General features: G+C 35.6%; 2 protein-coding genes, 1 non-coding gene and 1 pseudogene across 6 annotated transcripts; 3 read left to right on the top strand and 1 right to left on the bottom strand.

Moving 5' to 3' along the window:
• Positions 1-14,915: 14,915 nt before the first annotated feature.
• LOC147944216 (uncharacterized) lies at positions 14,916-16,258 on the bottom strand (annotated as a pseudogene).
• An 8,439-nt stretch (positions 16,259-24,697) lies between these two features.
• LOC104787223 (inositol-pentakisphosphate 2-kinase-like) lies at positions 24,698-27,849 on the top strand. Of its 2 annotated transcripts, XM_087450596.1 has the most exons (8): positions 24,698-25,171; positions 25,578-25,682; positions 25,829-26,038; positions 26,159-26,306; positions 26,501-26,544; positions 26,619-26,729; positions 26,799-27,405; positions 27,500-27,849. In XM_087450596.1, the coding sequence occupies exons 2-7, from the start codon at positions 25,578-25,580 to the stop codon at positions 27,387-27,389; spliced, it is 1,209 nt and encodes a 402-aa protein (XP_087306722.1). In that variant the 5' UTR covers positions 24,698-25,171; the 3' UTR covers positions 27,390-27,405; positions 27,500-27,849. The 2 variants fall into 2 exon arrangements, with proteins under 2 accessions (XP_087306722.1, XP_087306723.1); XM_087450597.1 differs by lacking the exons at positions 24,698-25,171; positions 26,501-26,544; positions 26,619-26,729; positions 26,799-27,405; positions 27,500-27,849 and adding an exon at positions 25,273-25,309 and having other exon boundaries at positions 26,159-26,467.
• A 7,734-nt stretch (positions 27,850-35,583) lies between these two features.
• Positions 35,584-35,690, top strand: LOC147944215 (small nucleolar RNA R71). Its single transcript, XR_015558791.1, has one exon. It is a non-coding gene; the product is annotated as a small nucleolar RNA R71 (small nucleolar RNA).
• Positions 35,691-40,777: 5,087 nt separating this feature from the next.
• Positions 40,778-47,227, top strand: LOC104787222 (inositol-pentakisphosphate 2-kinase). 3 transcript variants are annotated; one of them, XM_010512758.3, is made up of 9 exons: positions 40,916-41,036; positions 43,962-44,063; positions 45,095-45,199; positions 45,336-45,545; positions 45,667-45,814; positions 45,969-46,012; positions 46,121-46,231; positions 46,306-46,902; positions 47,004-47,227. In XM_010512758.3, the coding sequence occupies exons 3-9, from the start codon at positions 45,095-45,097 to the stop codon at positions 47,121-47,123; spliced, it is 1,335 nt and encodes a 444-aa protein (XP_010511060.1). In that variant the 5' UTR covers positions 40,916-41,036; positions 43,962-44,063; the 3' UTR covers positions 47,124-47,227. The 3 variants fall into 3 exon arrangements, with proteins under 3 accessions (XP_010511063.1, XP_010511060.1, XP_087306721.1); XM_010512761.3 differs by lacking the exon at positions 43,962-44,063 and having other exon boundaries at positions 40,778-41,036; XM_087450595.1 differs by lacking the exons at positions 40,916-41,036; positions 43,962-44,063 and adding an exon at positions 44,748-44,789.
• Positions 47,228-61,018: the final 13,791 nt, after the last annotated feature.

Genomic DNA, 61,018 nt, shown 5'->3' with positions numbered 1-61,018 from the left:
ATCATTTTATTTTTTTTATCAATCCTTTGCTCTTTTCTTGTGGACAGGTTTCCATGAGTTCCGAAAGATGCACGGGTTTACGCACAACCCTCGGTTCACTTCTTTTATTACCTATATCCTCTTCTTCTTATATTTTTATTTTCTCTTTTTTTTTACTGAGTACTGAAGGGAAGAGAGAGGGGGTGCATACTTTGTGAGGAGATGCATGTCTTGTAAGGCTTGAAGGGAGGAGTCTTGTCCGATGTATACCAAGCCCCAAGGTAAGAAATTAAATCCGGTTAAGTCCTGTTAAAGCTAGAGACAACTTCTGGTTCAACTTAGTGTTCTCCTTGGCGAGTGTCTTTTGGGGCGTGTTGAGACTGCTCATGTTCATTCCAAGCTTCATTCCAAATCAGAGGTACAAAATTAATCATAAGAGTGTTAGTTCAAAGCAAAAGATTCCTAGAAATGATCATAGTTTCCCAATTTTTTTCGTTTTTTAAGACACGACAAACTGACTCAAACAAAAGAAAAATCAAAAGAAACAACCACAGAAAACGACATTAGTAACTTGGAGACAGCCCTCCCCCGGACTTACTTCACACCGTCCCGGTGTGAAAGCAAAGCCAAGAAAAGAATGAATCCGACAAAGAAAATAAGAAAAATGAAAAAGAAAAAGAAAGGAAAAGAAACAAAAACCGGTGATCTCGCATCTGGTGGTGGAGTGGTGTTGGCAAGGGTGGGGACTGACCGGTCTCAGGGTGAGATCCACCGATCTGCAACATTATGGAACTTGGAGATAACCGCAGAAAACCACCGGGATCGGTCGATCTTTAAGGATGATCGATCGATCCAAAGCTCCTGGAACAAAAAAAAATTTGCATCTTCTGCGTTTGGAACCTGTTCCTGAAAACACTTAACACCAGACGTGATTTCACCGTAATAAATCCTAAAAACAAAACCAAAATCCTAAAATAGAAATAAAGGGTAAGCCAGCACAAACCCCATGGGTTGCCTCCCATAAGCGCTTGTTTAAGGTCTATAGCTTGACCGCTCAGCACAAAATGTTAATCATGTGTATCAAAAGGCTGAGCCAATGGACCTTTAGTCCTTCTCTTGTTAATGCAATAAACAATATGTGTCAAGTAACACACAATTATCCATGGCAAAACAATAAAATTCACATCTAGGAAGTTTACTACAAATGTAGCATATACTTTGAAATATTCCTTGATGGTTGGATGCTCATGAGGGTTAAATGCATTTAATGGAAAAATAAAGTCAATTTCAGGTTCAAACGAGGTTTTCAGAAAATAATTAACTTCATCCCCATTAACTTCATAGAACACAATATCCTCATTCATATAATCCACCTCAGGGTCCTTTGTTTTATGCAAAATTGTATCAATATCAAGAACACACCCTAGGTAAGATTCTTCAAGAAGAGAGCTAGATACATCAGGCATTGAAAACTCAAACTCGAGATCATGAACATTCAAAGCACAATGATATTCAATATCAAAACATTTTTCATGATAATCCCTAGCAAGTTTTTCTGCTCTTAAGATGTCTAGACGTTGAGACTCACATATCAAATCATAGCATTCATCAATGAGCAATGGAGTATCCAAACTAGAAGTCACATCTTCAATGCATGGCATGTGAATATCCTCAAAATCATGAATTTCAAGGGTGGAAACGCATGTACCTTCTATTTGGCTTGGTGGAACCCAATGTATTACCTCTTCGCAAGCATGAGCTTCCCTAATCTCTGTGAAAGTGGGCTCCCTCCCTTCAAGTACTGCTCGATGTGAGATGAGGTTCAACCGGATCATTGCTGCTAAGTTCCTCCTTGTCGTTGTTGGATGCTCCATGTAAAGCTCATCCAACTTAACTTTTTGATCCGGTGTAAGAACACTCTCATCGAACAGTGGCTCCACATAAGGCTCATCTAGAATGTCTTCATCAAATGTGGTCTCCTCTTCCTGTGGCCAGTCATCGTAATCCATGGGCCCAAAAACATTTTTCATTTTTTTTATCTACAAAAAGAGAAAATAAAAATAATTAGTAAAAACAAAAAAAAAATCTTAGACTATACTCAATTCTAAAATCTCAAAGGCAATCGTTTTGGTCCCCGGCAACGGCGCCAAATTGATCAACAGGTCAATTAAAACCTAATGTGTACTCCACCACGATCTAGTGGTATCGTTGTAACACTTCAGGATCGAATCCACAGAGACCAAACAATTGCACTAAGAAATTATCAAGATCAAGTATAGCTAAGATAATGGAAAAGTTTGTGAAATCAAGTAACTATCTAAAAACGGAAAAGTAAACAAGTTGTTTTGAATCAAAAAGGAAACATTGGGCGCAGGGAATCAGTTAGGGGACATGACCACGAAATTAGATGATAAATTGGGATAGCATTAGACACCGTTCTAGAACTCAAATCCCAGTTGTAAAGCTAACCTACTTTCGCAGCATTAACTATCTATGCAATGAATTCACTAAACCCTAAACCGTTGTTTGGATCTAGCAAACCAAGCAAGCAATAACAAGTTCAAGTTTGATCTGTTCACAAGGTGCCTTAACTTCAACTTTCGTTGGCTAAGGATCACCTTGCTCACCTATGTTCTTTTCAAGCAACTCAACAACACTTTTGGTGCCCCGATGAATTAAACCTAAGATCTTAATCTAGGTGATCAATCTAGCTTAAGCATTAAGAACAACTATAGATGAAGAACAATAAGATCAATCCCTAATCTAACAAATCTAGCATCAATAAATCATAGAAACCCTTCTGAAACCCTAAACCCAACAATGAAACTACTCAGCCATAGAGAAACAGAAACAGCAAATCAATAATGAAGAAAACATAATTGAATTGCAAAAGAATAGAAAATAGGGTTTAGAAATCTTCTCCAAAGTGTCAAGAAGGATTAGAGATCTTCTTCCTTTGCTCTCAATACAGAATAGTCTTAGAAAATAAAGCTTATGTCTCTGGAGGCCGTGCCTCTAACTTAAATATCAAAATAAAACCCTAAAAGTCGGTTTAAAACAAATAAGGAAAAGTTGCGTCGGGGACGGGAATGGTCGATCTCGAAAGGATCAGTCGATCCGGAACGTTTTTCTGCTCTCATTCCATCTGCTGACTAGCTCGATCAGTCTTCAACCAATTTAGCTCTAGATGCATATTTTCACCCCCAAAACACTCAGTTTCCTTCCAAAGTCACCTAGAACCTGTAAAGACTCACACAAGACTAAAAAGACTCTAAAAGCACACTTGGACCTAACAAAAGACTCAAAACAATCCTAAAAACTATAGTTAAAACCCTATAAAATACAGACACATCACCATGAAAAATAACACCTACGATATGTTAAAAATTTTCATATTAAAGTACAGAAAAATATATCAAAACATTCTTATTACTATGACTTACCTCATTAGTCTTTAAGTTCTCACTTAACAATGTTATTTCTTTCTCGAGAAGATCAACTCTTAAGCGCATCAATTCAATGATTTGTTGATGGTTTTTCATAGCCTCTAATTGAGCCTCAAGCACCTCAATCCTTTTTGTTTGTTGGTCGATCCTCAACTGTAGCGTTTCAACAGATTCACTAGAAATAATTGATGCTCTTGAATCCAATGTGTTCTTCATAGCCATTGTATCCACCTCTCTTTTACGTTTCAATGATATCTTTGTAAACGATATCTTTGTATCCTCGTCTGTTCTGTTTTCCTCTTCAGCCTTTCCACATAATTCTTCCACTATGTTTTCTTCCAATTGTAAATCAGTCGAACCATCTTCCACCCAAGTAACAGATTGCAAACTTCCTTCTTTGCATATGGCTTCAAGAAGAGCATCAATTTCTTTGTCAACAACAACATCCTCCCAAACAGCAGAAGTTAAATGTTTGACTATAACTTTTTTGATGTTATTCTGCAATTCAAAGTAAAACACATATTAATGTTTCTCAAGATGAGACAAATTAAATCAGCACCAGTAATAAAATTTCTCAAGCTATGATAGATTAAATCAAGACAATTGTAAAACACAAGTAACAATATACATACCTCATCATTAACTACAGTGGTATGGATATCAATGTTACTTTTCCCCTTTGTACCTTTGAACTTTAGAAGGGGAGGGCCATCAACATGTGAAGGGCGACCAATCTTTGTTCCGAGACCGGAAACAACTTTGTAAGCCCATATTTGAAGCGCTTGTGTAAATCCATGTATTGTGTATGATTGCACGTTATAATCGATTCGTTTCACAGACTCAATAAGCTGTTTGAAAACCATTCTACCCCAAGGATATTTTTTGAACTTGGGCAAATCAAAAACCATCCGAGCTATTTGAGAACTAAGCCGCTTCTTATCATCATAGCCTAAAATAACAGATGCATAGAAAAGTATGCAAACCGAGCTTTGTCGTCCTCATCTGACCAAGTAGCAACATCTTCACACACTCTTCTCAAATCATTTTGGCAGGGATTCGTCTTTCCTTTGATTTTCAACTTTTTCCACAAATCTTTATGCAGTTTAGCTTCTACGTCAACCTCACAATCATCTGGAAAAGGTGCACAATCCAAAGCTGTGATCTCTTCGAACTCCGACAAAGAGAATCGAGCTGGTTTATCACCAAACAAACACCAAATCTCATATTTTTTCTTGCATTCAAGTTGTTTCGCAAGAAGATATTCAACAACCTTAGAAGACCATTTGAATTTATTATCAACGAACCGTACGATGACTCCAAGAGGAGATTCACGGATGTCGTTCCACACGTCTTTTCCAACTGCACTTTCCACATCTTCCAAAAAGTCAGTTTTACTGTGATAATTGATGCTTTTCTTGGGTTTTGGTTCATAACCAAGTGAAAACAAACGCAAAGGAAATCCTAAATTGATGTTTGTTTGTGCCTCCATCCTGTAAAACATCCATAAAATTAATAAATAATCAGATAAAGTGAAAAGTAGAATAGAATCTATTCATAGATAAAAAGAGTAAGAATTTAGCTGGATCGAGTTTGTCATCCTTGAAGTAAAAGTAGTAAAACCCCCAAGAACAGAGAACAGAGAACTCAATTGTTTAATAGAAGTTTTAATCTAAACAAGAACAGAGGATTCTAGAAACGAAATCAGAGGATGGGGGTTCATAATTAAAAATAACCCAGCCCAGAAATCCAATTAACTTGAAACAACTAAAACTAGTCAATAAGGAAAAAGGCATGATAGAGTTTGTCATTCTAGAAGTAAAAGAAGTAAAACTCTCTTGAACAGAGAACAGAGAACAGAGCATTGAATTGCTTAAAAGAAGTTCTAATCTAAACAAGAACAGAGATTTCTAGAAACGAAATTGGAGAATAGAATTTTATAAGGGAAAATTATAAATAAAGGAGTTTTTTCTAAAAATTTGTCCATTTACACTTTTTTTTGAAGATTGTCAATTGTGACGAAAATGCCCCTACTAATAGAAATAGTGAAGTTTTTAGGAGTTTGAACCAAAAAACAAACAGAAAACCCATGTTAGTATACAACTGTGTAAAAAAAAATTTGAAAAAAATGTTTTGGGTATCAAAAATCAGTTTGTAAATTGCTGATTTCTTGGTCTAAATTGTTTATAATAGACTTTCCATGAATTTTCCTCTTTCTGAAACATTTAGATTGTTCATTCTACAGTTTGTACATGTTCTACGAAGTTTAGACGAAAAATTTGTTCTAAAAATTTCAGAACATGAATTTTGTATGTTCTACAAAATTAAGAATATGTATTCTACGTTTTCTTCATTCTACATCAATTCAGAATTCGTTTTCTACGTTTTACCCTATATACTAAAAGAAGTAGAAGATATATCATAGAAATTTTAGAATTTGTAATCTGTAAACCTTAGAATACCCTAAAAATAGAAAGAAAATAAATTAAATAAGGAAAGTGAATATTTTTAAATATTTTTTAAATATTCTTAATTTATGGTTAAGATTTCGTAATTATTATTTAGATTTGTTCTAATACATTTTAGAATGCGTATTCTAAATTATTTAGAAGATAAAAAAATTAAGAAAGCTAAACAAAGTGAGACGCCGGTGGCTAAGGAGAAGATGGAGAGACGGCGGTGAGGTTAAAGATGGAGGAGAGAGACGACGGTGAAAAATTTTGATTTTTTCCTTTTATTTTTTAAGGGTTTTGATTTCTTCCCTTTATTTTTTTGCCTACCCAAATTTTTTAATTATTTTTCATAAACACCCAATATCCCATTAAAATTGATAGTTTCCTAATTTGATTTGATTAAAATCTACAAATTAAATCTAAATTTGTAATTGAGGGTATTATTGAATCTGAATATATAATTAAGGGTATTATTGACTTTTAATTACACCCTAAAACCTATTTAACTAAAATTTAAAAAAAAAAGTGTAGATGGACAAATTTTTAGAAAAATCTCCTTTATTTATAATTTTCCCATTTTATAATTAACAATAACCCAGCCCAGAAATCCAATTAACTTAACAACTAAAATTAGTCAATAAAGAAAAAGGCATAAGAGATGGAGTAAGAGATCTTAGAGCATGTTTATCGGTGGGTTTGAGTAAGGGGAGTTCTTAAATTTTTAATGAATTAATTGTGTACTGTTTGGAATATAAGAACCCATGATATCTTAGATAAAATTTTCTCATTTATTGGTAGGTTCTTACTTTAGGTATCTTATTTTTGAAATATTGTTTTTTTAAATTTAAAAATTTTAAATAGAATAGAAGTGGTATAAATGTGTAAGCATTTAAAATTTTATAAAATTAAAAAATATTGCATTTTAATTAATTTCAAACATACAAAACATAATACAAATATTAATACATATTACAATAGAAGTGCAAGTTATGAAGTCAAAAACTATCATTTGAATCTCTTTCACTATTTTCCACCATTGGTTCCCTTGGTTCTCTGCATCGACATCTTCATTTTCATCTGCTCGTTTCCCGTTATCAGCTTGATTCTCTTGTCCCTCTGAGCAAAAAAATAGAAACAAATTGGTTCAGCATGTGTGATGTTTATAAAACAACAACCTATTAGACGACGCCACGTGTTATGAGGGACGAAGCAATATACGTCCCGTTTGTAGGAACGTTTCTATGATTTATCTATGATTTCTATTTAAATTTAACATTTTAATTTTGTAGGACAGTCCAAAGATACGCTAATGCACATGCTCTAAAATCAAAGAACCCTAATCATAAAACAATATGCGATTTCATAATATTCTACTGACAGACTTACCTTGTGATTCCAGATCCTTCGACTCCAAACCCTTCCTCTGATTCCAGATCCTTCGATTCCAAATTCCTTTGTTGTTTCGGGAATTCGATCGCGAGAGAAAGAGAGAGAGGAAAAGAAATCAAATCGAACTTCGCCAATTTTGTTTTTCTTTTGTATTATTCTATCGTCCAACAGAAAAACAACACGTATGAGTCTCTTACAACAAAATCGGGTTACTATATAACAACCTCCCTTAACATTTTTTTTTAGTTTTGATTTATTTTTTTCTTACAAAAGCCTATGAACCTCTCTAAGAACTGACCGATAAACAAGGTCTTACGTTGGTATATGGAGAAGGATGTTTCACGTTTTGAAGCGGCGAACACATGGAGAATGAAAAAAGTTTATTTGACTAATTCTAATACCAAATTAGGTCTTAAACAATTAATATATTTCTATAAATATTTAGATATTAGATTTTAATTTAATAATTTTATGAAAAAAATCATTTGACATTTTTATTTTAAAAAGAAAAAGACAAAGGACAGTTTCGGTATTATGAAAACTATTACACAAAAAGTAAGTTAGTTTAACAATAAAAATAAAAAGAGGTTACCCTGGCTATTCATTAATAAAAGTGGGTTATCATGGGTAATTCTTTTTTATTTTAAAAAATACTAAATTTAAAATCATAGTAAATTTAAAATCACAGTAAAAAGTGATTATCCAGCGGTACTGCGGGTTAAAATGTAGGAAATATATCATTTTTAAGCACTATTGAAGCATCTTAATGAACTTATATTTAACTCGTGAAAGTTTGGCTGTATCTCCTTGACTGTTATTGCATCTGCATGCTTACATTTTAGACAGAAAATAGTTTTGTGCTCTTGAAGTAATTATTCCTGTAATGAGAATAGTCGTGTAACCAATTTACCACTACCAGATCCTGAGAAATTGAAGCCAATTTATATTTACTCAACAAGAAATGCAACTGTGCTGCAATGGTGTCAAGTATAAATTATTGATTAGAAAAGATTTTTAATGGTCTTTCAATACACAATCATACTTCAGTCATTTCTTATTATCTTGGTTTTAACTTCATTGCGAAAATAGGAAAGACAGAGACAACAAAAGCGAACACTGCAACCCAAGAAAGGAAAAATAAACTGAGTCTGAGAAACCTAAAAAACAGAGAACAATGTTCATCGAGTTAATTCAATTTTTGGTATCTTAAATGTTGATTGAGTTGCTTTTTTGCGTTTTCCATTTGGCAGGAACTTCGAGAGACCATTAGTTAACGCAGAGGTTGTGACCAAGGAAGCTCCAAGTAAGCTTATGGCCTGCAAAATAAGTGTAATTTCCGGAGAAAAATAAGTAAGAATTGTCTAGCAAGTAAGAGTAAAAAAGATTGTAGTAGAGACATCATACCTCAGCTTTGCCAATGCTAATTTCTAGCTCCTCAATATCATTGATGTTCACCTGCAACTTACTCAATATTGAAATTGTTGAGGATGAGTTCATAGCAGTGACATGTAGATCATCCGAGACCATGAACTTTGTTTTTCCCTTAACAAATCCAATACCAGGAGAATCTGAAGAGCCTTTGGATTTTGGATTCATTGGACTTGACTACACGATAAATTGACCTGATCGAAGATTGTTCTTTTCAATTCTTTTGCAGAGCTTGCTAGCATTGTATTGACAACGAGAAACCATAGTTACCAAACATTCATATTCTGGCACATCCTGGATAATAACATCAAGAAGTTGTGCACGACAACTGTAGAAATGAGGAAGCACACATTTGGTAACTGTAGCTTCTTCATCCCCCTCTAAGCTCAACCCTTTCACGCTTCTACACAGGTTCCCAACACAACCCATATTGGCATTGTCATTAGATAAGTCTTCCACAAACTCAAGGGGAATGGCAAGAAACGAAAAAAGAAAATCGACGAATTCTTCTCTGCACTCAGCATAAAGAATGACTCTATCCACCTTTCTAACAAAGACTTTCAAAGTTAAACAAGGGCCTGCAACTATGCTTTCCTGCACCACTGGAGTCCAACATTTCTGCTTCCTTATCACACAATTTTTACTCAGAAACTTGTCTGTCAAGGGAGTATCCGAATTGAATAAACACCCTAGTAAATTCAACACCTACATATAAAAATCATTTGAGAAAAAAAACAAATTAGGAGCCACGAAAAAATAAAATAAAATTGTGAAAGTAAGACAAGTACCTCATCAGAACCAACTTTAAGAAGCCTTTCCTGCAGCTTGTCAAACCCATCATAGCCAAGATCATTGAGAACACTCATGACATTACCAATAGAGTTGAAAACCACTTTCAGATCATCAGTGATGATGAAAGAACTTCTGCAACTCATAAACACTCCATCAACTTCGTCTTGATCTTCTTCCTCAATCTGAACCTCACGGTTCATTTCTCTCCCACAACTACACAGTGAGTTGCAAATATTGCTGTATACCTTACTGCATGACTTGCCAAGAAAAAACCAAGGGCAGACAAAATATTTGGGAGACTCAGTATCATCTAGATTCAGATTTAGTCGTCTGCAATGACTCTCCTTCAAACTCCTTGGATACAGCAACAAATCTTTACAAGCTTGAGTCTCAAAATTATCAACACTCATGTCTGAGACACTTTTGTAAAGATTCGTAAAACAACCTACAGTAAAAGACTGAAGATTTTGATGCTCCTCCAATAACCTGACAATGGTCCCCATTGGGAGAGTCAAAAGCCCACAAAGCACATCAACAAAATCCATATCAGCTTCAGCCATAACAACTTTGTTTATCTTCTCATCGATGAGAAGTCTCAAATTAAACTTTGGTTTCTCTGAACTTTGATCCATCAAAAAAAAACGGCAAAAAGAAAAAAAAGAAAGGTAGCCGAGAAGGCGAAAGTGTGTTTAGAGACAAGTTTTAGCCGTAAAATGATCAAAATGATAAGATCCAAGGGGTGTTATATAATCTGACATGTAAAGACCACAATGACTCTTATTACCTTAACCAAGGAAACTTTTACGCTTCCCCAAGAGGCAAGACCGTATGAGTTTGAATACATGTCCCAAGAGTCTATATATTTTGTCTTTAAGACAAATAACGCAACCAAAGTGCATCGATTAAGGCGAAACAGCCCAAATCCTCCATTAATTATAGACTTCGTAACTACAACTCTTTGCATGGTATCCTTTGTTGATTTAGAAAATCTCCCAGAAAATATTATTGTCTTTGCATCACGTCTTGAGATCAAGCTTGTCCTGTTACACTACGAATCTCCCGTTTCTTGAGCCGGAAGTTAGGAAGGTCAAAAGCTACATAACCCTTTTGGAAACTGTGTTGCCTATCGTTAAGAGCGTCGGATTTGATATAACGTGGGATACTCTTGATGAGATGCTGGCCTATCTGGAACACTTCCCAATTGGAAGGCCAACTGAGATAGTCACCGTCATCACCGCACCAACCCATCTCAAGAGCTTTGACACGAGGGAGAAGGTGGTGGCCTGGATCAAACAGTGGTGCATCCTGTTAAGAGTGGATATATGCGTATCTTGTATTTGTGTATATTATTATATTATGTAAATACCATATATACATCACGAATGCATAGCTCTTCTTTCACGGAGATTCTATATATGCTGGCCCGTTAATTAGTTTGGTCCGGATAGAGGCCCGATCATCCTCATTAATTGATGGTCCAAAGAAGACCCAATTCCATCGAGATAGCTAAAAAAAAGATAGCATCATCTCAAGGGGACATGATGGATTCTGTCCAGATTAATGGCTAAAAGAGCCAACATGATTGCAATGTAACAATGGTGGTGAGTTCAACAACCACCACTTTCGTGACCATCTCGCTGCTACCGGTACTGGTTTCACGTTCTCGTGTCCTCACACATCTCAATAGAATGGCAAGGCTGAAAGGATGCTACACACGATCAACAATCAGATTCGCAGTCTCCTTGTTCAAGCTCACATGCCACTTGGTTACTCGGTGGAGGCACTACACCCCGCGACACACATCCTCAACCTATTACCATCCGCTACCATCAACAACGAGGTCCCATTCACTCGCCTCTTCAATAAGACACCTCGCTATGATCACTTTTGCATGTTCGGGTCTCTTTGCTACCATAACCTGCTCTCCACCTCCGTCCGCAAACAGGCCCCACGGTCTACCGCATGCGTTTTCCTCGGCTATCCCTCTAATAATCGAGGGTTTTGTTGCCTTGATATACACTCCAAGAGGATTATCCTCTCTCGCCATGTGGTGTTTGACTAGAATGTTTTCCCGTTTGCTCACACTCCGGCACCAAAACCACCAGAGGAAATCTTTGTCCCAATGCCACCGATTCCTCGGCCTACTCCACTTCTCCTCTCGCCGCCGTCTCCCGCGGTGGTTCCTCCGCCAGTCGAACCACCTCCTGCTCCCGCTCCCTCTCATCCAATGCAGACACACAACAAATCCAGAATTACTAAACCGGTTAATAGACTTTGTCTCCACACCTCTACCGTATCCCCCATACCTTTGAACCATATACAAGCGGCTAGAGATCCTAATTGGAACCCGGCAATGGGAGAGGAATACAGTGCTCTTGTTAAAATGGGGACGTGGTGGCTTGTGCCACGGCCCAAGAATACTAATATCATTCGTTCCATGTGGTTGTACAGGCACAAGTTTGACTCAAACGGCAGGTTGTCTCGTTACAAGGCTCGACTGTTTGCGAATGGCAAGTCTCAACTTCCCTGTGTCGACTGTGATGAGACTTTTAGTCCGGTGGTCAAACCGGCTACAATCCGCGCTGTCTTACACGTGGCTACGGCGTATGATTGGCCACTCGTCAGCTTGATGTGAAGAATGCGTTCCTCCATGGTGATCTCAAGGAAACAGTGTACATGCACCAACCTCCAGGATTCAAGGACAACTCCAAAACTGATCATGTGTGTCTCTTACGTTGTTCCCTCTATGGCCTTAAACAAGCCCCATGGGCTTGGTACACTCGGTTCTCCACGTTTGCAACACGGTTTGGCTTCTTTCAAAGTCTCTCGGACTCATCGTTGTTTATATGTCACTGTGGCAAGGATGTGGCTTATCTCCTTCTCTATCTCGATGATATTTGGTCTCACCGCCTCCTTGATGAGTCTTCTTAATGATATCATTGCGGCGTTGCACTCTGCCTTTGCCATGACTGATCTCGGGCCGCTTCACCATTTTCTTGGCATCTCTATTGTCCGCAATGACAAGGGTACATTTCTTCATCAGCAGAACTATGCGGCGGACATTCTTGATAGGATTTATCATGCATGAGAGCATAATGGAGCTAAATAGGAGGATTTGGAGTATAATTAAGCATTGAGGCTGAGCTACAAAGTTGGGAGACGTGTTGAGAAGGATGCATCGATCGACAGAACATCAGCATCGATCGACACAAGTTTTGGGAATTGGGGTTTTGAAATTTAGAAGAATATTAGACTTGATTTAGATTTAAAATAATTTGTTTTAGGTTTTAAAATGACTAAGTTTAATAAATTTTGTAAGTATATAGTTTTTGGAAAGATTGATTTATATGTATATACTAAATAGTTTTACATATTGGTTTTATAGATATTCAAAGGTTTTATTTTGGGTGAATCATTTATGATTTAATTTATATATATAAATTATAAAGGTTTTAAATTTAAGGTTAAGGGTTTTGGAAAGTTTTGGGTTTGGGGTTAAGTTTTGATAAAATTATAAAGGTTTTTTTTTTTCTTTTTTGGACAAACTATATATATAATGGTTATGGTTTGGTTTTATGATGTATATATATACATATATATGGTTTGGTTTTATGGTTTTTGAATTAATTTATAAGATTAAGAATTTAAACTACAAGATTTAGATTTAATGATCTAGGTTTTGAAGTTTGGTTAAGGGTTTGAGGGTATAGGGTTAAGATTTAAGATTTGGAGTTAAGTTTTGGAAACTTATATTTTCTTTTAAGCATTAAAGCTTGGTTTTGTGTATATATAAGAATGGCTATGTTTTAGTTTTATGGTTTGCGAAATAATTTATAAGATTAAAAATTGAATGTTCAAGATTTAAACTTTAAGTTTATGATTTAGGTTTTGGAGTTTGGTTAAGGGTTTGGAGCTAAATTTTGAAAAATTTGATTTTCTTAAATTGCGACTGATATACGACTTATTGGTGAGCTTTACAATGAGTCGCATTTTAGTCGCTAAATTAGCGACTATTTAACAACTACATGTTCCGTTATGCAATATAGTCATAAAGTAGTCATTAAATTACGACTAAATTACCGACTACTGTAAATAGTCGCAAAATAGCGACTATTATATAACTAAATTTTGTAGTCGTAAAATTGTCACCAAATAGTCGCCAAGTAGTCGCTAAAAAATAGTCAGAAAAGCATGTTTTCTTGTAGTGCTGTCTATCTTGTCTTTTGTGACAACTACATGATACCAAAGACGTAGAGACCGATATTTAACAACTACATGATACCAAAGACTTCCCTTGTCTTTTGTGACAACGTTAGCGCTGTCTATCTTGCGTCCAATCCGGTTCAGCATCAACGCACTAAACACGTAGAGATCGATATTCATTTTGTTCGTGAGTGTGTTGCTCTTGGTTACATTAAGGTCTTTCATGTTTCTTCTACCCTCCAGTACGCAGATATCTTCACTAAAGGACTTTCTACTACACTATTTCAGGAATTTTGTATCTTATAGTAGAGTGTTAGAGTGGATATATGCGTATCTTATATTTGTGTATATCCTATGTAGACTTGACCTTATCTCATGTAAATACTATATATACATCATGAATGCATAGCTCTCCTTTCACGGAGATTTACACAATTACACATCCAAAACAGGGGCAAAGTAGCTTTTTATTTCGGGTTCTACATTGCCATGGTGAACAAGGGTGATGAAAAGTTTGAAGGTTCATACTCCCTGAGAAGGTCTACGCTTTGAGGGAACTCGATAATACCAACATTGGCCACTACTATTTAGGGTTGGACCATTTCCTGGATTACTCCGCCTACAAGGCAAAGCAGAATCAAGTCGTGAGAGCCAAGAAATAGTTTAATGCGCTGGCTCATCTCCTTTCTTTCTATTTTTTGCTCTTTAATGTTGGCTTTCGTTTCAAGTTTGATGCTTCAAGACTTCAAGCTATTGTTTTCAGTTTGATGCTTCAAGACTTCAAGTTATTGTTTTCAGTTTGAGATCTTTTGTCCCAATGTTTTGTTTCGGATTCACTATGTGATATGATTCAAATTAAAGTTGTTTTCATTTGATGAGAAATTCAATTTGCTTCTTTCGTCATTATACACACTTTAACGTAATTTATTTTCTTGATCAGTTATATCATTCATAAGTTAATAAACCATTTTGCAGGAAGCTTATAAAACAGATCATCACAGGTGTGATCTTGTTTCTGTTAGTTTATGCCGTTTCACCATTAATGATGTATTTTTTATAAACCTACTTTGAGGGATATATCATGTATTGCAAGTAGTATAAGGTATAAGAGTGTGTGCATCTTTTTGTTTTCCAACACATACCTTTCCATTCATATTCAAAAGGGGAAACCATTACAACAAGTGCCTCCTAAAGCGTGTAACACCTACAGAAAACAAAAGTTACAAGTCTAATGGAAAACTCCAAACCAAGTAACCAAGAGAGTGTTAGCAGGGAGAATATTCCTTTGCTTGAGCGTTAACTTTCCGAGATGAGATCTGAGCATGCTTTTAATTTCTGAGATAAGAACCAAGGCTGGTCGAGATCAGGAGGCAGTGTGAAGCCTCGAATTACGCTCCTTTCAAATTGTATAAACTGAGGCTTGATACGCTAATCGGAGAATCCAAGCAGTATTTTTATCTCTACAAGGATTCTTCAATCATTTGACTCCATCATCAAAGTTAATTGGAGGAGAAACATTGGCTTTGCTAGTGAAGGAATGCCACACTGCAGCAGCATAGGAGCAATCAAAGAAGAGGTGTTGACGAGATTTATAATGACTATTGCAGAGAAGACAAAGAGACGGAACATATAGTCCCCAACTTACCAATCGATCACGGGTGAGTAGCCTGTGACGGGAGTTAAGCCAAGCAATGAAAGCGTGTTTGGGAATCCTACCCTTGAACCAAACTGATTCAAACCAATCCACCTTGTTTCCAGGAGGATGCAAGTGAGTCCAAGTTGCAGCCGTTGAGAATATATTTGATGCTGGCGCATCTCCAATCTTCCAGAGCTTCTTCCTGCAAATTAACAGCTGAGGTAGAAGGGAGGCATGCTTTAAGTAATTGAACGATGGGATTGTGAGTCCGACTGTGTGAAATCCACCACTGGCCATCTCTTATAGAATCCGCAACCACAGAATTAAGTGCCAATCCTGATACTCTTGGCCCTGCAATGCATCCCTTGTAATGTCCAACAGAGGCCCTAACGATGTCCAGTTATTGGTTCAAAACCTGCAGGTAGCTCCGGAACTCAAGTCACAAGGCCTTAGCTTACATAAGCTTCTCCAAATCCAGCCATCAAAAGCATATATATTATGGAAGTCATCTTTTATAATGTGAGAGACATAGCTTCACAAAACTTTCAAGAACAGTGCCAAGTGCACCCACATGTTGATTTTAGATTGGTGCGTTTTCTTCTCTGTCCACTTCAGCTTGAGTTAACAAAAGACATAATCAAACCCAATGAAAACAGAACCACGATCAATCAGTCAGTCAAAGATAATGAAACAAAAAAAAACAACCTATCAAATTACGAAATGGTTTAGAAAATCATCAAGAGGATCTATCTTAAAATTGCAATTGGTTACACTTGCAAAGTTTAAATAGGTAAATAAAACTAATATTAAGACAACTTACTATTCACAATCACATAAATAACTAGGGATTGAGGTAAATTAAGAATCACAAAGATACAATGTGCAGTCTCAACATAATCCTCATAGAAACAACTAATCACATTATCTAAATCCATACCTTACATATGATTTCTTCAGTTAAACAACTAATCGAATTTAGGATGAACATGAATATTTTGTATTTAATTAATCATATTTATCTAGTAACTATGATTCAAATCTCCGCAATGTCACCGAGGAAAATATATTATTAATGTCTAGATCAAATCCCTGTTGTTGAAGGTTTCTGATTCAATTCCAGTTTTGATCTTGGTTAGTCTTAACCGAAATCAAGAAGAGTTGAATTGGATGGTTATCTCCGGTTTTGGGGACATAGACTAAACCAGGAAGAAGAAGTTAAAACGTAAAGCTTCTAACTGCAGTGGAAGGTTTTCTGTTGTATTGAAACGTTGTGTTTCTTATTTCTCCAAGCTTCTTCATCTTTGTATCTCTGAGTTTGTTTCGAGAGAGAGAGACTTAGAGAGAGAATCACCATTGTTGTAAGCTCGAGTTTGAGCTGTGTTCAGATTGCTCTAATAGTGAATTTGCCAGATTGATTCGGCTCCGGATGTAGGCTTGATCACATCGATCTTGCTGAACCGGGTAAACAAACTTGCGTCTTGTGTTCTTTGTTTTCTTTATTTGTTCATTCGTTCGATATTAATTCAGATTGAGAGAGAGTGATTCGTGAGGATTGAATACTCGATTCGTATCATACTTACTTTGAATCGTAACAAATTGGTATCAGAGCTATTGGTTCGCTCGTCAATCTCTATCGATCGATGGCAACGACCGCGAGAGTTGAGATCAAGGTGTTCAATGGAGATAGCGATTTCTCGCTATGGAAGATCAGATTGTGAGCGCAGCTTGGGGTTCTTGGTTTAAAGAGTATCCTAAATGATTTTACTCTGACGAAGACCGTTCCGGTAACGAAGGATGAAGAAAAGAAGGTTTCTCCAGAGGAATCATCAGAGTCGTCGTCGTCACAGACCAAGGAGGTACCAGATCCAGTCAAGATCGACCAATCCCATCAAGCCTTTACTATTATCATCAATCATGTAGGTGATAAGGTACTTAGAAAGATCAATCACTGTGAAACGACAGCTAAGATGTGGGCATTGTTGAATAAATTGTATATGGAAACTTCTTTGCCGAATTGGATCTATGTGCAGTTGAACTTCTATTCGTTTAGGATGGCTGAGGCTTAGACAATAGATCAAAACGTGGATGATTTCCTAAAGATTGTTGCTGAACTTGGGAGCTTGGAGATACAGGTCTCAGAGGAAGTGCAGGCTATATTGTTGCTAAACTCATTACCAGCAACCTACAGTCAACTCAAGCATACTCTCAAGTACGGAAACAAGAGTCTATCAGTCCAAGATGTTGTATCTTCGACTAAATCTTTAGAACGAGAGCTGACAGAGTCAAAGGAGTCAGTGAGATCTACATCTGCTGCATTGTATACAACTGAAAGAGGGAGACCTCAACAGCGAAGTCAGCAGAATGGTTCAGCTAATAAGAGTAGAAGTCGATCAGGTTCAAGATCGAAGGTCACTTGTTGGTTCTGCAAGAAGACTGGACACCTGAAGAAGGATTGTTATGCTAGAAAAAGGAAAATGGAGAATGAAGGTCAGAATGAAGTAGGAGTTATTACGGAGAAGTTAGTATTCTCAGAAGCTTTGAGTGTTAACAATCAACTGATAAAGGATTTGTGGATTCTTGATTCTGGATGTACTTCTCATATGATATCTAGAAGGGATTGGTTCATAAACTTTGATGAGAATGGTGGAACAACTATACTGCTTGGGGATAATCATTCAGTGGAGTCGCAGGGTCAAGGTTCTATTTGCATTAATTCACATGGTGGCTCAATCAAGGTTCTGAACAATGTTAAATATGTTCCAAATCTGAGAAGAAATCTCATCTCAACCGGTACTCTTGACAAGCTAGGGTACAAACATGAAGGTTGAGATGGAAATGTAAGGTACTATAAGAACAACAAAACGGATTTGTCTGGTAAATTGCAAAATGGTTTGTATATTCTTGAAGGAGAGACTGTTATCAGTGAGAACCTGAATACAGAAGGCAAAACGGACAGTACAGGGTTGTGGCATAGTAGGCTTGGTCATATGAGCCTCAACAACATGAAGATTCTGGCTGGTAAGAGATTATTACAGAAGAAGGATATCAAGGACTTAGCATTTTGTGAGCATTGTGTTATGGGAAAATCGAAGAAGCTGAGTTTTAATGTTGGTAAACACACTACAGAGGATGTGTTAGGATATGTTCATGCAGATCTATGGGGTTCACCAAATGTCACTTCATCACTTTCTGGTAATAGTATTTCTTGTCGATTGTTGTTGATAAGACCAGAAAGGTATGGCTTATGTTTCTTAAGACCAAGGATGAGACCTTTGATCGGTTTTGTGAATGGAAGGAGCTGGTTGAAAATCAAGTTGGGAAGAAGGTGAAAGTTCTTAGAACGGATAATGGTTTAGAGTTCTGCAACTCTAAGTTTGATGAGTTTTGTAAAAGAAACGGTATTGAAAGGCACAAGACTTGCACCTACACCCCAGAACAGAACATAGTAGCTGAAATGATGAACAGGATCCTCATGGAAAAGGTTAGATGCTTGCTAAATGAATCTGGTCTAGAGGAGATTTTCTGGGCTGAAGCAGCATCTACTGCCGCATATCTGATAAATCGGTCACCTGCATCAGCGGTAGATCATAATGTACCTGAAGAGTTGTGGTTAAATAGAAAACCTGGTTACAAGCATCTTAGACGGTTTAGGTCTATTGCTTATGTGCATCATGAACAAGGGAAGCTGAAGCCGAGAGCTTTAAAAGGAGTGTTTCTAGGTTATCCTCAGGGTACAGAGGGTTATAAAGTTTGGTTACTTGAGGAAAAGAAGTGTGTAGTCAGTCGAAATGTAATATTTCACGAAGAAATGATGTACAAGGAGTCGGCAGGTAAAGTACAAGGTGATAAGTCAACTGAGGTTAAAGGTGATAAAGTTTTACTTGAGTTTGGTAAACTGGGGTTGGAACAAGGAGAGAGTTCGAACTCAGGTGGAGCTAATATAGAGGAAGTGAGTGACTCAGAAACAGAGTATTTCGAGCCTGAGGAAGAAGCATCCGCACCTGTTGCAAGCTTAAAACATTATCAGTTGGCGAGAGATAGAGTACGAAGAGAAATTAAAGCTCCTCCTAAGTTCTCAGACTATTCACAGTCTGCATTTGCATTAATGACTGCAGAAGAAGTAGTTTGTGAAGATCCTCAGTGTTACCATGAGGCTATCATAGATAAGTTTTGCAAAGAGTGGGATGCAGGAATGACTGAAGAGATGAGTTCCTTGAAGAAGAATGGAACTTGGGTAGTTGTGGATAGACCTGTAAACGAAAAGGTAATTGATTGTAGATGGCTTTACAAGAAGAAGCCTGGTATTCCTGGTGTAGAACCTGAAGGTATAAAGCTAGATTAGTGGCAAGAGGCTTTACACAAAGGGAAGGAATAGACTATCAGGAAGTGTTTGCACCAGTGGTGAAACACATTTCCATCCGAACTTTAATGTCATTGGTTGTTAAAGATAATCTTGAGCTCGAACAGATGGATGTTAAAACCGCTTTCCTTCATGGAGAGCTTGATCAACCATTGTACATGGAACAACCAGAGCGTTATGAGGAGAATCCAGGTAAAGATCAAGTTTGCTTATTGAAGAAATCGTTATATGGACTTAAGCAGGCACCACGACAATGGAAAAGGAGATTCAATGCTTTTATGATTAAGCAAGAGTTCAATAGAAGTGAACATGATCAGTGTGTCTACGTCAAGGAGGTATGTCCTGGAGAACTTGTTTACTTGTTGTTGTATGTGGACGATATGTTGCTAGCTGCTAAGAGTATAACTGAGATCAATAAGCTCAAGGAAGAGTTAAGTAGGGAATTTGAGATGAAGGATATGGGTGCAGGGAGTAGAATTCTTGGAATTGATATTTCTCGGAATAGAGAAGAAGGCACTCTAACATTATCCCAATCTAGATATTTGGAGAAGGTGTTAAAAAGGTTTAATATGAATAAAGCTCATATTGTGGAGACTCCGATTGGGACACATTTCAAGTTGAAGCAGTTAAACATGTTAGTGAATGTGTTGATGTCAATAAAATACCATATGCTAGTGCGGTTGGAAGTGTGATGTATGCAATGGTAGGCACTAGACCTGACATAGCCCATGCTGTTGGTTTGGTGAGTAGGTTTATGAGTAAACCTGGTCGTGTGCACTGGGAGGCTGTGAAGTGGTTGCTGAGATATCTAAGAGGAGCCAGTAATTTGAATCTCACATTTACTAAAGGTGATAATCTGAAGATAGAAGGTTTCAATGATTCAGATTATGCAGCAGACCTTGTTAGAAGAAGGTCAACCAGTGGTATTGTGAACATGTAATGCTAATCAAATAGCTCCCCCTACTAATTTTTCTGATACTTCTCAAGTTCCACCTAAGTTATCCTTGGTGAGAAGATGTGGCATTGCATACAATTTATGTTCCTGGTGACATTACAGGTGTTACTATTCGAAGTAAGAATGATACGAATCGAGTATTCAATCCTCACGAATCACTCTCTCTCAATCTGAATCAATACCGAACGAATGAACAAATAAAGAAAACAAAGAACACAAGACGCAAGTTTGTTTACCCAGTTCAGCAAGATCGATGTGATCAAGCCAGATGGACATGATATGTGTTCTTCTTGAAGAACACAACAGAGTCTATCATTAAAGTGTATTCACCAAGAATGATGTGCGTCAGTGGCAAGAGGACAAACATATTGTATTTGGTGACGACAAGGACAAGCTCTGTTCTGGTCTATCTATTTAACTTTATAATTAAAGAGACTTTGGAAGAATGCTACAGACTATATATTCTAGTCCATCTATTTAGCATATGTATGTTTATAAGGAAAGGAAAGGCGAAACCGAAAACCTTACCTAACTTCAATGACAAAAGTTCCCAATTAAAAGTAACTTGAACACGTCATGGAACTAATTCTTTGGATAGCAGAATCAATATCGTCCATGTGGATGCCAACAACAACCCTCATGAGTATGTGTTGAGGCCTTTCAAGAGGTAAAACCTCTCAAGCGTTTTAACCCAAAGTAATCATAATTAAAATCACGGTCATATATGATTAATTTCACTGTCTAGACGAGCAGCGTTCTGAGATTGAAACACAAATTAAAGCATGACTGAGGGTTTCAACGATACATTACATTCCAAGAAACAAATATTTTTTTTCAAGTACGTTACCTTCATAACTATCCTAGATACATTCTCATCTATTAAAGAAGCCTTGAATCCAGTTTTCTCATTGACATGGTGGGACATGTATGCAACCCTGAAATTATAAACTCAAATAATATAATCAATGAATGATATATACTCAAACCAAAACAAGAAATAAAATTCCAATCTTACGTCTCATAAAATGATTTCTTAGTGTTCTTGTGAAGATTTGAGATAGCAATCATAGCAGCAAGCTGAAAATAAATAAAATGGTTTCAATTATATAGGAATTCCAAGTCATTTATATTTATTTGGGAGAAAAAAGGAAAAAGTACTGACGTACGTAGGCATAATGAGGATGGTTACAAGACATGGAAGCAGCAGCGTCGGCAGCCAACTCGTCGAGTTGAGTTGTAGTTATTTTCATTGTAGAAACGAGCAGAGACATTTTGAGCAACGAGGAGAGGGCCACAATGGTAACTGCTAAGCCCATAGCTTAGCTTCTTAAGTCGTACTTTAATTTTCTCCAAGTCAAAAGTTTCAACCCATCCATCGCGCTTCACCACGTACAGATTCTTTGCCATTAGTAGAGGACTAGTTTCTTTTTCCCAAAGCTTTAGACCTAGGCTCGACCTTATCTCTCTAAACTGACTACAGAGGTTTTATTAGGGATTAGTTACGTAACCATCATTTAATAAATGACTAGTTAAGAAGATAACCACATCATGTAAAACCTATTTACCAGATTAAATGAATTACTCTAACTATTTGAGTAAAAAAAAATGAATTACTCTAATTAAATCTATTTATTAAAATAGATTTCAACGCAAATAAATGAGAGTATCTATTTAGTCTCATTTCGATTATTCATACCTAAAGGCTAAAACTATAAAAAACAAAACTATGTGATATTTTAGACAATAATTCATCTTGATATTTTAACGCCAAAACAAAATTATGTGATTAAACAGAAAAATGATTCCATTACTTTAAGTCTTTAAGGAACAAATGATTTTATAATTTTTATGGAAAAATACAATTCCACAATTTTGGCAAAGAAAACCAATTATAATTTAATTCTGCATTTTCGGCGGAAAAACACGATATCACAATTTTGACGAAAAAACTCGGTTCCAAAGTTTTAATAACAAAACGCATGCAATTCTATATTTGGGAACACAATTATAATATAATACTCTCTCCGTTCTAATTTAGTTGTCGTTTTAGGATTTACTTATTGTTTCATATTAGTTGTCGTTTTAGATTTTCAATGCAGATGTTTGATGAATATTCTAATCTTATCTCTGCTGTTTTAAAGTTTCAACCAATGAAAAAATTATAAAATATGTTAATGAAGGGCAAAACATAAAATTTAATAGTTTCCTTAATTTGTGTGCAAAAACCTTAAACGACAGTTAAACTAGAACAGAGGGAGTAATATTATATAATAAATAAAATAAAATATTCCCTCCATTTCATATTAAGTGTCATTTTAGACTGGAAATTTTGTTTCAAAATAAGTGTCACTTTGTATTTCCAATGTAAATGTTTGTTAAATTTTCCAATTTTATCTCTACTGATTTAATGTATTGACCAATAGAAAAATTTGTATAATATATTAATACTTCTTCCGTTTCACAAAGAGTGTCATTATGCACTTTTTTCTTTGTTTCACAAAGAATGTTACTTTACATTTCCAATGTGACTTTATACATCAAATTTCTTATTTTGCCCTTAACCCAAACCTCTTTTTACTAAACTTAAATAATTAACTATTAATTAAATAAAAGGTATATTTGTATAATTCTAATTTTTCTTAATTTGTGTGCCCTGTGTCAAAATGACACCTTTTATGAAACAGAGGGATAACGGGGTAAAATAGAAAATTTAATGATAATCTTAAGATGTGTGAGAAATCTTAAAATGACACTTAATATGAAACATATGGAGTATGTTAAAAAATCTCGAATCGCTTAAATGTGGTTTATAGCATTTATAGTGGATAGAGACTCTTATAGTTTCTGAGATATAAGTATAACATTTAGTAGTTATAATTTCATTTAATTAACTATTTAAAATAACTTTTTTAAAACTAATCACATATTGACATGTGTTTAATGAGTCTCTCAAGAGATTTTCAACAATTTTCAAATGAGAACCAATTGTTATCTCTTACTTCCATTTTTTTTTCTTTTATAAAAGAAATGTTGAAAACTTTTGTGAGAATTTTCTACTGCACATGCTTAGAAATATAATTTATACTTTAAAATAAATAAATGATGGGCAAATTAACTATTGAAAGGAATTTGTGTATAAGAATAGTGCGTGTGAGCAGGGTAAAAACAAAATCATGACCAAGCGTCAATAGCCCCTGGAAGAGGACCATATAAAATACTCTTATCACTAGTGTAAGAAAATGTATGACCTTAGGCCCTGGAGCTCTTCAGAATTAAAAATTAAACTTAAGAAAAAAAAAAAAAACCATGGGCCAAGTAAACGTAGTTGACGAATAACTAAAGTATTTTTCTTTATAGTCGTCGAGGATTACTGCCAATATTTTCCGTGAAATGTATTAAGAAAAAAGTTGGAAGAAGACTCCACAAGTAGTTGCTGGTTCACGATCCTTCCTACTAGTCTGTAACTTGGAGTAAGGGCCGGCCTAAAAATTTATCATTGACATGAGCTGGTGAACTAAAATTGGCCTTTCATTACAATCTAGGAGAGTACGTGTATATACGCATGTTTTTCAAATATCTTTTTCTAAGATTTGCGATAAGTGACTTTATTAAAGCATCTCCAATGGTTCTCTATTTTTGCCTCTAAATTTTATTATAGAATAATTTTTGCTCCAATCCATTTCTATTTTCATCTCTATAATAGATATTGCTATTTTTTTTCTCTATATATGGGGGAACTCTATTTTTTCCTCTATAAATAGAGTTGAACTATTTTATTTGCAAAGTAGTCATCTAAACGTTAACTTCTTTTATTTACGACCAAAATAAATAAAATAAGTATTTTTAAAAGATTACCATTTGCAAAAGATAATTTTATGAAAGTGTTACAAAATTTAAGGTAAAATGGGTTAGTTTGCAATTTTTTTAAAATAAAAAATGTTAATTGTAAAATAAAAATAGTATTTATTTGAAATATTCTTTTATAGACGAAAAATAGGAGAAACCATTGGAGCTGGTCTTAGTTCTTTGATAAATACAAAAAACTTCGATGTTTTATTTATCATCGAAGATCTTGTGATCAACCGTAAAAAACCAAAACTATGAGCTAAGAGTGGATATGAGGCCCACTAAAAAAATGACTGTCGGGATGTTACAAGTGGTATTAGAGTAAAATCCAGACGAGTGTGGTGGAGTCGAGTGGACTCACACCATTAGGCGTGACGGTCTTGGTGTGCAACAAGGACGTTGCGATCTGCTAGTGAAGGTGTGTGTACTGTGACACCTCTGTTTGCGTAGATGTTTGGTCAAGAGTCTTGAGAGAACTCCAGAGTTAAGCGTGCTTAAGCAGGATTAGTTTGAGGATGAGTGATCTTCCAGAAAGTGATTGTCGGAATTGTGTGAGTGAGGACATTATTGTGATTCTCATTCTTCCACAACATAATTCCTCAAAACTCAAAAGCATATATATGTATCTCTTCTTCCTAAAGGTCCAGGAGTAGGAGAGTTTCTAGGCGCCATTAAGAGTCGAAAGAGGTTAGTCATTTTCTTTTATTGTTGCCATAGGTGTGATGATCTTACATTTTCTCTCTAGCTAACGTTTGATTCTTGACATTATTGTTGCAATTTCAAGAGAAACACAAACTGATGACAAAAGGCTTGAATATATATAAAGTTAGTTAGTAATCAAATGTATATTAGAAAGAAACTGCGTTACAGCGCATGAATTATTTTGAATTTAGTGATACATGTAATGCAATCAACTTTTAGTTATAGAGGTATATATTGACTACAAGACTAATGTCATGACTAGGGCTGACGTTGAATGGACTTACGCTTCGCTTAGCTTGTTTACTATTTGATCATTGCTCAAAAGACACGTTATGAATGTTATTTACGTAAAATATGTTTTTGTTAACTTGTTTTGAGTGTTTGTAATCAGATGGAGGAGATTGTTTTGGAAGCAAAAGATGCAGTTGATTGGTCATATAGAGGCGAAGGAGCTGTTAATTTAGTTCTCGCTTACACTGGATCCTCTCCCACTTACGTACGCTAGCTAGTCTCCTATTTGAATCTGTTTCTTAATAACAAAGATGATTATATATTTAAATTCATTGTTTTTGGGATTAGGAAGAATTAGATAACATTGATTGCAATCTTGTTATGTTTTTCTCTTTTGTGGTATATGTGAAGTTGGGAAAGGTGATGAGGATAGCGAAAAAGCTAAAGAATGGGAATGAAAATGGAGGAGACACTAGTGGAAATGATCTTACCAGTCTCGAAAATCTTATTTGGGGAGACATTAAGGATCTTGCATCTTGCCAAAACAAGGAGATGGTGGATTATTTGTTTGTCAAACATGTCATGAGACCTTTATTGGGTCACAAACATGTTAATGCTGGAGTATGCTATTTCCCTTGTCTTTATTCTAATGCGTTCTAACGGTTACAAGAATCTGGAAGTTGCATTTGGGATGTTTTAAAAGGAATTTAAGTCTTCATTAATTATTTGGGAATGTTGTAGATTCGTCGTCTTGTAGCAACGGAGTTTCTTGAGTCTGTTGAGAAAATGGTGACATCTCAGCCTCTTTCCCGGCGAGCTAATCCATCCAGTGTGGATACTAACCGCACTTCGGAGCTTCTCATGGATGATTTGACACGTTTCACCCACGGTAAATTAATTTTGTGTAGTCAACTACAATATTAATGAAGCTCTTTCTGTTCATTGTTTTACTTGGCAGCAAGTAAAAGTTGATGTGAGCTTGTATGCTGTCTCTTGATTAACTCAAATTAATGATGGATTTAAGTTATGGTTTTTGGTTTATAGATACATGCCACCCGAGTTAATGATCTCCTCTGCTTTCAGGTCATGTTGAGGATGATAAATCATGCTTAACTGTTGAAATAAAGGTATACATGATCATTATCCTGTCCTTTTCTTTCTTTCTTTTTTTGGCTGATATATATTTACCCTGATGAAACAGCCCAAATATGGATTTCTTCCATCTTCAAGTTTCATAGCGGAAGAAAATGTTATTAAGAAGAGTGTAACTCGTTTCAAAATGCAACAAGTTCTGAAGCTTAGGCAAAACGAGGTACTTTTCTCGTACATCCTCAAATACAAAATCCAACTTCGAAGCTAACACATTAAAGTCATGCCTCAGATATTAGAAGTCAGTGAATATGACCCCTTAGACCTTTTCTCTGGATCCAAAGATAGAATACACAAAGCAATAAAAGCGCTCTACGCGACTCCTCAAACCAATTTCCGTGTGTTCTTGAACGGTTCTCTGGTATTTGGAGGCTTTCGTGGTAGCAAATGCATAACAAACTCAAAGGTGGAATTAGCTTTTAAGCATATACTCAAAGGGTTCTTGAAAACCGAAGATGACGACGTATGTGCAAGTAGTTTCATAGAGCTTGTTGCTGAAACTATTTACGAATCTGGAGCTCTAGATCAGCTTCTACACGTTCAAAAGCATGACAAATATAACATTGAGGGGGTGATACACGCATACTATGACTTAATTGACCAGTGTAAAGCGTGCCAAGAGTTGGAAAAGAGCAAATTGTCTAATCAATTTGGTGCCATGCATTCAATGTCACATGATGAAAAATTAAATATATTGAAGAATTTTCTAATATCTTCCACTGCAACAGATTGCGGTGTAATGGTAAGTATTAGATCAGCAGAGACTGGTCTGTCAAGTTCCTCTTCCCACGGTAATGTTCATCTTGAATCAACAAATTTTTAAAGATTTTGAGTACAAGGTACATGTTTTTTTAATTACTTCCAGTCCAGATTTCTTTTGTTGTATTGTTTCTCTCTTAATGAAACTGAGGCCGATCCACATATCGCTGGTAGGTACACTTCATTGATCTTGATATGAGACCTTTGAATAGAATGGAAGCCAATTACGAACCAGACAAGAAGATCATGAAATCATACCTGGAGATGCTGAAGACGTAAGGACATCAACCTTGATGCTTCTAGAGAACTATAAGCCGAGAAGCAGATTTCATATCTTATAGAGGATGCTTCCAAATAAGTTTTTTATGTTTCACTTAACGTAACAGTTTCCTACTGTTTTCACTAGTATCAAGTCATAAGATCTCATGGTCAGTGTAAAGCATGATCATCACCAGGATTCAGTGGGTTTCATTTATCTGTATAAGATTGTTTTGCATTATTTTAAATGTGTTCTTTATCTTAAAGAACCATGACGTAGAACCATGAACGCACGGGACATATATGGTACTAATGGTGTAGCAAATCAACTTAATTGTATTCAAAAACAGAAGAGACTTGTACATCACACAAAAACAAATCCACTTTACACGTAACAGTCCAAACGCACAAAATACGTACTAATAGTCAAGAAGCTGATCCGTATATATTTGACGTATTTCTTGATTACCCAAGCAAATGTGAACTAAAGCACTAATAAATTATAATCAAATCCGTATTGACATAGCTAAATTATTGAATTCTTTCAGCTAAAGACAAACAAATGCATCATCAAATCTGCTAAAAGAAGAATTTAAATTTCAGATTACAAAAATGACGAGATAGTGGGTTGAGCAATAAAAACAAGATTATGTTTCCTTTTTGTAGAGGTTATTTGCGAAAAATACCGAAAAGACTACGAGTTTTAACGGAGAAGATAGGTTGATTTGTGATTAGATGAATATAGCATTTAAGGCCTTATAATTAACGTGAAATAGTCAACAACAAAGTTTATGAAATTGCAACGACGACAATATGAGAAATGTATAGTCATATTGTTATGAGAAATATGACTAATTGTTATGAAATTTCAACAACAAAGTTTAACTGTTATGCGTCATAAAGCTTTAATTTTTAAAACTTAGTAAGAAATGTAATTTGTACTGAAAGATAAACCCCACTAATTGCTGTGCCTCATATATAAAATCTTAAACTTAGATTAAAAGAACAACTCTTCTTTTATTAATGTTTAGAAACTCTCTCAAAACTAAACACAAAGCTCATACTTTTGATCACAACTCGATCAAGGTATTTATAATCCTAACTCGACTAATCTAACTCTACATATAATTGGAAAACTTCTCTTTTTCTAATACTTCTTGAATTAGATATTTTCTTTTGCCTATCATATCCTTAACCGATTTGTTGAAGGCATCTTAGGCTGCAAGCAATATTGAAGCTTATTCAATATTCTCCTTCTTAAGCTTCAACTCACTTTTGCTTAAGTCTTGAACTCCTATCAAGCTTCTCATCTCACTGAACTTGATCCTTACCAAAGCCTTTGTCAAGATATCAGCCTTCTGCTCCGTTCCCAGTACATGCTCTGCTTCCACTAGCTCTCTCTCAATACATTGTCGTATGAAATGATAGCGTTTATGGATGTGCTTGCTCTTACCGTAAAAATCTGGGTTTTTGGTGAGTGCTATTGCCGAAATATTATCAATCTTGATGGTGATTTGCTCAGTCTTCCTTCCCGTGATCTCACTTAGCAAATCTTGAAGCCAAATAGCTTGTTTAGCCGCCTCCATCACAGCCATAAGTTTTGCTTCGCATGATGATAGAGCAACCATACTCTGTTTTTGCGAACACCACGTAATTGGTGTAGATCCGAGACAAAAAATGTGACCCGTGGTGCGTCTCCCATCATCTGGATCAATGTTGTGACTGATGTCACTATATCCTATGATACTCTTCGATCCTCCTCGATTGTATTTCAAGCCGTATGCCACTGTTCCCTTTAGATATCGTAGTATGTGCTTCATCATGACTCCATGTGACTTCCGCGGGCTCTGCATATACCTGCTAGAAACTCCAACAGCAAATGCCAAATCCGGTCATGTGTGTAGCAAGTATCTTAAGCACCCAATGTTTCTTCTGTAGCGTGTAGGATCTATCTCTTCCTCATCTTCAGCTTTTGAAATTTTAAGTCCAAATTCCATTGGTACTTTAGTTGGATTACACGATTCTAAACCTACTTCTCTTAGTATCTTTCTTGCATAACCTTCTTGTTTAATTTTGATTCCATCTTCTCCTTGATGAACTTCGATGCCGAGATAATAAGTAAGCTTTCCGAGATCAGACATCTCAAATTTTGTTGACATTCCGGCCTTGAATTCATTGATGACCTTGAGAGTGTTTCCTGTCACAAAAAGTCATTTACATAGATAGCAACTATGAGAAGAGTCTCTCCCTCTTCACGGCGATATACTGCACTTTCTTTAGTACACTTTTGCAACTTCATTCCCTTTAATATCTGATCCAGTTTTGCGTTCCAAGCTCGAGGAGCTTGTTTTAAGCCATACAAAGCTTTTTGAAAGTTTGTATAGCTTGTGTTCTCCTCCTCTTACTTTGAATCCTTCCGGTTGCTCGACATATACATCTTCCTTTAACTCTTCGTGTAAGAAGGCTGTCTTCACATCCAAGTGATGAATCTCCCATCCGTGTGAGGCTGCATGTCCAATAAGCAGTCTTATGGTTTCTAACCGAGAAACTGGTGCGAAAACTTCATCAAAATCTATGCCATATTCTTGTACATATCCCTTAGCCACAAGCCTCGCCTTGTACTTGTTGATAGTACCATCTGAATTTTTCTTGATTTTGAAAACCCATTTGAGACATATAACTTTTATCCCACTTGGTTTATCGATTAAGAACCATGTCTTGTTCTTGTTGATTGAATCAATTTATTTTTTGCACGCTTGATTCCATTCTGATGAGCCCTCTGTTTCTTTGTAACAACTTGGTTCATAATTTATTGACAATAGAAGCTTCTTGCATTCTACTGAAGCTTGGAGCACGTAATCAACAAGATAACGTGGTTGATTTACCTGTCTACCCGATCTTCTTAGCTGAGGTTGTACTTCTTGATGATTTTCATTGTTCTCATTACCTCCGTCAAGAGAATCTTCATCATCATTGTTTTGTTCTTCATTGAGATGCTCTTAATCACCTTTGTTTTCTTCATGATCATGAATTTGATCATTGTTGATTACTGCAGGTCCTTCCCCTGCATCTATCACTTCTACCCATCTCATGTAGAGCATTCATGGATCCCTACTTGGTCCTTCTTGTGTCTTGTTCCAGCTCCAACTTGATTTCTCATCAAATACCACATAACGACTCACAACTATCTTCCTCGTTATCGGATTGTAAAGTCTGTATGCCTTGGATCCTGGCTCAATCCCGAGGTGAAGTAGTGGTTTTGATCTATCGTCGAGCTTCTTAAGGTTTGATGCCTCAACCTTAGCGAATGCTACACACCCAAATACTCTTAAGTATGATAGATGATATGCTCAAATTTGACCTTGAGCTACTCTCTCAAATTAAGAGATCATTGTAATACTTAGGGGTCGAATTCCACAATGACTCAAGTCTACACAATAAATTATAGGGTTTTATAATTATGCTAAACAGATTTAATTGAATTATAATAAAAGCAATGCAAAATATTAAATAAAAGTTGTTGTAAATTCAGAAGATCAAAAAGCTAGGTCTAGGGAATTTCTCAGGAAATTATGAAATATTAAATCAATCAATAAATTAGGATTCAAGCAATTAAGAACAGATCTAGAACTCTAAACTCTTTTGTAAATTAAATCAGTTTTTACTGCAAATAATATCTAAATTTAAAACCAGAAAATCCAAATCTCTTTGCAAAATTCTAGGTAATAAATCAGCTTTAAAAACAAGTTTAGATTGTTCACAAAATTATTAAATCAAATCTCTTTGCAAGAAATAATTTTGCTCATCAAAAAGTTTTATCAGAAAAATCAATTATATTCTCATATCAATTTATTTTCCTAAAGTATTAATTCTAGGTGATCAATCAAGAATTAATATGAAGAACAACCTAAGATGAAGATCTAGATAGATAAAGAATCCTAAATAAACAGATCTAATAATTCATAAAATCCCTGTGAAAAACCCTAAACCTAACAAGCAAACTACTCAGACATATTCAATGAAGACCAAAACATAATTCTGAATAATAAGCAAATCTCTCTCTCTACAAAGCAGATCTCTCTCTCTCCAAAGCTCTCAAAATCTCTCAGGGTTGCAGGAAAAATAAAACTTGCTAGAATACAACTTAAGGGTTTTAAAAACCTAAAAACACTATTTATATGTCCTAAAACACGTCAGGGACTTATGTTGCAATTATGGAAGACTTTGGGCAACTTTTGTAAATTTTCCAAAACTTGGGTCTTGAGTCGGCAGAGAGGGGTGTCGATCGATGCTCTCTTGTGTGGTGTCGGTCGATGTTCCTCATAGGATCAGACTCCAAATTGATTTCCTCCGGTTAAATGCTCCAGAATCATCCAAATTGCTCCATTTTGCTCCTTTCATGCTAAAAACCTGTAAAGACTCAGAAACAATCTAGAAACAAATGAAAAGATACTAAAAGACTCCTTATATCATGGTTAAAAACCACAAAAACCATGATATATCAACTCCCCCAGACTTAGCCTTTGCTTGCCCTCAAGCAAAACAGAAACTTAGACCTGTGAAAGGGGTTCGAAAACAGGGAACTCTCTCAACTGCATGATGATTCTTATTCGCACTCTTCATTTACCTGACTCAAGAACTTACTACTTATACTTAACCATGATTAGCATCAACATTCCTTACTCAAATCCCACAATCCTTTGGAATCTCTGAAATCTCCATTGGCATCTCATTATATAAATTAAAGCTAGTACAGGTGAGTTCTTACCTTGGGTGTATCGAACAGTGGCATATGGACTCTTTTCAGGCCAAGACTTTCTTCTTACATCTCCTTTCCTCTCCCTTTTCTCACTTCCAATTTTTTTCTTTTCTTATTTTTTTTCTAATCAAAGGTGTAAGCGAATACCGGGGTCATCGGTAATTTACCTACCCCTCGCTTCCAAGCTTTGTGTGATCATTTGACTCAAGAGTAGAATAATGAGGTCACAGGTAATTTACCTATCTGTCTAAACTGATCAAAATCATCTCATCTTTTATTCTTTTTTTTTTAAAGCACTGAAGGGAAGAGAGAGGGGAGACATACTTTGAAAAATTGCACTGTCTTGTATGGCCCGAAGAAGAAGTCTAGTCCACTGATTTCCAACCCCAAGGTAGGCGATTAAGTCCGATAAAAATCCTGATAAAAGTTGAGACAACGTTAGATCAATCAGATTTCCATTGTATAAGGGCTTTTAGGATTGTTGATAAGGCTCATTGTCTTTCTAAGCTTCAGTTCTGAGATCAAGCATAAACAAATAATCATTAGAGTGTTAGCCAAATAAGAGAAATCATTAGTCAATATCATAATTCCCAAAGACAAAAATAAAAATTTTGAAAAAATTTGACTCAAACTTTATGGTTTTGACTGACACAACTGAAATTCAAAAACAGAAAACATAGTTAGTAACTAACCTCCCCCAGACTTAAACAACACTGTCCCCAGTGTTATCAAGTAAAAGGAAAGCTTACAGAAACAAAAATATATTGAAAATTGTAATGAAAAGATGAACTGTTCTCGGGTTACCACGGGATGTCGATGGACACCATTTCAGTGTCGATCGACACTCATCACGAATGGTGGTTTTTGGCCGTAACTCCTTGTTAGTTGCAGTTGGTTGTGTTGTTGAGTTGTTAGAGCAATCCTTGGATGATTATTCTGTTAAGAGACACTCAAACACAAGTCAAAAGCAACATGATAGATAGATAGTTTATAAGTTCAAACAAATTTCAAACACAAACTGACTCAATGCAAAAACAAAAATGACTCAAAAGGAAAAGAAAACCTAGAAGTGGGTTGCCTCCCACTAAGCGCTTGTTTTCAGTCATTAGCTTGACTTTGCTTCAGCTCAGGCATCTGGTGGATCAGAACATGGCATTGAATACTTCTGAGAGAATGACCTCTTCATCCAAGGTGGTGTATAAGCTTTAGGTGCATGAGGCCTGCCAAGTATACGAGGAACAGGACCAGGGCGGGATTTAGGGATGGGTTTGCTTCTTTTAAGCCCTGCAAAATCATCAACAGAAGAAACAAGCGCTCTACGATAATCTCGTGGCTTGGTTAACCTCAAAACAGTTTTTGTAGCTTTGAAAGTCTTATTGATGATAAGAGGAGGTTTGGGTAAAGAAGATACATACCTTGGCCTTACCTGAGGACCTTGGAGTGTGTAGTGGGGGCTTTCTGTCTGGGAACAGCTTTCTGACGTGAAGCATCAGTTGTGGACAAGTTCAGTCTCGGATGTGGAGGAGTATCGATCGATGCTGATGGTGTATCGGTCGTCACTAAGCCTGTTGCTCGTGTAGCAAAAACTTTTTCAACAGAAAAAGTCTGTCCATCAATAGTAGGAGCCCTCCTCAGCTTATCCATCTCAAAGTTCATACTCAAACCAACCACATTCAGTGCTATGTGCCCCTTCTGCACATCTATGATGGCACCAGCTGTAGCCAAGAAAGATCTTCCTAAGATGAGAGGATCCTTAGGCTCTTGATCATACTTCAGCACCACAAAGTCAGTGGAAATCATGAAGTTGCCAACCTTAATTGGAATATCCTCTAAAACACCTTCAGGAATTCTTCGGGATCGATCAGCTAGGATTAGAGAAATCTGAGTTGGCTTGAATTCTGTCATCCCAAGTCTCACAGCAACAGAATGTGGCATCAAGTTGATGCTAGAACCAAGGTCACAAAGTGAGTGTGCAAACCTTCCTGTGGAGATAGAGCAATCAAGTACAAAGCTTCCAGGATCTGGTAACTTCTCTGCAGTCCTACATTGAATGATTGCACTCACTTCCTTAGAGACAACCACCTCCTGCTTCTTTCCCTTCTTCCCCTGTGGAGGCTGGTTTAACAGAATCGCACTGACATCCTTAGTAAGCAGTGCTCCTTCCTCAGGGCTCAAACCGTTTGATACCATTCTCTTGACATAGCGCCTAAGTGGTGGTGAAAGCTTTACTGCATCAATCAAAGGCATCTCAATCATCACCTTGTCCATCATAGCCTTGCATCTAGCTTCTTCAAGCTCCTGCTTAGACCTCCTAGGCTTAGGAAAAGGAACCTTAGGTTGGTATACCCTCTCAACTGCTGGAACCTGAGATTTTGCGGTTTCTGGGCTCGTCTGGGATGAGTGTGGACCGACACCCAGGTGGTGTCGATCGACACCATCATTTGAAGTCGAGGATTTGGTCGATTTTTCACCCAGTTCGGCAGAAGCAATTTCAACAGCATCTTTGTCTCTCACAAATATGGCATTACAAGCATGCTTGGGGTTTGACTCAGTTCTTCCAGGAAGAAAACCCTCTTGTCGTTTGACAGACCCAGCAGTCTGAATAACTTGATTCTCTAACTTCTTGACATGAATGTTCAATGCTTCTATCTTCCCATTCAGCTCAGTGTAGACATTGTCAATCTTCCCATTGAATGTCACTGTCAACTGCTCTTGACCTTGTAGAAGCTGCTCAAGCATGGCCTCCATTCTACTCTCAGAAGAAGTCTTAGGAGGTGGAGACTGATAAGATGAATTCCCATAGGTTCTTATATAGCCATTGTTCTGTTGCTGCTTCTGGTCACCATTGTAGGGTCTGTTGCCTTGCTGATTACCGAATATCTGTCCCTGATACCCAGCTCCATACACATAGTTGACATTCTCCTCTGTATTCTCTGGCTCTAGCTCAAATGTCTCAACTTCAGCAGCAAATTGGACTGACTTCTTTCCCACAAGAAGATTGTGCACTGAATCAAGCTTGGCATTAACAGAAGCAAGCTGATTTGCATCAAACTTTCCATGCAGTCTCTTTCTTTCAGCATCAGCTCTTTTAGTGCTATTGCTAGAAGCCAAATTCTCAATCAAAACTTTAGCATCTTCTGGAAATCTTGTCTTGAAGTTCCCATGACTTGCAGCATCCAAAGCTAACTGATACTTCCAGTCACACCCTCTGAAAAAGATACTCAACAGTTGTACCCTTGAAAAACCATGGTGTGGACAGTCCCTTTGATAAGCTTTGAATCTCAACCAAGCTGCCTTGAAAGCTTCATCCTGTCCTTGCTTGAATGAAGAGATCTTGACTCTCAGCTCATCTAACATTGCATCATCATAGAAATGGTTGAGGAAAGCCACCTTGATATCATGCCAATTTGTCAAAGATCCAGCTGGCAACTGCTTCAACCACTGAGATGCCTCTCATGCAAGTGAGTATGGGAAGAGCTTGTAGAATATGAAGTCCTCAGTCACTCCATTAGCCTTGATAATGGTCACAAGGTCTTCAAAGTGCTCAATATGGTCTAAAGGCTTCTCATGGGGCAGGTTTGAGAAAGGTCTCTGCCCAACTAGCTGGAAGTAAGCAGGCTTTAGCTCAAAGTCATTCTTCTGGAATGGTGGAGGAACAATAGCAGACCGGTTCTTATACACAAGATCAGCCCGGTTATAGTCAGCAATGGTCCTGATCAAGTCCCGGTTTTGGTCCTGTTTTCGAACTGGGTTCTGGACGTGGTTGGCAGCTCCACGTCCATCTGCAGGAAGGGGGTGTCGATCGATACCCTGTTGGTGTCGATCGACACCGTCGACACCATCAGCTGGTTCGTCGACAACAGCAATTTCGGCAATCACATTGCCTTCTGCATCAAGCTTTTGGCCCAGCTCATTGTGCAAGTGGCCCTCTTGATCCCTCAAAGCACCATCTTCATCTCGCATCAGAATGACTGGGTTAACCATCTTCAGAGATTTAGCTGCTTGTCGGTTCTCACACTCAAGTTTTCCAACTCTTGGTTTGAAAGATTCACAATAGGACCAGTCTTGTTGCTCCTTGTGTTAGGCTTATTAGGCATACACCTGAAACACACAAGAGAAAGGAAAACAAAAGCGTGTAAGTTTTAAATAAAAACAAAAATTTAGACAAAATCAAAAACTCAAATCTAATGGTAGATCAAAGAGTCCCCGACAACGGCGCCAAAATTTGATATGCTCAAATTTAACCCTGAGCTACTCTCTCAAATTAAGAGATCACTGTAATACTTAGGGTCGAATTCCACAAGGACTCAAGTCTACACAATAAATTATAGAGTTTTATAATTATGCTAAACAGATTTAATTGAATTAAAATAAAAGTAATGCAAAATATTAAATAAAAGTTGTTGTAAATTCAGAAGATCAAAAGCTAGGTCTAGGGAATTTCTCAGGAAATTATGAAATATTAAATCAATCAATTAATTAGGATTCAAGCAATTAAGAACAGATCTAGAACTCTAAATATTTTTGTAAATTAAATCAATTCTCACTGCAAATAATATCTAAATTTAAAACCAGAAAATCCAAATCTCTTTGCAAAATTCTAGGTAATAAATCAGCTTTAAAAACAAGTTTAGATTGTTCACAAAATTATTAAATCAAATCTCTTTGCAAGAAATAATTTTGCTCATCAAAAGGTTTTATCAGGAAAATCAATTATATTCTCATATCAATTTATTTTCCTAAAGTATTAATTCTAGGTGATCAATCAAGAATTAATATGAAGAACAACCTAAGATGAATATCTAGATAGATAAAGAATCCTAAATAAACAGATCTAATAATTCATAAAATCCTTGTGAAAAACCCTAAACCTATCAAGCAAACTACTCAGACATATTCAATAAAGAACAAAACATAATTCTAAATAATAAGCAATAGAGATTAAAAGAGTAAGAAAGAGTTCAAGAAATTCTTCTCTACAAAGCAGATTTCTCTCTCTCCAAAGCTCTCAAAATCTCTCAGGGTTGCAGGAAAAATAAAACTTGCTAGAATACAACTTAAGGGTTTTAAAAACCTAAAAACACTATTTATATGTCCTAAAATACGTCAGGGACTTATATTGCAATTATGGAAGACTTTGGGAAACTTTTGTAAATTTTCCAAAACTTGGGTCTTGAGTCGGCAGAGAGGGGTGTCGATCGATGCTCTCCTGTGTGGTGTCGGTCGATGCTCCTCATAGGATCAGACTCCAAATTGATTTCCTCCAGTTAAATGCTCCAGAATCATCCAAATTGCTCCATTTTGTTCATTTCATGCTAAAAACCTGTAAAGACTCAAAAACAATCTAGAAACAAATGAAAAGATACTAAAAGACTCCTTATATCATGGTTAAAAACCACAAAAACCATTATATATCAATAGACTCGGTTATCTCTCCTTTGGACATGTAAGGAGTCATCTTCTCAAGGGCTCTCGTTGGTATTTTGTTGATAAAATAAATAGAGTGGCGTACTGCTTCTCCCCACAAATAGTTTGGTACCTTCGTAGCCTTGAGATACTTCTGGTCATCTCCATCAATGTCTTGTTTCTTCTCTCCACAACACCGTATTGTTGTGGTGTGTATGGATTCGTGAGCTGTCTTTTGATACCACTTGTATCACAAAAATTATGAAATTCTTTTGAAGTGAACTCACCTCCTCTGTCAGTTCTAAGAGTCATGATTGCTTTCCCTAGATCCTTCTCCATTGAATTTTTAAACACCTTGAATCTCTCATATGCATCGCTCTTTTCTTTCATCAAGATTGTCCACATGTATCTTGAGAAATCGTCTATGATGACGAAAATATACTTGTTCTGAGCGATTGTTGGTGCTGTTATTGGACCACATAGATTCGCGTGTAGGAGCTCTAGAGGTCTTGAAGCTCTTAACATTGATGATTTGGGAAAAAATTGCCTTGCTTGCTTTCCAACTAAACATGATTCACACAATCTTTTTTCTTCTCTGAGTTCTGGTAATCCTTGGACCATCTCTTGCTGGGACATCATCTTGACTGTTTTAAAGCTTATGTGTCCCAACCTCGCATGCCACTTCCAGCTCTCGTCTTCTATGCTTGCGTGTAAGCATATCGGTTTGCCAATTTTCAAGTTTATCCTATATAATCTATTGGCTGAGCGTATGACCTTCACCAAAAGCCTCCTGCTTGGATCATGAAGTGTCAAGTAATCTTGTCTCATTCTTACATCACATCCTGCTTCTATGGCTTGTCCTAAGCTCAGGATGTTGCTCTTCAGCTCAGGAATGTAGTAGATGTCATTGACAAGTATTTGTTCCTCTCTGTTTTGCTCTAAAATAGAATCGATCCTTTGCCTCCATTTCAACACATGAACCATCACCGAACTTAACCTTTCCTTTCATGTTCTCATTAAGCTCTGAGAAATATGTCTTGATACCGGTCATGTGATTACTCGCACCGTTATCAAAGTACCAGACTCCTCCTTTCTTTGCTCTGGTTTCATAGTTCTTTGGTATAACTTTTCTGGTTGTACTGTTTTGTTGGGACAATTAGATTTCAATGTAATGAATGGACCTCTTGATGGGTTTTAAACTTTTTATAAAAAGGTTGACGACAAAAAAAAAGGGGCAAATTAACTATTGAAAGGAGTTTGTGTGTAATTAACTAATAATAGTGCGTGTGAAAAGGGTAATACCAACACCATGGGCCCACGAAACGTAGTTGACGAATCATTAAAGTGTCTTTTACGAGCCAATATTTTCCGTGAAATGTACAAACGTAGTCGTCGAGGAGGATTACTGTCAATATTTTCCGTGAAATGTATTTAGAGAAAAGTTGGAAGAAGAAGACTCCACAAGTAGTTGCTGTTTTACGAGTCTTCCTTAAAGCATGTTTCTTCAAATATACATTACTAAGATTTGCGATAAGTGACTTTATTAGTTCTTTGATAAATACAAAAAACTTTGATGTTTTATTTGATTAACAGACAGAAGTATCACCGAAGATCTTGTGAGATAAAAAAAAAAAAAAAAAAAAAAAATCTTGTGAGATCAACCGTATTCCTTTGTTCAGTTTTTTTATAGTATTTCTTCGCAAAATTATTTTAACTAAAGTTAATTGGTTGAAGAAATTGAAATACTTGCAGAAACGATTACAAAAATGTGAACTGTGACTAGAAAATAATATGCTACATGCAATTGATAAGGATGGTTTATATATACTTTGAAAAGTTTTAATACTACAGTTTATTCATCTTTATTCAAGCAGATTCAGATTTGGATTGATTTTGGTCTTATTTATATGACTCTAAATCATAATAAAAAACTTTTTAGCTGCTATGTGTTACACTGTAGTTTGTGGAGAGAGGTGTGCCGTAGACCAGGAGTAAACATGGGGCCTACTAAAAGAGGAGGCTGTCGTGGCGTTACAAGTGGTACCAGAGCTAAACTCAGACAAGTGTGGAGTCGAGTGGACTCACACCATCGAGAGTGACAGTTTTGGTGTGCAACAAAGACTCTGTCATCTGTTAGTGGGGTTGAATTGTGACGCTCCGGTTTGCGGAGGGGTTTAAAAGAATTGATTTGACCACTTATATCACTAAAGTGCAATTATTTTTTCGGTCAAGGGTACTGAGAGAACTCCAGAGTTAAGCGTGCTTGAACTGAAGTAGTTTAAGAATGGATGATCTTCGAGGAAGTGATTGTCGGAACGGTGCGAATGAGAACAAAAAAAAAATCATGTGCTGATTTGTAGGGACGGTAAACAAGTCTTTAAAACCTCCTTACATTACAAACCGGCCATCGAATATGGGTTGGGCCCATGGACTGGAAGTAGACATGGAAACCACTAAGATGTGACAGTCGGTGGGGCGTTACAAGTGTTACAGTATGTAACGTTAATCACACATTTTTCTGCCATGAATAACAAATATAAATCCGTTTTTAAAATCTTGAATCATAACACAAGAATTTTTTTATGTATTTTATTAATATTATGTATGATACGATGATTCAAAGCAATTAAAAAATAATTATAAAGAATCTTAATTTTAAAACTTAACAAAACATACAAAATCTCTATAAAAGTAATTGTGAAACATTGTATGAATATTTTTAATTTAATAATTAATGTTAAAAAATTTTAATTGTATTTGGTTATATGGATAGTTTTTTTTATTTCTTTTGGACAAACAATTGTATTGATACATGAACATATAATTATGTCTCTATTTCATATATCCTCTTATTGTACAAACCTATTTTGCCTTATAAATAATCCCTTTTAAAAATACTGACATTCTTATAACTGAAGGTTTTTTTTCAAAGAATCAAATTATTTTTTAAAATATTAATATAGATGTCTTCTTTTTTTTTTGTCACCGATTAATATAGATGTCTAAACTTCTTTTCTGTACACTTTCTCAATCGGTCTTTGAATATTTGTTGAACATTGAACCCTCAGAGCCGGCATTGCTTGGAGTTACGTTAAAAAGTAATTTGTCGTTTTTAGACGATCAATCACATGGAGACTTAAACCCTGAAGCAAAACGTTAAGTAAGGTGTGATTCTCATTCTTCCACAATATAAGTCCTCAAAACTCAAAAGCATATACATATGTATCTCTTCTTCCTAAAGGTCCAGGCGTAGGAAAGTTTCTCGGCGCCATTTAAGAGTCAAAAGAGGTTAGTTGTTTTCTTTTATTGTTGCTATAGATGATCTTACATTTTCTCTCTACCTAACATTTGATGAACAAATATATGAAGTTAGTTAGTATCAAATGTATATTAAGTTGTATAATAAGAAAGAAACTGCGTTACAGGGCATGACAAATTTTGAATTTAGTGATACATGTAATGCAATCAATATATATATATATTTTTTTTCATCTTGCAATCAATAATCTTATATAATATGAGAAAGTTTTTCTCAACTTTGGCTAAGGAGATGACACTTGGTATCTTACCTATCTGACACATGTATTTTATTGTTGTTTGGCCTAATTAATTAAATTTATTTGTGCTTTGGACCTAATTAACTATAGGCCCATAAAAAAAAACTATCAATATTTTCTTCTTCTCTTCTTCAATCACAACCAGTTAGAGACCCTTCCCATCTAAAACAATCATTTCTTAGTTTGTAGTTTCATAATCTATTTTATGATTCATTGGTAAGAAAAGATTATAAATTATGTAAAAAATGTATTTCTAGGTGTCAATCTTATAAATGATTCTGGGATGTTTCTGTGTTTTCAAAAATCTCTTATAAATTGAAAAACTCCCATTAAAAACCACCAAAGTGACAATGACTTCCAGTTTAAACCTTCAAACTATTATACTCCCAACTAAAACCACAAAAGTGTCAAATTTATTAAATCAAACCTTTTTATGGCATTCGTGGGTCCAGATTTTTCACCGGAACAATTAACTCTGTTAATGGAATATATTTTCTATTAATAAAAATAATAAAAATAATTAAAACAAAAAAAAAATAAAAAAACACCCAACATCAAATCGATTTGGGGGTTAGGGTTAGTAAAAAATAAAAAAATATTTACACAATGTCTTTTTGTAATGACTCATAAGCATTTTATATGAACATGGTTTATGTTTTATGGAATGATTTATTTTTATCTCATTGTTTTATTTTGATTTTTTTTCTTCTTTTGTAAGGTTTTTACCTTTTTATAATTAATTATCACGTTTAAAATCCTAATTTATGAAAAAGCAGGTTAGTTAATAGAACAAATGGAGTTATTGTTCAGCTGACGGGATGGATTTTCCATTAACGGAGTTAACTGTTCTTGTGATAAATATGTACCCACAAACATGAATGTCATATTGAAAGTTTGATTTTATAAATTTGACACTTTGGTGGTTTTAGTTGGAAGTATAATAGTTTGAAGGTTTAAACTGGAAGTCGTAGCCACTTTGGTAGTTTTTTATGAGATTTTCCCCTTATAAATTTATAAGTTTTTGGTTCAAATGTTAAATTATGGATTTTTATTCTTGGGTTTAGTTTCTGGCCATTAATCTTATATAATCTAATAGTAGGTTTTTTTCTAAAATCAACCAAACATTAATAATTAGAAAATAACACCATGACAATCTAATGGTAGGATGTTTTATGTAAGTAATTTGATAATTGTTTACTCATTTATTCCTCATTAGATCTTACCAATTCATTTTCCATAAAATTAAAATTCAATTTGTTTTCCATAAAATTAGAATTCAATCCCTAATAACTCTATTTTTGAAACTTTTTTTCCAGTCATTAGGTTTCTACAAAGAATTATATTATTTTAATATATCTTTCCAAATTATAGTAGATATTTTTGAATAACTTTCTTTTTACACGTATTGTTAGCATTATTAATACTACATAGAAAACAAATTATGTGAGAATGTTTGATAAATTTATTTATTTATTAGAGAACTTATGTATGCCTTTCCTAATCTCCATGGGTCGGTCCGATAATTTTAGATGCCCTACGCCCAATTTTTTTTAATAAAATATTTTTACTATTAAAAATCATAAAATAGTAATATAAAAAATTATTTAAATAAAATAGATCAGTACTATAAGTTTAAAACTCATTAACAATAATTTTAATGTATCGCTCATTCACTCATTGATCTAATGCTCATTCGCAAACAATTCAAAAAATGAGATCGTCTTTTACATAAAACTAATAAAACTTCATCCCTAAATAAACTGTTTTCGTATATAAAACTTGAACTTACAATTTTTTTTGAACTTAAAAAAAAAGAAAATCTAATAACAAATGAACTTATAATTTTTTATTTCTTTCCTTACATAAAATACCTAAAATTTTTGATCTAAAATATGCCCCAAAAATTTTGATGTCCTAATGGCTTCACTTGCTTGGCCTATGGGCCGAGTCTTGAACCATTTTTTATGTTAACTTCAGGGTTGTCGTGTTTGTTGGTTGTGTTAATATAATACTACTACATCATGAAGAAAATGAACTAACATATTAGGTTTTGTTCCTTTCATATATTTTAGAATCTCTATTTTTTTTTCTTTTGAACATTTATATGGTAAAGCAAGCTAAAATTTTTTCTTAATGGATGATGCATATGAGTCTTTCTATTGTAAAGTTAGCTTCTTATTAGTCTTTGTTATTAAACTATCCCTTTTTATTCTCAAAAAGGAAAATCGTATGTTATTATCATATATTTAAAAATTTTTGTTGTTAATGTAAGCTAATAAAAAACTAAAATTCTCAAATTACTAAAATTCAAAAACAATGAAAGGTAAATCCGTGCGTAGCACGGGATGACTTAGGTGTGGTATTAACTATTTTATGATAGTCGTCGTCTCGTCGAGGACCACTGGCCTTTGGTTTCATCATTTTAAAATAGGAATATGATTTTGTAAAGCTTGTCATTATTTTTCCTGAAATGTATCATAGACTAGTTCCGTGAAATTAAGGCTGCTATTAAAGATAATATAAAAACCGTAGTTGTTGCTCTAGGAGCTTTCCGAGTAGTTGTTGTAACATAATTTTATTATAGTTCGGATTACTTAGGATTTAATAAAGAATTACGATGACTCCAAAAGTCTGAAGCTGAGACTTAGTTATTTAGGTGTGATTCTTCCCCCAAGAGCAGTCCTCAAAACTCATAGCATCTCTCTTCTTCCTAAACATCGGCTAGGGAAGAGTTTTTAGCACCATCAAGATCCAAAAGGTTAGTGCCATTTTTTTTTTTTTTTTGTTGATTTGTTTTTTTTTTCTTTTAGTTCTTAACAAATTTCTTTGTTTAGGTGAACTACATCTCTATTTTTTCTCTCAAGCTGTTCACTCATATATAAAATGTTTCGATCCATGGTGACCATTGCTACTTTTTGACTCTCTGCTATATAAAACTTTTTTTTTCTAATGAAATTTATTCAAACAAAAAAAAAATCCTTTGTACAATGACTATAACCTTATGCTAAAAGTTCAGAATGTTTAAAGAGTAGAAAAAACAGAAAAAAAAACACCTACAGCAATTAGATCCTTTGAACACCAAACCAAATTCGTAGGCCATCCTCAAAATTGGTTGTGGTTTCCTTGAGACTTGAAAGTCTGTTCCCGAAGACATGAGTGTAGTATAGGAGGCGAGCTATATAAATCTACAATAATGAAACTGTTAACGATAATATAGTTTTTTAAATGAATATTTTTTCATTTAACAATTCACATTAAATTTTATATTGTTTAATGTGAATTCCTATCACTGAAAACGTATTTTATACCTATGTAATGTGTGAGTAACAATATACCCAAGATCAATGTATGTCATATATATAAAATTCCTCATCGCCAATTTTATGATTTAATCAAATATGAAAGTCTAACATTGAAGTTCATTGGTTCGGGTGACACTTGGAAGGAACCATACAGAATGTCCTGGTCTCTGACCTGAAAAAATGTTCGTCCCAATATTGCATTGTTTCGAATTTTTTTTGCGATTGTCCATGTTCAATTGTTTATCACTAGTACGTATAGCCTTATTCTTTCATACTGCTTAAGCAGAAAGTATTAGGGGACTCTCCTTATCAAGTTTTTTTTTTTTTAATACTAATCGAGTTACAATCGTGAAAATTTCTTAATCGTTCTTATAAGTGAGCGCTACATAGCTTGTTTACCATTTGATCATTGCTCAAAATTAGATACGTTACGAATGTTATGTAAAATATGTTTTTTGTTAACCTGTGTTGGGGTGTTTGTATTCAGATGGAGGAAATTGTTTTGGAACCAAAAGATGCGGTTGATTGGTCATATAGAGGAGAAGGAGCTATTAATTTGGTTCTCGCTTACACTGGATCCTCTCCCACTTTCGTTAGTCTTCTCTTTCTAATTAATCCAAAGATGATTATATATTGCCTTAATGTTATCGTTTTTCGGATTAGGATGAAGTATATAACATTGATTGCAATCTTGTTTTGTTTTTCTCTTTTATGGTATATATGTGCAGTTGGGAAAGGTGATGAGGATAAAGAAAAAGCTAAAGAAAGGGTATGAAAATGGAGGAGACACAAGTGGAAATGGTCTTACCAGTCTCGAAAATATCATCTGGGGAGGGATTAAGGATCTTGTATCTTGCCAAAACAAGGAGATGGTGGACTATTTGTTTGTCAAACATGTCATGAGACCTTTATTGGGTCACAAACATGTTAATGCTGGAGTATGTTGTTTCCCTTTTGATCATGATCATTCTAACACGTTCTAACGATTACAAGAATCTGGAAGTTGCATTTGGGATGTTTCAAAGGGTTTTGAGTCTTGATGACTTGGAAATGTTGCAGATTCGTCGTCTTGTAGCAACGGAGTTTCTTGAGTCTATTGAGAAAATGGTGAGATCACAGCATATTTCTCGGCGAGATAATGCATCTAGTGTGGATACTAACCTCACTTCCGTGCTTCTCATGGATGATTTGACAAGTTTCGCCCAGGGTAAATCAATTTTGTGTAATCAACCATTAATGAGGTTCTTTTTATTTTTCTACTTGACTCTGCAAGTAAAAGTTGATGTGAGCTGAGCTGGTATGTTGTTTTTTTGGTTTATAAGATACATGTCGCCCGAGTTAATGATCTCCTATGCTTTCAGGTCATGTTGAGGATCATGTACCTTGTTTAACTGTTGAAATAAAGGTATTCATTATCATTAATTATCCTGTCTTTAATTTCTTTCATTTTGGCTAGCTATATACTACTTTATTGCTTTTTTTTGGCTGATATGTATTGACTCTGATGAAATAGCCCAAATGTGGATTTCTTCCATCTTCAAGTTTCATATCGGAAGAAAATCTTATTAAGAAGACTATACCTCTTTTCGAAATGTACCAAGTTCGAAAGCTTAGGGAAAACGAGGTACTTTTTCTTCTACATACCATATTAAATCCACAATCCAAATCTGAAGCTAACACATTAAAGCCATGTCACAGATATTAGAAATCAGTAAATATGATCCCTTAGATCTTTTCTCTGGATCCAAAGATAGAATACACAAGGCAATAAAAGCACTCTACGCGACTCCTCAGACCAATTTCCGTGTGTTCCTGAACGGTTCTCTAGTATTTGGAGGCTTCCGGGGTAGCAAATGCATAGCAACCTCAAAGGATGAATTAGCTTTTGAGCATATACTCAAAGGTATCATCAAAACCGAAGATGATAGCGTACGTGCAAATAGTTTCATAGAGCTTGTTGCTGAAACTATTTACGCATCTGGAGCTCTAGATCAGCTTCTAGAGGTTCAAAAGCTTGACAGATATAACATCGAGGCAGTGATTCACGCGTACTATGACTTAATTGACCATCCATGTAAAGCGTGTCAAGAGTTGGAAAAGAGTAAATTGTCGAATCAATTTGGTGCCATGCATGCAATGCCACAAGATGAAAAAGTAAATATTTTGAAGAATTTTCTAATATCTTCCACTGCAACGGATTGTAGTGTAATGGTAAGTATTAGATCAAGAGGGACTGGTCTCTCTTCCCACGGTAATGTTCATCTTGAATCAACAAAGCAAGATTTTGAGTACAAGGTATATGCTTTTTTTTTTAATTACTTTCCCGAAACTAAATCTTCTCTTTTGTTGAATTGTTTCTCTCACATTGAAACTGAGGCCGATCTACGTCGTGGCAGGTTCACTTCATTGATCTTGACATGAGACCTTTGAATAGAATGGAATCCTATTATGAGTCGGACAAGAAGATCATGAAAACATACCTGGAAATGCTGAAGACAAAAGGAGATCAACCTTGATGCTTCTAGAACTACAAGCTGAGAAGCAGATGTCATATCTTATAAAGGATGCTTCCAAATAAGTATTTAAGTTTCACTTAAAGTAACAGTTTAATTTCCTACTATTTTCACTTGTATCAATTCATAAGGCTCCCTTTACTTGATATATATATGGTTGCAAAAAATCTCATACTTGCTCAAAAAGTCTCATACTTCACCATGATTCAGTGGGTTTCATCAATCTGTGTAAGGTTGTTTTGCATTAGTTAAATGTATTATTTATCTTAAAGAACCATGACGTAGCTAGAACCATGAAACGCACGGGAGATATGGTAGTAAATTAACTTAATTGTAGTCAAAAACAGTAGATATTACTTATAAATCACACAATAACAATTCCACTTAGCACTTAAGACTAACTGTGCAAAAGAAATTTAGTCTACCATTAATAATAGTTAAGCAGCTGATCCAGAGTTTTAAATAAATGGCTAGCCATTACGGTTTTTGCATGCCGGTGCCACCTAGGATTAGATAATCGCCATAGTCTTTGAACACCTAAACGACGCTTAAGATTTTTAGAATGCTTTTAATTATTGCTAAGGAGGAGAGGCACTAAAATTGGTAGAACTCACGACCGTATATCTACCTTTTATATGCCAGATACATATAATGAGATGGTAAGGAAAGCTTATCTGTTGCAAAAACACTTGCTGCGTACAGTGTGAGTATAGTCAAAAAGGAGTTTTTTCCTGAGTTATGGCACAAAAGGCTGGGACACTCAGGCCTACACAGTATTCAAAATCTACAAACAAACCATGAGGTCTGTGAAGCATGTGTCAAAGGAAACAATGCAGAGAGAAATTACTTAAAATATCGGAACGAAAAGTTGAAATCCAGACAGATGTATGTGGGCTAGTACATACATCATAATATATTGGGAGCACCTACATACTTTCCGTCACCGATGACAACTCTCACATTTGCAACCTTCAAGAAGTTTAAAAATCAGATAATAGGTGACTTCAATTCAGAGCAATTCATTCATTAAGTTTCTAGAAAATAACATTAATAGAATTAAAAAGCAATTTACTTTGGTATACCCACGATAACAAAACAGAGTTGTAGAGTGTAGAATTAGTGTAGGGGTATAAAGACACACAACACACTGATTTACATTTAGAACGCGCCAAGCCAACGCTTTTCTATTCAATCTTATTAACAAAATTTATCTCTTACAATGATACAATTTTGTCTCGGCCCTTACTCAACCTATTCTACCCAATATGATTGATCTCGACTAAGAATGAATCTAAGCCTCTCTCTTTTCTATCTAAACACACACCTGTGTAGATCTAAGAGAATAAAACTCACTCTCTCTCTTTTCTATCTAAACTCTCACCAGTGTAGATCTAAGAGAAAGAAAAACAATTCTCTGTGCACTTAATCACCTCTCTGATTAACGTCATAGAGAACTGGGAACACACCTTCTAAACATTATTTTTGTGGCTTCAAAGTTTACAACTGTATCAATATTCTAGAGTGCTCAAATTGGCTCGTGGCCTACTCCTAGAATATATATACACGACTTGAGAAACCCTACAAGGCGAATCTCCAAGTATCAAGGGATAAGGAAACTGTTTGCTCTCAAGCTTATCTTTTCCTTATTTGTTGTAGAGAATATTCTTCATATCTCCAAGGATAAGGAAACTATTTGCTGCTCAAGCTTATCCTTTCCTTATTTGGTGGAGAGAATATTTTTCATATCTCCAAGTAAAATCTCGTTTCTATCTTCAATGCCAAGTCATCAACCTTCCTCAACACATCCACTCATGTCTTGCCACGTCAGCTCACACATCCATGTCAGCAACTCGGGCGTCTGTTATCTGATGCAGCTTCCTGATTGGCACAACGCTCTGCACGGCACAATGACTTGTTCCTCACAGCGAGTTGTTCCAGAATCTGCATTTACAATTTCCCCCTTTTTGACTGAGTTTGATACTCAAGCATCCCTCTGGTTCAACCTGAAAAGACACTCCAACGAACACAAACCAAAAACAGAACAAGCAGCAACTAGACAAAACAACAATCATTATCTAGCAAAATCAAACAACAGCTTGTTCAAACACAACTATGATTAAGAACCTGACAATCAGAAACCCCAATGGACTACAGCGGAAACCATGTTCTTAATAGCTCTCTAATCAGACTTAATCAATTGGCATATTCTCAATAATTAACAATCTAAAGTCAACCAATTAATTCATTAAGCCTCCCCCATAAACAATGCTTCTCTCCTAAACCAAGTAGCTACAAGGATTCTCCCCCACAAGTACAAAGCTCGTTATCATTAGGCGTTGATTAAAATTATATCAAAACCAGAATCATTCTCCCCCAGCTTGAGTGATCAACTAAGTTAAAAACAGACATGTGTATCACATCAGTGTACTGAGTTATGAGAATCAATTACCTGCTAACAGTGCTTCGCATCCTTAAGCACTTTGATGATCAGTCTCGCCGCCTATTGAAACAGCTTCATGTTTGTAGGCATTTCAATTATTCTTGCAACCACAACTGGATGTTGGGAAATAGGACGCTGAAAGTTGAGGAATTCAAACAGCAGGTAGCTCTTTGATCGAATCACAGTGTGGATGTGACCATACACAAGCTTTTTAGGAAAAAACAGCCTCTTGTGTATTATGTTCTACATTATTTCAAACCTCTGCTTCACTGAAGATCTCCTTCATCCTTGCATCTAAACCAGTTTCTTCGATCGATTCTACACAGAACTGTGTTGCCCTTACATACAGAAAAGCAAGGCATGTTCTTCTACTTCCCGAATTCGCCATCACTGGAACTTATAAACTCCATGTTCTTTGAAAAGAGCATTCACTGTCTTGACCAAACCCCCTGGAAGTTGACTGATTAGTTCAAGAATCTCATACACCTTCTCTTAAGCAAGTATTCAACGCAGACACATTCCTGAGAAACTCAATAGTTGCATGCAGCATCGTTTAGAGCAAACACAATCGTCTGTTTTTTAACACAACATTGTCCAAACATGCATGTACGATGATGACTAGAGCATCACATCTCTGTTGTCCCTGTAGACACCTGATTCAAAAATATCATAACAATCTGCTGCCCCTGCAGATTATCAAGAATGAGCTGGTCTCTGGTCATCCTTCTGTAGGCTTCAAGAAACTGAAACATCCACACACTTCTGCATAATCTTCCTTAACCGCAAGATGACATCTTTTCTAGATTCACTTGTAGATGATAAACAGACCCTTGCTTTGGACGTAGTGACCCATGGTGAAACAAAATTTGGAGCATATATACCGGTGATACAGACGATAATGCATACGTCAAACAGCTGGTGGGACATAGACACTTGCCTCATAGCACAAACCATCTTCTGGTAACAGTCCCTTGTAACAAATACTTTGATCAAAGATGGAACTCAAATGAACGACCACCTGTTGGACAGACATGATAGCTACATAACAACTTGCGAGCACAATCTTTTGTCTAGGAACACTCATCAGCCACTGGAAGAGGTAGCTCCATTTCTTCGTATCATGGAACTGACACTATACTCATTTATCGATACAAATTGAGTATCAGTCTTTCGAATCGTCCTCAGATGCATGATGACTCAACAACAATCCGCTAAAGCACTTTCACAACTTGAACCAGGTTGTGAGTTTTAGTAACAGCTACTTCCAACCCTTCAGTACTCATGAGACACTTATTTTCACCCCAAATAATTAGATGAACACACAGCTCTTTGATCCTACTTCCATAATCAATCCATCACTCAAGATGTCCGACCCTTGATCCATTGCTGCTCTCTGGAGTTTACCTCTTAGAGAGTCATGATCATTCCTATGAGCTGAAACAAATGAGCTTAAACCTGAAACACTTAACATACACATCAGTGCACACTTGTTGAAAACATACAAACATTTCTCATCAACAATATTTACAATCAGCCTCGTGTTTCATCAATCAATCATATGAATTTAACTACAAAACATTGATTTTACAACACATTTTTTCTTTTCAGCCTTTTATGCACAACCTCAGACATCCAAACATCGTTAATCACAAAAAGTAAGGGAACCAGAAAAGAAATAGACCATTAAGAGTATTTTTATATTAATTTTTACTTCTTAAAGTAAGAGGCTTTCATACCTTGAGATCTGTTATGTGATGTGTGCCAACCACTTGTTCAGGACTTCACCAGAAACTACCACAATCTTTTGTGAATCTTCAAAGAACAGCTCTATGATCAATGGCTAGTCTTTCGCTCAGGCATGCCTTTAATTCTCATGGTTCATCATCAACATGAAGTAGGCAGCTGGAATTTCCTTTGGAAAGTGCATTGACAGGAGTGTATCAAGTCATTTTTTTTTTGACTTTTCATGATACACTACCTTAGCGCTTATATCCAACAGGCATGAATGATCTTCACAGTTTGATGATATGAAAGATCTTCTGCTGAATCTCCTGATTCTTATCAGCGATATCACTTGACTTCTCAGCCGCGGATATTTGTGCATTCCCTTGTTATTATTCTTCAGGGCTCTGTTGCAGATGTACCAGCCACATAACTCTATTTTTTTTAATTACAAACAACTGGTACTTCTTTCAGAATGGAATGCATAATAATGCCACTCCTCAGCTCTTTGACCTCCTCCTTCACGACAACGTTTTACCAGATCCCCCATATGAATTGGCATGACAGGCAGCTGTTTTCCACTGACTATTCGATTAGACAGAGTGTTGCTCTTTTATACATTCTAGGAATTCCATGGCCTGTTCTGATGCATGTCCCTGTATCTGATCAACACAACTCACATAGCATATTAGATCCCACAAACACCATTGACTTTTCTCAGAATCATGTGTTGATCCAAGTCCAATGGTTTTGTAAACAAATCAGCAATTTGCAAATCAGTACTCTGATGTTCTATTACTATCAGTTTCTCTACAACTAATCTATGAATAAACTAATATTCAGGATCCTGTAATTGTAATTTTAGTACATGATCTACAACAATATTAACAAACAAACAATTATGACACAAAATTGATGCAAGGTCTAAGAATGTACCGTACGTTGTTCTCAATTGTTTGATTCTCATCGGGTGATTGAAACAGGTTCCCAAGGCATTAACCTCATATTCAACAACTGAACGAGGTACCTTGACAAGCTTCTGAGCGAAGCAGAAGATCAGATTTGTTCTCAGAAGGCAACAGCCACTAGATCCTTCACGGTGATTCAGAGACCGAGATCTCTTCAAGTTTCTACTAGCTCCTTTCATCAACACCAACCCTATGTTGGATGTGCCTTTAAAATACTTAGCACTCCTTTCAGCAGCTCGCATGTGTGATACTTTACGATTGTCACTGAAACACTCACAGCTTGGAAGTACATAGCAGATGTCTGGTTTGCTGGTACAACATATCTTCAGAACATTGATCAGTCAACTGTACCAGTTACCATTCACACTGTACCAGTTACCATTCACACAATTTCTTGATAGACCACTTCCAACTTTCATGGGTGTGGCTTCATCTCCAGTTCTCTGTAAGTCTGTAACTCACATGCACTGATCAAACATTTGGCATACTTGCATTGGTATATGAATACTTCATCATTTGTCTAACGAAATGTTTAATCGTAGATTAAGATCCTCATAACCTTACATTTGCTCCAAATAAACAGTCCTCAGAACCTTACAGTTGCTCCAAGTAAATAGTCTTCTGAAAGAAGCCATTCCTAGCAATCAACTAACATCCATCTAATGCAGCATGGGGTTATGCACACAAGTAATCCCTATCAGGTTTCTGATTACCTCGTGTTGAAGTGAAGGTGTTGTGTCTAGCGAACTCTTCTTAGAACTTTGTACGACCAATCGTGCCTTGTTCTCCACAACTTGTCCGACTTCTGTTTTCCACAATCGTGACTCACAGACAACATAATTCCTTCAGCACAATGAGTTCATGAAACAAAATCTACATACCTAGTAGCCACCTTTGTGGCTTCGCCCATCTGAGATATATCAAATTGTTTCAACTTAGTTCCCTAAACAACATCTATAAACCTAGTAGCCACCTTTGTAGCTTCGCCCATATGAGATATATCAAATTGTTTCAACTTAACTCCATTTGCAAAGATCTGACATGCAACGCCACTAACTGCATCCGAACAACTCTGTGTAATAGCAGCAGAAACAACAACTCTGCCCTCCTGAATCCTTCCAGTAGCTTCTTGATGGAAGTGATTCTCACCGTTTCTTGAGTGCTACAGCTTACACTTGACAACAGCTAGTTAATACACTCCTTCTCAGAGGCGTGAGTGGTATAGTACAATCCGGACACTTGAAACAGACATCTTTGTAGAGGCTCTGACTTGTATAATAACATCGACATGTTCTTTTGTTCAGATCTCCGACAGTCCACATTCTTTCCTCAACTTCTGATCTTGTCTTTTCTTCCTCGATTTGAGGTGTAAACCATTGTTAATTGTGGTACTTGAAGATCCACTATAACAATACAAATCATTCTTCTTAATGAAAACTTGATTGCCTCTTCTTCCAACCTTGTGAAACTTCTTCTGGCGATGATTTCTCAGCCTTCTGATAGTTCTTTCTCATCTGCAGTTCATCTGTCTGAACTAATTTCACACACTGATCAACCTTCTGTTCATTAGAACTTAAAGCACCTTTACCATCAGATTTGTGAGAAATATATCTATGTGATAAGCTTCTGAGAAATTCCTTGACAAACCTCTTATCCTTGTATACCTTCTTCAACACTACAACTTCCTGACAAGGGAAGCTTAGTTGACTGTTGAAATGACAGGATGGTGATACGTCAGATTTTTCCTTCGTCACCCTGCTGGTTTCCTCAAAAAAGGCTTCCAAACGATCCCAAGTTTCTTTCGCTGACATACACTCTTTCACCATTGTGAATAGATCCATCAGCAAGCAGCTGAAATTAGTAGATAGCGCTTCAGAGTTCTGTTTACCCTTTAACTTCTCCTCAGCCGTCCACAGCTTACAGGTCTTTATTACAGTTTCTCCTCTCATGTTCGTAAGTGTTGGAAATGACCATCATTCTTCAACAACGAACCAGGTTTCCATATCACGACTCTGAATCATACGTCTGATTTGTGCTTTCCAATCATCATCATGCTCAGCGTCAAGCATCAGAGGATTGTTCTCATCAACGAACTGTTGTGGATTTTCCATACCTCGTCTCAAGATCTCACCTGTCGAAAAGATTAACAATTATTTTATCAGGCGTCCGCTCTGATACAAATTGTAAGGGTATAGAGACACATAACACACTGATTTACACTTGGAACGCGCCAAGCCAACACTTTTCTATTCAATCTTATTAACAAAATTTATCTCTTACACTGATACAATTTTGTCTCGGCCCTTACTCAACTTATTCTACCCAATATGATTGATCCCGACTAAGAATGAATCTAAGCCTCTCTATTTTCTATCTAAACACACACATGTGTAGATCTAAGAGAATAAAACTCACCCTCTCTCTTTACTATCTAAACTCTCACCAGTATAGATCTAAGAGAAAGAAAAACAATTCTATGTGCACTTAATCACCTCCCTGATTAGCGTCACAGAGAACTGGGAACACACCTTCTAAGCCTTATTTTTGTGGCTTCAATGTTTACAACTGTATCAATATTCTAGAGTGCTCAAATTGGCTCGTGGCCTACTCCTAGAATATATATACACGACTTGAGAAACCCTACAAGGCGAATCTCCAAGTATCAAGAGATAAGGAAACTGTTTGCTCTCAAGCTTATCTTTTCTTTATTAGATGTAGATAATATTATTCATATCTCCAAAGATATGGAAACTGCTTGCTGATTAAGCTTATCCTTTCCTTATTTGGTGGAGAGAATATTCTTCATATCTCCAAGTAAAATCTCGTTTATATCTCCAATGTCAAGTCATCAACCTTCCTCGACACATCAACACATCCACTCATGTCTTGCCACATCAGCTCACACATCTATGTCAGTAACTCGGGTGTCTGTGATCTGATGCAGCTTACTGATTGGCACAACGCTCTGCTCGGCACAACGACTTGTTACTCACATCGATTTGTTCCAGAATCTGCATTTACAATTAGGACTTTGATGAGTATGGCAAGGAGCATGCTGACAGATAAGGAAATACTATATGTTTTTTGGCTGATACTATTTAAAGGTAAGACTCAAGATTAGAGGAATTATTCAAACCTATGGAGAAGATTATGAAGAAACCTTTGGTTTATAGCACTTGCTGCACAACAATTGGAACTTAATGGATGTTAAGTCAGCATTTATAAATGGAGAAATCACATAAGAAATGTATGTGAAACAACCACCTAAATTTGAGGTATAGTGAGCAGATCACATGGTGTACAAACTATATATTTTTTGGAATATTTGCATTCTAACACACTTTTCTATAAAAAAAATTGCATTATAACACACTTTTGGACCACCACACACTTTTCTTATAGTGTTTTACTTTCTTACCCTCTAACTCTCTCTCTCTCCAAACACATTACTTCTCAACACACATCTTTCTTTTATTTTTTTATTTTTACTCTATTTTCTTTTCTTTATCTTTCTTTCTCACCGTCTCTAACTCTCTCTCCATTTCCAAATAATTTTTGTTATTTGTTTATCTTACTCCTTTCTTTGATATATGTGTTTGAATAATCTTGAGTTGTGGATAACAATATATATATATATATATATATATATATATATATATTCTTTAGCCACATTTATATCTTTTTAAAATTTTACATTTTGATATATTTATCATCTACAAAATCAAATCCAGATGCTTATATGTTTATGATTATTTAGTTTCATGTTCAATATATATAATATCATCCATCAAATCTTTTTCATATGTTATTGATCAACAGTTTTATGTTTTCTAGTAAAAAATCTTCAGATTTGGCAAAATTTGTTACAATTACTATGAGATTAAATTTAGGATCTAAAATTTAAGATTTAGGGTTTAGGGTTTAGAGTTTTAGGGTTTAGGGCTTAGATATTTAGGGTTTAGAGTTTAGTATAGGATATAATGAACGGTTTCATGCTTAGGCTTTCAGGGGATATGATGAGGTTAAAATTGTTTGGTAGTTAACAATGACTAATTCACCAAAACACAATTAGTTTTTAGTGGACGTGTATAATTTCGCGTCCACGTGGATTTGATTTTATGGACATGAAAAATTAAAATCGTTTGATAGTTTACCATGACTACTTTACTAAACCACAAGTTGTTTAACTAATTAGGTATTCATATGTTTTTTTCTATGGTCATCCAAAATAAGTATCCATCTATGCATGTTAACCATCCACATAATAGCGAACAACATCAATGAATTTGGAAATTTATAAAGAATGTAATGCAAGAAGTCAAAAATTTGTCCTAATTTAATGTTCAGGGTTTACAGGTTGGGGTAGGTCAATTTCATGTTTTATAGTAAAAGATCTTCATATTTGACTACATTTGTTAAAGTTTCTATGAAATTAAAGTTATGATTATGGTTTATGATCTAAGGTTAAGGTCTAAAGTTTAGGATTTAGGTGTTAGAGTTTAGGCTTTAGGGTTTAGGGTTTAGGGTTTAGGGTTTAGGGTTTAGGATTTAGGGTTTAGGGTTTAGAGGTTTAGGGTTTAGGGTAGGATATAATGAACGGTCTCATGCTTAGTTTTTTAGGAGATATGATGAGGTTAAAATTGTTTGATAGTTAACAACGATTGTTTCACCAAAACATAAGTAGTTTTTAGTGGACGTGTATAACTCATCATCCATGTGGATTTGATTTTAGAATAAGTATCCACATAAGTATCCCCAAATAAGACATTAGTATCCACAAATACATATCCACATAATAAGACATTTTTAGCATCCACATAACAATTAACAAATATTCAACTATAATTGGATAATTAGGTATTCATATATTTTTCTCTAATCATCCAAAAGTAAGTATTCATCTAGATATGTTAACCATCCACATAATAGCGAACAATTATTCATATATAAATAGATAATGTATAACTAATCAGTATCCATAGCACCTCATCCACATCATGGCATCAAATTATCATTATACAAACCTAGTTTTTAAGATAAAAATACAATCCGCTCCATACAAATTAATGGACACCAATTTTGTAATGAATGTTGTCCACATAAACAATACATAATGGACACCATTAGAGATAGAGGTTTTTGGTTTAGAGTTTAGGATATGATATGATAAACGGTTTCATGCTTAGGTTTTTTTGGGATATGATGAGGTTAACATATTATGATAGTTAACAATGACTACTTCACCAAAACATAAGTAGTTTTTAGTGGACGTGTATAACTCATCGTCCATGTGGACTTGATTTTAGAATAAGTATAGTAGTATCCACAAATAAGTATCCACATAATAAGAAATTTTTAGCATCCACATAACAATCAACAAATATTCAACTATAATTGGATAATATGTATTATAATATCCACATAACAATCAACAAATATTCAACTATAATTGGATAATATGTATTATAATTATTCATTTTAAATATAGTAAAATAGATCTCAAAATGTAGAAAAAATAAAATTATAATGAATGATAAAAACAAAATCAAAAAAAATATGTCATAATAATTAAATAAAGTGATTACAAAGAGAGTAGAAGAAAAAAAGTGAAGAATAGAAAAAGAAAATGTGACAGAAAATCTTGTCTATTGAATTTTAACTAATAGTTTCAATCGAATGGTTCTTATTATTTGATACTAGGTTTTTTGTGTGTCTTATCCTAGCAGGTTCAATTAACCTTAAGTGTTGTAGTGTTTAAGGTGTCAATCCAAATGGGATGTTGCTAGCAATCAAGATGCAATCAAGGAATCACAAGTCAAGCCAATTCAAAAATAGTGTTTTTTCTAACAATCCTAGAATGACAAAAATGCAACCGGAAATGTGTTCTGGAATTAGAAACGAGAATGCAAGACAAGAAATGAAAATTAATAAAAACAGAAACGAGTCTAAGCATGAACTAAAAAGCAAGAAGCGAAACAATCTCAGGAATGTAATATCAATCAAAAGGATAAAAGTCCTAAGGATGGGAGTAATTGATGTCGGTGGAGTATCCTAGTCTACAGAGTGTTTAACATGCCACAAGCAATCTATCCCTAAACAATGAACATCACAACTTAGCTAATCCAATCTCTTGGTAAAAGCTACTCAGACTCAACCACTTCCATACCTAGCTCTCGCTAGAGAAACGTGGTCGAGCAGGCATGACAAACAAGTTCATTCACGTCAACAAACATCCTAGACAACTAATCTCTTAGGCTAGGAACGTAAGTCTCTGGCACTAGTTGGTCAGACATTTCATCGAACACCTTTTGGGTGTGGAAATGTCTCAAACCTAGTTCCAATTGATCAGAGAGAAACTAGTAATTCTAACTCTAGTCCATAAGGGAATCATACAAATCAAGCTTAAACACCCTACATCCTAAGATCCTCCCCATAATCTATCCCATCCTCAAGAACTAACGTACTACTCAGATCCGGAAATCATCATCAACAATACAAACTCAGAAAACATTGAAACAAGCATTCTTAGATAGGTAAAAATGAGATAAACAAGTTTGTAGAAGAAATCAAATGCAAATACTCAATGTATCAAAAGATATCTGAATACAAAGTCTGGGAACGGTTCTTGGTGGCTAGGGAAACCTTACAAAATAAAAATGAGATAAAAACTAAGATCATGTCGCGGAGACTTAACAAAACGTATTTATAGTAAAGACATAAAATCCCTAAAACTTAAAACGACAAGATGAAGAGTCGGTTTGGGAATCTCCTGAAGCGTGTAAGATGGAACGTCTTCCTCACATGTGCGAACGAGTAGTGGCTCGAGTGAGTGATGGCGTTGGCTCAAACGGTAGTCGACGACGGAGTGATGGCGCGACTCGAGCGGATGTGTGACGATGGAATGATGGCGTGACCCGAGCGGATGTGTGACGATGGAAAGATGGCGCGACTCGAGCGGATGTGTGACGATGGAATGATGGCGCGACCCGAGCGGATGTGTGATGACGGAATGATGGCGCGACTCGAGCGGATGTGTGACGATGGAATGATGGCGCGACCCGAGCGGATGTGTGATGACGGAGTGATGGCGCGACCCGAGCGGATGTGTGATGACGGAATGATGGCGCGACTCGAGCGGATGTGTGATGATGGAATGATGGCGCGACTCGAGACAGCCAGACTCCAAAGTCTCCTAAATACCTGAAATACTCCAAAATGCACGATGTATGCGAAGATAATGCAAGTACTACCTAAATATGAAAAGTGTACAAAAGAGAGTAGAAATTCATGCAAAACAATTTGTTATCCTAACTAGATGCGTGACAAAAACATGCTTAGCAGAGACAAAATATAGACATATCATTATTTGTGACAAATCCTTTCAAATCTACTTTTCAAATTTATTAGTTACACTCATGTTGTGGTCCACACTCATCTCTAGCGGTTGGATCAAATTTTTAGTTAAAATCGGACGGACCATAATACAACTGTTTTTTTTCTCTCTAGTTATACCTCAACTTATATGATGAAGGTTAAAATAGTCTAGAAATTATGTGAAGTTGGCAAAAAGTGTCCCATGGACAGAAAGTGTGTCAAATAAACATACTTTCATAGAAAGTGTGTCTCAATCAAATCTCCCTATAACTAATCAGTATCCATAGCACCTCATCCACATGATGGCATCAAATTTTCTTCAGACTTGGCTACATGTTTTCTAGTAAAAATTCTTCAGACTTGGCTACATTTGTTAAAATTGCTATGAAATTAAATTTCTGATTATGGTTTATGATCTAAAGTTTAGGATATAGAGGATAAAAAAAACATGCAATGAAAAACAGAGAAGGAAAATAAGAGAAAAGACAAGAAATAAAGAGAGAGTTGTTTTAGATCTTACTTTTTTATTTGGTTGAGAGAGAAAAAACAAATAAAAAGTGAGAAAAAAGAATGAGATAGAGACAAAAAATATTTGGTTTGGTTACTTTTTAGTTTGTTTTCTTTGTTTATATTTGAATAAGGGTAAATTTGTCATAAACATAGTGAACAATAGAAAAAAGTGCTCCAATAGTATAAAGTGTCTAAAATAAAAGAAGTTTCATAGAAAGTGTGTCATTGTTTCAATCTCCCATATTTTTTTGAACTAAAGAAGGCTTTGTATGATTTAAAAGCAAACCCAAATGCCTAGTACAACAAAATTGACTTTTACTCATGTCAATGGTGGATCGAGATATAATTTTACCCTAACAAAAATAAAACGAAAAATCATGTTTTAGTAAACACGTAATAAAATAACAACGAAAAGTGATAGTGTTTTATTATTATTTTAAAAAATATTGGCTTGTTGAAAAAAAAATATAAATAAATTTTGAAATTAATGAAGTACAAGTTTATAAGTTATCTGTGTCAAAGAAGAAGAGGAATAAAATTAAAAATAAAGAGAAGACAAATTTCGAAGAAACTGATGAAATAGAATTTGTGTTGAAGTATAAAAACAGAAGATAATATAATCATAGAAATTTTTTTCTGAAACTGGGCATGGCAGAAAAAGATAAAAACGAAATTGTTGGTGCGGGATTTAGCACCCCCATCATACCGAGCTAAACCAGAAATGTTAATTGATTATCTAATCGGGAATCCGGTTAAGGGATCGATTAGGTTTTCGGGAATCAGTTCGGATAAAGAATAGTCTTGGAGAAGAAGGAACCGACATCCACTTCGGTGCGGCGGCCGACTCAAGCAATAGGGCAGTTTTCCATATTTCACTTCGTCTG

This window comes from Camelina sativa, chromosome 5 (genome assembly GCF_030686135.1).
Source record: "Camelina sativa cultivar CO46 ecotype springtype chromosome 5, ASM3068613v1".
Lineage (NCBI taxonomy): Eukaryota > Viridiplantae > Streptophyta > Magnoliopsida > Brassicales > Brassicaceae > Camelina > Camelina sativa.
This window is presented reverse-complemented; position numbering and strand designations above follow the sequence as displayed.

What these genes read in the sequence shown, in the direction of transcription:
- LOC104787223 (XM_087450596.1), top strand. Translation starts at nt 25,578, where the DNA reads ATGGAGGAGATTGTTTTGGAAGCAAAAGATGCAGTTGATTGGTCATAT. An exon ending in ACAAACATGTTAATGCTGGA is followed by an intron (nt 26,039 to 26,158) that starts GTATGCTATTTC and finishes GGAATGTTGTAG; the next exon opens with ATTCGTCGTCTTGTAGCAAC. An exon ending in TGAAGCTTAGGCAAAACGAG is followed by an intron (nt 26,730 to 26,798) that starts GTACTTTTCTCG and finishes GTCATGCCTCAG; the next exon opens with ATATTAGAAGTCAGTGAATA.
- LOC104787222 (XM_010512761.3), top strand. Translation starts at nt 45,095, where the DNA reads ATGGAGGAAATTGTTTTGGAACCAAAAGATGCGGTTGATTGGTCATAT. An exon ending in TTTGACAAGTTTCGCCCAGG is followed by an intron (nt 45,815 to 45,968) that starts GTAAATCAATTT and finishes CTATGCTTTCAG; the next exon opens with GTCATGTTGAGGATCATGTA. An exon ending in AGCAAGATTTTGAGTACAAG is followed by an intron (nt 46,903 to 47,003) that starts GTATATGCTTTT and finishes ACGTCGTGGCAG; the next exon opens with GTTCACTTCATTGATCTTGA.